The sequence below is a fragment of the Hevea brasiliensis genome, chromosome 11 (assembly GCF_030052815.1).
Source record: "Hevea brasiliensis isolate MT/VB/25A 57/8 chromosome 11, ASM3005281v1, whole genome shotgun sequence".
Lineage (NCBI taxonomy): Eukaryota > Viridiplantae > Streptophyta > Magnoliopsida > Malpighiales > Euphorbiaceae > Hevea > Hevea brasiliensis.
The window spans coordinates 96,412,858-96,473,805 of NC_079503.1; the positions used below are offsets into that span (position 1 = coordinate 96,412,858).

Consider the following 60,948-nt stretch of genomic DNA (forward strand, 5'->3'; position numbering starts at 1 on the left):
ATTGTAATGATGCATGACTCAACAATGCAACCTAATGCAGTGATAGTCCACACGGTGGGGTCAGATAACAGATACAGATACTGGGCATAGGTACCAATTCAAAACAGAAAATCAATTTGTACAAATCAATCAAAATCAACAAAAAAATTTCAGATAGCAAATAATAACTGATAGTGCAATTCCAATAGTTTATTTCAATAATTTCAGAGAGTCAATAAGATCAAATCAATCTCAAATAAATTCAGTGTAATACATTGATAAATTTCATATTTAGATATCAATCAATATAAAGACATTAAAGGTCTGTTCCCAAGATCCTAATGGCTCTAATACAGAGATAATTGACAAAATAATTATTTAATCAAAATCAGAATAAAATTCAATAATAAAATAAAACTCTAGAACCTCACATTTAAAATAATTATTAAAATACTAATTTAAAATTTCATTTAATAACAATTTTAATACTAAGAAATTTTAAAAGGGACTAAAATGATACTATATACTATAATTACCTCTCACCTGGTGTAACACCCTAGGCAAATCCCACATCGACAAAACACGGGAGAGAAGCTGGGTTTATAAGTTGGTGGTTCGTAACCCCTATTGACGCGTTTTAAAACCGTGAGGGCTTCAGCCCAGAGCGGACAATATCACTAGTGGGCCGGGCCATCATATTTAGTGGTATCAGAGCAGAGGTTTAGGCGGTCCTAAACCTAGATAGATAGAAAGAAATAGTTGCATCACATGCATGGGCCTTTAGATAGAGTCGAGGTGACACTATTGCAGATCTGTTCTTTGTCTGTTTTATAGGATCGATGACATCTGATCCTTCAGAGCACGGACCTCCAAGACCGATAGAGGAGGAAGTAGAGAGTCATGCACCTGCACCTATGTTTAATCAGGGGCGCAGTAGCAGTAGAGCAGAACCATCGTTGGGTACTTTAGTAAGGACACAACAGGCCTTCCTAGAGCAAATGACTCAATTGCTCACAGTCACCGAGCTATGCCACCACCTCCCGGCTAGTATATAGGACCCCAGTAGAGAGAGTTAGAAATGATGAGCAGTTTAGGAGAGACAGTGCAAGAGAGGGTATGGACCTGGTTAGTCCAGCGTCGCTACAAAGAGCAAGAGACCCAGGGGGTCTCAGGGTTAGATTCAGAGTAGAGAACAGAGGCAGAGGTTCCGATTTGCCCCGAGGAAAGGAGGTCAGATGAGTGTATCAATTGACAATTTTATGGGTCCTCTAGCACGGAGATCAATCTCGATGCTAGTTTGTACACATTATAGGAAGAACCACAGAGGAAAGTATAGATTACTAACGGGTGGATGTTTCAGATGTGGGTCCATAGAGCATTTTTTTTTTGAGAGATTGCCCATCGAGGAGTGCTCCCACAGCTCCACCACAGACTAAGTAGATGAGGGGTAGAAGACCGATGAGACCAGAGATAGCTGGTACATCACAGAGAGCTTCTAAGACTATAGAACACCCTGAGGCTAAAGTAGCATCCCGCGTGTACGCTATAGCTTGAGAGGAGCCAAATCCGGTAGACATTATCAGAGGTATATTTCCTAATTATAATACCTTTAAGTATGCATTGATAGACCCTAACTATGTTCACCCCTATATATGCATTGTACCTCCTGTTGAAAGAGGATACCGATAGATGGGTCAGAAGATGACATACTTGTCACCAACCCTTTAGGTCACCAGGTGATTGTAGATTATCAACCAAAAAGGATCGTGTTAAAGATAATAGATGGAAATGAGAAGGAGGCTGTATATTAGATGAAAGAAGATGAGTACAGAACTGGTTAAAAAAAAAAAAGAGTTAGTTTATTGGGATATACCGTAGTAACTATGCAATGCTCTTGATGTTTGTGCTGTAAGCTGCAGATTACAGTACTGACATGGGACTATTGTGTAGAGCTATGTATTTTCAACAGTAAATCGAGACAAAGATAAGATTGTAGAATAAGGATTAATAAGACAGACTAAAAAAAAAAAAAATTCTACACATAAATTACCATGTTTTAAATGACATCAAAAGTATACAATAGATATGATAAAACAAGATAGGGTGCTCCGGCACCGAATGTGGCACTCCTTGCTCGGCTATACAATAGAAGGGTAAGGGGCGTCACATTTAGTAACAGCCCGATCCTTCTCCAGTTAGTATTGTCCGCTTTGGCCCATGGGCCTCACGGATTTGTCCCTTGGGAGGTTTCATTCCCAAAAGCGCGCTGACCAGGTGAGGAAGGCTCCCACATAAATGGCCCAAATCTTTTCTTCCCGTTTCCGATGTGGGACACGAAGTTTCCACCGGTTGAACAAGCACGTCCCAACCCCATCCCTGGGTCGTGACAAGCCCACCAGCTTCCGCCTGGTGCGTCCTCGCACCACACACCGTACTAGAGGGAGTCCAACTCTGATACCACAAATATAATGGCCCAGCCCACTAGTGATATTGTCCGCTCTGGGCTGAAGCCCTCACGGTTTTTAAACGCGTCAATAGGGGTTACGAACCACCAACTTATAAACCCAGCTTCTCTCCCGTGTTTTGTCGATGTGGGATTTGCCTAGGGTGTTACACCTGGAACCTCCAAAACAATAGCTAGATTCAATAAAAGAGAGACAATTTCAACTGACAGATTGAATATTCAAATCTCCTACATACCCAAAATATAAAAAAAAAATATCAAAAAATAATAAAATAAAATAACTTTAATATATATATATATATATATATATATATATATATATATATATATATATATATATATATATATTTCGGTGGACGAACAGGGACGCATGGAATGTACTGATGATGGGACGCATGGAAAGTACTGACGGTCTGTCCGAAGCCAACTCTTATATATATATATATATGTGTGTGTGTGTGTGTGTGTGTGTGTTACAAGTATCGGTAAAGGAGGAAACCTTTTATATATATATATATATATATATATATATATATATATATATATATATATATATTTTTTTTGTGATATAAAAATAAGCTATTGTCCAATAGTAATCATGATCAACCCAATTCAATACCAATGGTCAAAGAAAAAGAAAAAAAAATGAATTTCTATAGTATAGTTGTAACAATTCAAGGAAGGAAAATAAAATCAAATTCACCCATTATTGAACAAAGAAAGAGAATTTTTACCTTGAAAATAGAATCCAAGGTGATGAATAGAGAAGTAAGAATTTATGGATTCTCTGCGCACATCAGATTATAAATCGTAAATTTATATATATATATATATATATATATATACACACACACACACACACACACACATATAACAATAATGAAAGATGATGAAAATACCTGTTGAGAGTATTTGGTAGAAAAATGAGATGATAAACAGGCTTTGAGAGCAAAGTTTAGCAGAAAGAGATTATTAGGGTATATATATTTTAAGAGTTCTATTAGGTATAGAATGGGATAAGAGTTATTATTGAACTGGGTTGTTCAGATTACAGATATATATTTAATTTCAAAAATAATATATATATATATATATATATATATATATATATATATATATATATATATATATATATATATATATATATATATATATATATATAAGCAGGCCATCCAATAAAATATTTCTCTTTTTTCTTTAAATAAATATATTAAATTATTATTAGCTAATTAAAATAAATAAATAGATAAAATATTGGGTTTCCACATCTCTGGTTATCATCCTCGTGTCTCCGATAAATCTTCTGACAAATCCTTCCTTTTTAAAGGTAATCAACTTCTCTTCTTTTTCCCTTCTACTTTTTCTTTTAAATCATGAGTGAAGTTAGTGAGAATCGAGGTTCAAGTGCCACTCCCCTTTCGCCTGGAATCGAGAGCTTTTTTTAGAGTTGGATCACCATCATCATGACGGTGCGGAAATTCCAGAGGTTACCGATCCCATTGCTCCATCGAACACCATCGGGTCTCAACCTCCTACTAAAGTCAGCCCAAGTTCTTCCGAGATGCCTATTCCTCTTGGTGTTTCTGAGTTGTAATCTTGTTTAACTGGTTGGGATCTCTTGGACTTGTCTAAGTCGTATGGGATAGATAAAGATAGGTTTCATTTATCACTCACTGGTCCACAAGGATGAGGAGATAGTTGCTTGCTTAATCCGGTCCATCTGGCTCTGTATGAAGAGCAGTTAAAATTGGGTCTAAGACTGCTACTAAATCCTCTGGACATTGAGATTCTCAAGTATTATCGGCTGTCCATTTCCCAATTGCAACCCAACTCATGGAAGCTCTTATCTGTCTTCTGAGCTTTGTGTTGGAGAAAAAGGCTTCACGCTTCAACTCATATCTTTTTCACGTTCTTTTAGCTAAATACCATGGATAATAAGGAATTTTGGCATTTCCATGCTCAAAAGGGGAGGGGTCTTTTCACCGGTCTCCCATCTTCCTTAAAGAAATGAAAAGATAGGTTCTTTTTTGTGGAAGATAGGCTGGACGAATAGTGGGGAAGCATACAAATGACTTGGAACTGTTTAGCTGATAAGAGGGCGGGAAAAGTGTGGTTGGATGCTGAGGAGAAAGCTATAGTTCAGAAGATCCAAACTATGGTTTGGTAAGACAAAATATTGATGAAGACTTCGCTCGATATTGAGTCCCAATGGTGGTTTTCCATTTATGTGGTAGGGGACCCGATGGCTGCTGAACATTACAACAACATTCCACTTGAGGGTAAAAACTTTTAACTCCTGCTTTATGATTTTTGATACTTACTGAGATTTCTTTCTCTATGCAGAGATGTTAAGCCGAGCCAAGAACATTGAGAAACTGATCAAGAAGAAGAAAAGGGCCAGGTTTCGTCCTGCTGGGGACTTCTCCACTCCTCTGACACCGAAGAAAACTAAGGCGAGTGAACCGTTGGTTTCTCCAACTAGAGTTGGTTAGCAGGTGATTCCTCCAGTTACAGAAACAAGAGCTGATGATGCTCCACCTGTAACATCTCAACATGCTACTCAGTAGCCCACTGAGCAACTTTTATTTGGGCAATTAGTGGTTGAAAATTATAAGCTCATTGCTTGGTTTGCCAAGAAATATACTCTCCTTATCAACTGAGCTTGCCTCGACCTTGATGATGACGATGAGCTCGCCCTTCGAGCCATGACTCCACAAATGGAGAAAATAGCTTATACTTAGCTATTTCATGAGCGAAATCAAGCTTTGAGGGGGCATACCGGTACTCAGGAAACAGAAAATTGCTTTGTTGACTGAACCAGCCTCTGCCTCCAAGAAGAAAATTTAAGAATAGGAGGGTAAGCTCCAAAAGTTACAAGAAGAGGTGCATGGTTTAAAGGCTGAGTTGGAGTCTGCCTGGGCAAAGTAAGCCGATATAAGGAAGAAGATTAAAGAACAAGAGACTGAGCTCACTGCCACCAATAAGCGTTTGGCTGGCATTTATGTCAAAGCTCGGAAAGACATTGTCATTGAACTCTAGAGCCATTATCCGGAGGATGACTTCTCCTAGTTAGACACTTTTGGTGGCAGTGAGGTCAAGGGGGAAGGGGGTGGCAAGGGATGTAATAGGGCAAGGAGATGGCAACGAAGTAGGTCCCTCTACCTAATCTTTTTGTATGAAAAAATTTTATATGGATGAATAGTCTTCTTTTTCCTTCGCCCTTATTATTGCATGTGTTTTTGTGAGTACTGATAGTACTGAACGTTCGAACCTACAGGTCGAGCGCAGTTATCAATAATAGCATATAGGATGATTAATAATCGATAAGAATTTTCAAAGTAAAAGATGTTTGAACTTTCAATCTAAATAAAAGACGGGTTTTCTTATTTGTTCGATCCACATTAGTTTAAAGGATAATAAACAAACTAACATTTTAAATTTCTTCAGAAAAATAATTAATAGTTACCTATTTGAATTGGCAATTCAGTTATGTAGATGAGTGCTTTATTGCCAACTGTTATTGTGTTAGATGGATAAAACATTGCTGTTTGATGGGCTAGGCTGTAGATGAACTAAGCTTCCTTAGCTTAACATTGTGGACACCCTTAATTATTTAGCCTAGCATACTATAGCTGTGGATGGGCTAAGCATTCTTAATTTGTTTAGCCTGGTGGATTATCACCATGGATGGGCTAAGTATCCTTAATTTATTTAGCCTGGTGAACTATCGCTGTGGCTGGGCTAAGCACCCTTAATTTATTTATCATGACAGACTATCATTGTGGATAGGCTAAGCACCCTTAATTTCAAAGAGGAAACCAAAGAATTCTTTTATTGACAGTATTTGTGAAGATTACAGATATTCCAAGCTCAGGGCAGTATTTTCCCATTTGTCTAGGTTAGTTTATAGGTTCCTAGGTGGATAGCTTTTGAAATAATAAAAGGTCCAACCCAGTTGCGTCCTAGCTTTCCTACCTTCGCTAATCCTCTAGTGACATCATCTCTTTTAAGAACTAAGTCTCCGACCATAAATGCTCGACTTTTAACTTTTCTGCTCTACATACTAATCATTTTTTGCCTGTACTATGTCATCCGAACAAAAGCTATTTCTCTCAACTCTTCCACTGCATCAAGATCAAATCGTAGATTTTTCTCTTGCAAAGCTTCCTCGGGGTGCTCTGTTCAGGTTAATGGAATGTTGGCTTCTGCTGGTATTACTGCCTCTAATCCATATGCAAGTGAAAATGGCATTTCTCCTATTGATGATCTTGGTGTAGTTCAGTAGGCCCATAAGATGTTCAGCATATGGTTGGGCCATGCCCTTTTTGCTTCGCCTAGTCATCTTTTGAGTCCATGAAGAATTGTTCGCTTTGTGACTTTGGTCATTCTGTTCGTCTGCCGGTGATAAGTCGAGGTGAAACGGAGGTCGATCACCTACTTAGTCCTTAGCTTTTTAAAATTTTTGCTAGTGAATTGTCTATCATTGTTTGTTATGATGACTTTAGGTGTCACACCTTACCCTTCTGTAAGGCATAACATGATCCCGTAGAATACCTAATAAACTACCGAACTTCACCTACTGATAATTCATTAAGTACACTATAAGGGATTTTGAAACCATTTTCTTACATTTTGGAAGTGGCGAGCGTTTTGGTAGGAATTAAAATCATTTATTCAAAGCTTAAAAACTAGTAAAAATTTTTGTCCATTTTTATTTTTCCGCAAATTTTATAAAAATTTCGGCAGAGTGCCGTCTGTATTTTGAGAAAACAGTTCTTCAAATACCTGAGAAAAACACTTCTAATAAAATTTTCACAACTCCCAACCTCCAAATAATCTCAAGTCAACACAATTCAATCAAAAATTTATCAACTTAAAATATTTCATTCACAGTGCATATAGAACGAAATTCATAAATACAAATTTTAATTTACAGAAAGAAAATCCAAAAATAATATTATTACAATTTATTATACAACTACTCAACTTTACATTGATACATAAAACATCTCAATAGTTACATCAAAATAACTACAAGGGTATAAAATAATACCCGTACAAAAAGATTAGTATGGTCCTCAATTTCAATAGTAGCTTACTCTGCTGCTTTCTCCTTGCTCTTATCTGCGACAGCAAAACAAGCTATCGCTGAGTATAAAAATACTCAGTAGTGCACAATAAAGATTTAAAGTACAATACATAAATCATTCATTGACAAAACACAATCTAAATATTTCTCAATCACATTTCACAAATTATCAAAACTCATAATAACACAATTTGATCAAATAATTTAATAAACACAGTGTTGCCAAATCATACACAACTTAAGCCATGACATAAAATTTCCGATCAATACCGCGTTGTACACCACGACAAAGTGATCTACAACCCCACTAATCGAAATCAATGAGGGATGTGGCTAGCTAGTTAATGAGTACTCATCCGATCTACAACCTCAACTGATAAACTAGAGAGGGAGGAAAAATAATCGATCTCACCCCATAAATGGAGGAGAAATAATAAGGCACTGTCATGCTAAGTGTGAATAAAAAAAATCTATTTCAAACATTTTATTTAAATAATTCATGAGAAATCTGATAGATTTCCAAAGTCATAGTTTCATTCACAAAGTGGCAACACAATTCATGATTAACACCAAATTTTCATAAATCATGCCAAATCAATTTTTTTTTTCAATGAAAAAATGCTCAAATAAGGTTTATTGTGCATAAACTTGACGTGAGTCGCCTCTAGGCCTTGACTCAGTCTCTTAGACTTTCCGAGCCTTTTTCAGCTGAAACATACAGTTTCACAGTGTTTCAGTACCATAACTTAGCATAAATCCAAAATATAAATTCAAATTCACTTTTATCTAGCTTATATCTGCTAAACTTGACGTTCTTTAAAATTTGTGTTTCGGGGTTACTATTCACTATACTATTCAAGTCAATTTGTTGACTTTCTAAGGCTTAATAGGTATGGAAATTCCAACTTCACCCAAATACCACATTTTGGTTACTAAATTTGTTGGTTTTGGTTGTTTACTCAAATTCTAAGTCTTTTAGGCAATTTTGCAAATTTTCAGTTTTTGTGTCTTAAGTTGCACTATTCCATTGGTCATTTTTCTGTTAGAATTTGATAAAACTTTCTTCATAGAAAATGTTTCCTATTGTCTTAAGTTTATTCTCCTTTTTGAATCACTCCAATGGAGTTTTGTAGCTCAAGTTATAGCCATTTGAACCATGGCTGCCTGATTGGACTTAACCCAGATTTCTGGATAAATTTTGGTTCTAGCAGTTTTAGGTCACCAATTTTGGGTGGCCAAATGACTTGGTTAATGGCATAATTTGGATTTGTGTTCTCCATAAAAGTTTTATGTCTATATCTCAACTATCCACTGGTAAAATTTCAAGTCATTTAGACCTGCCTAGCTCAAGTTATGGCCAAATGAATAAACACTGTTCATTTGGTCATTTTGTACAGGGCATACTGAGATTTTTCAAATTTGGTCAATTTGTTTACTGGGTTTTGGTCACTTTTTGGACATGCTTCCTAAATAAAAATTGTGTCATTTAGTGTCTATTTTTATTCTCAATTGGTCTCATACCAATTGGACTTGTAAATTTTTAGTTTTGGTCCCTCAAAGGGAGCAGCATGACTTTTGGTTACATTGAATCCGAATTTGCTTTTGGTTCAAACACTTCTAACACACTTCATTTGGTCACAAATGACCATTTCTCACTTCAAACTAGGTCAAAGACATCATTTACCAATTTCTCACATTTTGTCTCTAAAACCTAAGTGTCCAAAACCCTAGTTCACCAATTCTTGCATTTAGCTAATTCAAAGCCTTTAACCATAATCACTCAACTACTTGAGGTTCATATTCCCATCCAAATCAATCAAACCATGTAAATCACACTCCCTACCATACTGGCCAAAATTTAGGTTTGGTCCTTTAACAATTAATTTCATTTCATTTTAAGTTTATTTCTAAGTTAATTAAGCTATAAACACAGCTAATAAACTAATTTTACAACTTAAATCACTAACCTCAATCTTTGATGTCCAATTCTTCAATTCTCTTCTTTTTTTCTTTTCCTTTGCTCTTTCAATCTTCTTCTTAGGTTGAGGTAACAAGCTTTGATGAAGTATTTATGGAAAATCTTAAGGTTAAGTGAAGGAATTTAAGCTTGAGTGCAAGCTTCAATGGAGGTTTAGAAATAGAGAGGGAGAGAGAGAGTGAGGGCGGCAACATTAGGGAAGAAGAAGACTTTTATTTTTTTTTCTTTTCTTTTCTTTTTTATGTCTTAGGAAGACCATAAATCAATTTAAATAAATTTTTAATTATAGGATTTATGGCATCATGCATGATGTCATGCATAATGTCATCTTCCTTCACTTTTTTATTTTCTTTTTTTTTTATTTATTTTTCTATTAGTTCTTTAATTTAATTCCCGACTCCGAAATTCTCTTTTCTCTGATTTTATTTGACAATTAGGTCAGGAGTCAGCTCTTGGGCTCAATTGACCAAATTGCCCCTTGCCGGTTCAACCCGGTTTGTAAATAATTCAATATTTCTTCCGGCTCCCTGACCTAATTATTTGACTTGCTTAACAACCTTTTTCCGTGATTTTCTCTTTTCCACTGTGTTCGTAATGGTCCTAAAGATTGCAGTGTCACATTTTATGGTTCGAAATTTGAGTTTAAATCGACTTCACAGTCGTTCCCGAGAAGGTCACCCATCGTTGTGACTCTCAGCTCGTTTAACTTCTTATGTTCTATTTTTCGTATTTATACTTAACTAATTGACAATTACTAATTATTTGTGTTTATGGCTTCTCTAGTTATCTTAAGTGTGGTTCTAATCCCCTTAATTGTCCGGACCGACTCCGGTCATCGGAACAGTAAAATATACCAGGCTATACAAATAGGGGTGTTACATTAAGAACTCCAAACATGCATAAAATATTCTCTCTGACGAAGGTGATTGCTCAGTCTGCTGTTACATGTTGTGATGCTTCGACTTTCAGCCATTTGGTGAAGTGATTGATGGTAACAATGACGTATTTGTGGGATCCTGATGCCATAGGAAATGGTCTCAGGATGTCTATACCCCATTGATAGAAGGGCCAAGGGCTACCGATTGCTAAAAGTTTTTCTGCTGGTTGCTAAGGAATGTTACTGTGTTCCTAGCATTTTTGGCATTTCTGTACCAACTCTTTAGCATCCTGTACTGCAATGGGCTAGAAAAATCCTTGCCTAGAAATCGTTCTTGCTTCCTCATGGGCACCGCACAGTCCTTCATGGATCTCGAGCAAGACTAACAAACCGTCTTCTCTGCTGATGCATTTTAGCCATGGTTGGAGATAGGATCTTCTATAGAGTCAGCCATCGAGTATGTTGTACCTTGCTGATCTTTGTACTACCTTTTTAGTTTCAAGTTAATCTTTCGGAAGTATACCTTGGTCGAGGTAGGAAAAAATAGGTGGCATCAATGTCTCTCCAATTTTGATTGGAAATGCTTCCTCTCTGTTTACAATTGGTATTGCTATTTCTTTTAGAGGGATAAGTTGGGAAAAGTGTTGTTCTCCTGCTGCTGCTGCTTTTGCTAGACTATCAGCTTTTTAATTTTCCTCTTTTGGTACTTGGAGGATGTTCACATATCCTCTATCTGTTCAGATTTGTGCTAGCATTTCTTGAATACATAACTCATATCTTCTCAGGTTCTGGTCTCTTAGTTAGAAATTTCCCTGCAGTTGATTAACGACAAGTTGTGAGTCACAATAAATGTTAACTTTTTGGGCTTTACCTCTTTGATGATTCGTAATGCCATGAGAATGGCTTCGTATTTGGCTACGTTGTTTGTTGCACGAAACGTTAGCTTTTTTACGCACTTCAACTTTACTTTGTGTGGTCCTTCTAGTATTACTTCTATTCTTATGCTAGAAGAGCTAGATGCTCTGTTTAACCATATGTTCTATTGTTCCTTGAGTTTATCTTCTCTTTTGGGAACTGGAGTTAGCTCGGCCACAAAATCCATGAGTACCTATGCCTTCAGTGTTGTCATTGGCACGTATTAGATATCATACGCTCCAAGGATGACTGACCATGCTACTAAATGTCTGGACATCTCTGGTCTGTGTAAGATCTTCCATAGTGGTTAATTTGTTTGGACTTCGAAGTTGTAAGCTTCGAAGTAGGGCTTTAATTTGGTTGCTGCTGATAGGACTGCGTAGGCGAGCTTTTCCAAGATTGGGTAATTTAGTTCAGATCCTTTCAGTACTTGACTAGTGTAGTATATTGGTCTCTACTCGCCTTTTTCTTCTCTTAAGAGGACCGAGCTGATAGTCTCTTTAGTAACTACAAGATAAAGAAAAAGTACCTCGCCCGATTTAGCGAATCAAGTAAAGGAGGTGATGATAGAAACTATTTTAATTGGTCAAAGGCTATCTGGCATTCATCAACCCATTTGAAGTTATTTCTCGCTCTTAAAGCTCAAAAAAATGGTAGACATTTTCTGGCTGAGCAACTTATCAATCTGCCAAGGGTCGTGATTCTTCTGTTTAGTTGTTGTACTTCCTTTATGTTGTTTGGAGGCTGTATGTCGAGGATTGCTCGGATTTTTTCTGGATTCAACTCTATCCCTCGTTCAGATATCATGAAACTGAGGAACTTGCCTGCTTTTACTCCAAATGCACATTTTTTTGATTTCAACTTCATTCTTACTTTGTCTAATGCATAAAATGTTTCGGCTATGTCTCTAGCATGATCCTCCATTCTTTTAGATTTTATAATCATATTATCGATATATACTTCTACTGTTTGGTCTTTTTATAACACTCCTCACTCGACTACAGTATAATTGAGCAAGGCATGCTACATTCGGTGCCGGAGTACCCCATCTTATCTTACTTTATTATTTTAATAATTTTTTTTCTTGTTACAATTTAATATCAAATTATTTTTCTAAGGAGAAACCAGCGGAGTTTCCTCTGTTTCTATTACCATTTGGCATATTTCACTATTCAGCTGTTTGAAAATTTCAACAATAATTTCCAATAATAATCTCATCCATACTCATATCATCATTTCAAAAATCAATATATAATTCAAATCCATACTCATTTGTATAAATTCATTCATGCTCCATTCTTATAGCAAAATTCTCAAATTTGCATTAATTTACATAATTTGCAACTATTTACATAAATCCTTAATTTACATGATATACAAATTAATTACAATTTGCTAATTTACATTACAATATAAGAAATAAATAACATACACATAATACATAATATGCTTAATGTGAGTCCTATTTACATGCATTGCTGAGGAGGAGACAACCTTTGACACTTTGCAGATTTGGACTCCAAAAATCCCAGTAATTTGTCCACTGAGTTTTATCTTCCGTACTTACGCGAAAGAAACAATTCCATCGCGCTAAGCACTACCGCTTGTGGTGCAATAATATAATAAGGAAATAATATACAAATAAAGATAGAAACAAAACATAATTCGAATAATTAAGATTTATTTATACTTCACATGCAGTTTCTAAAATTTAATATGTTTTATCCTAATTTAGTCTTCTTTGGAAGTGTTTATTTCGCCAATGTACAGTAATAATGTACATAAAAAAAATAATTTAAAAATAATAAATTTATGCTTATATTATTATGTAAGTCACATTTGCAATATTTATGTATGTTATAATTTTCTTTGCTAATCTTTTAGCATTTTTTCAATACTTTCTAGGTTATCTCAGATTATTTCATAATAAGTAAATTTTAATATCGCTCCAGTTCATTTCGATTTATTCTAATAAATAACTATTCTAATTTATTTTAGGTCATCTTACTCATTTATTTAATTTCTAATATTTTTAATTACTAATATTCTTAACTTATTTCAATAAATTTTACTGCCCAAGTAACCTATGACAGGCTGACTAAACTGGATAACGAGTCGTTGGCACTGGACACCGCGGTGCCTCGGGCTCTCATATCATGGGACGCAGAACGTTAATTACGTATGCAGTCAATATGGCTAAAAAGCCATGATAACACATAATCGGGCATAAAAGCCATGAGTGCAGGCATAAAGCCATGAAAACAGGCATAAAGCCATGAGTGTGGGCATAAAGCCATGAATACAGACATAAAGCCTTTCGCAGTACTGCTAAAACAATACCCTATTGGTATGCCAATCTATCCAATCTGACACACATGTCTAGGCAATACAAGGGCACATAATACCATTAGGAGTTTATATGTTTCATCATTTTATTTTATTTTTCATTTATATTTGTATAGCATTCTAAATTTGTTTATAGTGGAAGCATAATTTCCAAATTCACATTTCTAGGTAATTTATGCATTCATCGTAATATTCATGCTAATTACAATTCACATTCATTTGATCTCATGTACCATTCACATTCAAAACATCTTTCCTTTCTCTTTTGATGGGAACCTAAATCCCAAATGACACTTTTATCTCATTTATACATTCAACAATCTATTCATGTAAATTACATTTCATACTTCAAGTTGTATTGCTAATATATTATGAATTCCATTGGTGTTGGGAGTATAAGTCTCAATTACCTATTCACAAAATTTTTGGTATTCATTAAGTCATTCAAATTCACCAATTACAATATATATTTATACATTACTCATAATGACTTCTTTAATTTCTTTTATTATTTCTTATGTCTCTAAGGTTACTATTCACACGTTATTATTCACTCAAATTGTTGACTTTTTATATATAATAGATGTGTTAATTCCAATTGCACTAAGATCCCACATTTTGGGTTCTAAATTTATTGGCATTGATTTCTAATTGCAATTCAAAGCCTTCTAAAAGTATTTCCAAATTTTCAGTTTTTATGTCCTATGTTTACTGTTTCATTGGTCTATACTAAAGTGAGAATTTGGCTAATCTTTCTTCATGAAAGTTGTTCCTTTATGTATCTAGTTTAATTTCCTTTTTTGAATTACTCTGTTTGAAGTTTTGTAGCTTATGTTATGGTCAAATAACCATAATTGGTTCATTTCCTAGTTTAGGTTCCTTAGCTAGGTAGATTTTGTAGTTACACTTTACAAATTTTATTGACCAAGTTGCAGTCACATTTAGGTCTAGTGCTCTTCATAGAATTTGTTTTCTTATGTCTTATGGTCACTCAAAATTTTGAATCACAATTTTTCAAGTTTTGTAGAATTTATTATACTAATTTAATTGGCCTAGACTCCAGTACCCTGTGTCTTCAGGGTCCAGGTTCAGGTCAGTGAGTGCAAGTGGATTTTTAGGATTCTTACATTCATAATTTGAAGAAGGTCTTTAAAACAAAGTTAGAGCCCTATGTCTTAGGTTTCTGAAAACGTATGGCTCATCCCAAATAGAGTTTTCTAGTGAAAGATATGCTATAAACACTAATCCGGGGTTAGATGAAATTGGGTAAATTTCCAAGTTTGGATGTACCAAGTTCTTTTAAGCATTTGACCTAATTCCTTTGGGTTTTGGGTTTTGGCCAAGAGACCAATATTGTAAGCCTATATCTTATAAAACTTTTTCCATTTGTTTCATTACATTTGGATTTTTATGGACCAAGTTATGGCCATTTTGCCAAAACTGGTCAGGTGAGCTTTAGTCCAGGAAATTCTGGGCAGAATGGTTCTGGTCAGTTTGGTGACCTCATTTGGGCCAGCAATTTTATTTGGTTAGAAGCATTTCTAGGCTTGGCATTCTCAATGAAAGTTGTAGTACTATGTCTAAGCTTTCCAATGGTATAAAATTCAAGTCATTTGGACATTTCTCCACTGAGTTATAACCATTTGAACAAACACTGTTTATTTGGTCATTTTCCAAGGATAGCATGTTGGTCATCTGGATTGGGGCAGTTTTTAGGTTATCCTAAGTTAGTTTTCTGGGTATGGTTTCTTCACCAAAAATGTGTCATTATATTCTAAGTTTAATGTCCAATTGGTCTCACAGCAATTGGAGTAACCTAACTCTACTTATGGTCACATTTAGGTACTAGACTCAAAGTCCAGAAAATCCTGCATGAACACAACACTTCCAATACCCCCCATTCCACACTACTACTAACTTCAATCACATTCAATACACTTCAAATACTCCATAATTAATATCAACATATCAATTTATCAACATAACATCAAATTCCCAATTTAGCAAAACCTAAATCAATTTGGTGCAACTTCAAAATCCAAAGGAATTGATAGCACTAACCTTATTCCTTAGCTTCACTCAACTTCAATTCAACTTTCTAATCAATCAAAAACTTGAATCTCCTTCTTGGTCCACCTTGGATGAAATTCCTCTTGCCCCAAAATCTCAATTTCTTTTGGTTTTCTTGAGTGCTTTCTACTAATTAGGCTTTAGTTTAGGGTGGCCTATAGTTTTTCCAAGAAAAAAATTTGGTTGAGACTTAGGGTTTCAAGCTTTGGATTTTGGGTTTTAATGGAGAATTTTAGAGCAAAAGGGAACAAGGCAAGTGGACGGGAAGAAGAAGGGAAAAAGATGTAGAATTTTGTTCAATAATTAACTTATATAATAATTAAATATTTAATGGCAATATGGTAAATAAGTATAATGGCAAATTTGAAATTATTTTGAACTTTATAATCATTATAATTTGACTTTTCAATAACTATTTTTAATTTTCATAATTTCAATTAATTAAATTAATTTAGCTTCATTAAATTAATAATCATTATTTTTAGTCAACATTGAACCCTCAAATTTAATTGACCAAATTTTACTCTTACCGAGTTATCGGTTTATCTTTCTTTCTTTTTTCGTTTACTCATTTTTAATTTAATTTTAATCAATATTTATTCATATTTTATGTCATAATAATTATTTACTTAATTAGACAAGTCGGTCACAAATAATCTCTGAAGAAGAAATAACCAAAATGCCCTCTATTTAGCTTAAGGAGCTAAAATCGTCTGTATCGATCTAAAAATTTTTCTAACCCTTTTTTTGGCATTCTAATGCCATAGAAACCTTAATGACTCTTCTCTGGAGTCTCAAAATTTATTTCATGAATTTTCTCTCGGGTTTAAGGCTCCTAGCTGTGAAAACCGCAACTTCCTACTAGGTTACCCATCGCTAGAGCACCGGCTCATTTAACTTAGTTGTATGTTATTTCTAAAATTTTTCCTAAATTTTTCTTATCAATGTTTGAATTATTTATGACTCCTCACTCTAGTCTAAATATTTTTTCAGATGTTCTAGCTGTCCGGACCGACACCGGTCACCTGAATAGTAGAATGTACAAAATTGCTACAATGAGGGTGTTACACTTTTTGTTCCTTGAACATATGGTCCACGAGCCTCTGATATGTTGCCCATCATTTTTTAGTCCAAACAGCATTGCTCTGTAATAGAATACTCCTGAATCTGTAAAAAATGCAGTCTTCTCTTCATCCTCTAAATCCATCATTATTCGATCGTATCTTAATGTAGCATCGACTAACAATACCATTGCATGCCCTGCTATTGTATCCACTAACTTGTCAATATTCGATAGCAGGTAGTGATCCTTCGGACACGCTTTGTTAAGGTTTGTGTAGTCGATGCACATTCACCATTTTTCGTTTGCCTTTTTCACTAAAATAGCAATGGCTACCCAGGTCGGGTATTTAACCTTTCAAATCAGACCTGCATCCAATAATTTTTTAGCTACATTTTCAATTACCTATTAACATTCTGGTGTGAAGCATCTTTTCTTCTGTTGGACTGGTTTCACTTTTGGGTTAACGTTCAACTTGTGAGTAATTATTACTGGATCTATTCCCTTTATGTCCTTTGCCTTCTAAGCTAATGTTGCAATTTTTTTTTTTAGTGTTCGGATGACTGCTTCTCTGCTTATCCCACTAAGTGTTATTTTGAGATGCACTTTCTTCCTCTCTCTAATTCTTCTTCTGTTATTGGGTCAACCGGTTCAGGTGAGATTTGGCTTTCTAATTTTTCCAATACCTTAATTGGCAGGGTTACTTTTGTAACTACCTCAGTTAATTTTTTGTAATATTCCTATGCTGATTTTTGGCTCCCTCAAACTATTGCCATTCCTCTAGGAGCAGGCAGTTTCATACACAACCATTGGATGGTAATCACTATGCTGTTATTATTTAAGATTGGTCAGCCTGAGGATAACGTTGTATGATAAGGGAATATTGACCACCATAAACTCTGTGTAAATATCCCTCTTGTATCCTTCATCACTTAAGATTACAGCTAAATTAATGGTTCCAAGTATTGGGACTATCTTGTTACCTAAGCCGACCAGAGGGTACATGCCTTTGGCTAGATCTTCTGTCCTGTCTCCAAGTTTCTCCAAGACTCCTCTCGTTAAGAGGTTCACCGAGCTGCCCGTGTTAATCAGTGCTCGTCAAACTATGTACATGTTCACCTGCACAGACACAACTACGGGATCACAATGTGGTTGTTTTACCTCATTGTCTTTTGAACCTATGGTGATTGTCTCCTTGCTTGGCTCATTTCTGTCAATGGAGAGGATTGCTCGACCTCCAGTATTACTTGGTTCAGCTGGTCTCTTATTACCTACCTTGCCTGTGTTTGCACCGCCAGCGATTGCATTAATTACCTCGATCGGACTATCATCCTTTTCAGTGATGATTTCTTTATTTCTAGAGGTGGTTGGTCTTCTCTTGTCCTAACTATCCTTTGTAAATTTTCTTAGCCGATCATATCTAATCAGCTGCTTTATCTCATCTTTAAGCTACCTACATTCGTTGGTGGTGTGACCATGATCTTCGTGAAACCTGTAAAATTTATTCTTATCTCTTTTTCTTGCAATTTCTAGGTTGAGCTTCTTTAGCCATTTGATCTGTTTGTTATTTTTTTGTATCCACATAGGTACTCTAGATCTGGGCTCACTTAAAGGCGTGTAGTTATGAAACCTCTCTCTATTCCGCTCTTTGTTTCTGTTTGATCGATTCGTCGGATATGAGCTATAGATTTTCTTGTTTTGTCTTTTCTCATTATTTTGCCTACATTTCCTTTCTTTCCTTAGAGCTTGTCACTCATTGTCTAGCCTGATGTACTTTTGGGCCCTCTGCATCAACTGATAGTAGTCTACTACCAAATTTTTTATGAGTGAGTTTGAAAATTTTACGTTCCTTGTGCCCTTTTTCAAAGCTTCGCACGCTATTTCATGATTCAGGTTCTCAATTTGTATTACTTCAGTGTTAAAAAGGGTAATTCACCCTCATGTTATTTGATTTTCTAAAGGTCCGAAGACAGCTTTTTTGGAGGAATGGAAGAGATGAACTTGTTCTTGAATTCGATGGCAAGCTGATGGAAGTTTTGGATTGATCTAGGCCTAAGCGTGGATACCTTTTTTATGTTAGCCCAGTTAGCATTGTTGGAAATACTCGGTACAAGTAGTGGTCATTCACGTTTTGGAGCATCATTGTTGTTCAAAAGTTTGCCACATGGCTTCTCGAGTTCGTTGTTCCATCATATTTATCCAGCACGGGCAATTTGAACTTTGATGGGAATAATTCTGCTAGGATTGACCTGGATGGTGGAGACTTATCTCCCATTCCGAAGTTTTCCTCCTCCACCTGTTTCTGGTACCTCTATACTACTTTTACCAAACCCCAGTTTACCTTTGGTCGCGATGATTCATCTAATCGCTCTTCTTGTTTGCTCGCCATAACCTACTCATTTTTTCTTTCTGATTTATTATTTATTGACCAGGCAATCTCTTGTCTGGTTTTTTTAGTTCTGGTTGGATCTGCCTCTATTGAAGGAGTTTTCATGACTTTTCCTCCTGCTGGGGTAGGCGTCCCTAATAGGGCACTAGTCCCCATGATCAATCCCTTGAGAAAAGCGATTTGGGCCTCCATCTCCTGGATGCCTGGTACACTTGCTCTGGTGTCATTCCTTGGAATGGTTTTGCTAATCTTGGATGACAGCATTGTGTGGTGGAATCTGAACACCAGATGGGATTGTGCGTGTAGCCAAATTTTAAGTCATTATTGTTGTAGGTAAGTCTCCTCCCAATGTAGGAGTGATGGAAGTGATACTTTTACTAGGAGTCCTTAAATCTGCAGCTATTAGGAAAACAAAAACCACAAACAATGAAAAAATAATTAGGACCAAGAATCGAAACTTGTTGGTAGCACGAAAAATGTTTTAAGGAAGAGGAACGATTTCAGATGGTTCTCAGCCGGTGATATGAGTTTCTCACAGATGGCGCTACTAATGCTATCGAAAGTTCCTGGGATCTGGTCTTAATGCCACATAAGCATGCAATAAAGAAAAAGGATGAGGTGGGTGGCCTTCTGGCAAGCCACTTCGATGCTCAAGTCAGAGAACTAGATATGAAAATATTGGAAGAATTGTAATGAGATTTTGAGAATGAGAATATGCATACCTTGTTTCTGGTTACTTGGTTGGTATTTATAGGTCTTTTAGGGAAATAATCATTGTTTCGCTTATGGAGATAATCTTGGCTGATGTGTCGAAATCGTCTCCATGAAATCCGCTCTTACTTCATTACTGGCGTGACTATTGCTTAATTACTAGCATGATTATTACTCGATATATCTTTTGCTCACCTTGTTGGGTGATCAAAGATAATTTGTTTGGTCTTATTTCAGTCCTTAGTGCTTTGTTCGGCTTGCTTGATCTTTTGAGCATCTGAAATAGTATTTAACCTTTCTGATTGCCACGTTGGACATTTGTGTAGAATTTGGATTTTTTGACCCAAATTTTGGACGAGTAGAATCACCTATTATGATAAACTAAAGCCCATCCCCTCTCCCATAGTTTTAATTACCACAAAATTAGATGTTCATAAATCTATCATCTCTATTATTATCTATGAGAATAATTTACTATCTCATAAATCTAAATTTTTTCTTTTTATTATTTATGGTAATATATCATTATTTTAATGTACATTGTCTATCCTTAATAAAAGTACTTATATTCTCTATTTAATAAAAATATCTATAAATATATCTTTTATTCCTAATTTCATTTTATATATACATTTATTATGACATAAGATAAATAAAATGAAAATTATTCCTTTATAAACCATCAATTTATAATTACTTTTTTATTAAAAAATCTATTAAAAAACTTATTTATGTAAATTTTATACTAATCTGCTCATAGCATGAAAACGTGACTATTTCATGCATTAAGGGAAAAAATCGTTGATATTAAAAGAAGAAGAGTTTGAAGCTATTTTGCCTATTAAATGAATTTCTATTAAATGAATTTTAATTTAGCTGTTGAATGCAGAAGATAAGTGATAGACTTTTAAATAGTTAATTAATTTATTTGACAAACTTATTAGAATTGATATTTATCAATTGCATTTTATAACAACTCAGAGATAGGAACTTCTCTTTGTCAGTTGGTAATTGATTTTATTATATATATATTACTCTTTGAAAATTATAATTATAAAAAAATAAAAATAAAAATATTATAAATAATAATTAAAATAGTTATAATATTAATTTTTATAAGATAAAAAATATAAATATAAACAAAACTAGTATATTTTTTAAAATTATATTTTAATTCATATATATATAATCAGCATCATATAACTAAATCAAACCGGCCATAAAGTAGAAACTATTTTGCATTATGATTTTCCTTCGTCTTGGTTTCCTAGGCAGACGGGCTTAGAGCCCTAGACCAAACAAATGGGCTGTGGCAGTAACTGGAGCAAGATGGGCTTAGAGCCTTTATGCTTCTACTGAAGCTACGGTTGCAAATTTAGTTTTCTACTTTGGCCTGCCAACAAAAATTGCGATCCAAAAATTCCATAAATTTTCTTTCCCTAATTAATTGAGCACCAACTATGCCCACCACAATCCAATTGAAACCATAATTGAACCAAAATCGGTTCAGTTTAATTTGATTCAAGTCGGACCAAAGCTTCACAAGTCCAAATCAGAGCAAAATCATTTCATTTCTCTCGTAAACTATATTAAAACCAAAATGAGTAATTTTAGTCTAATCGGATTTGAATTTCTTTTTTAAAACAAATTTAGTTAAATCAAATCGATTTAAAACCAAACAAACCTCACAATTTGTTTTAAAATCTTTAATTTCACATACAAAAATTGTTAATTTTAATTTGAAATTGGATTAGAATTGAAATTTATAATTTTGTAATTTAAAAAATAATTTTTTTTACTTAACATTGCATAAAAACGTGTGTTCTCTTTCTTTTATTCTTTTCTTGACATTGAATGAGCCCATTTACATCTGAAATCTGAAAAGAAATCATTATGCTTTTGGGTTTGGAGGATGGAAATGATGATTATATTCTTGGTTTCACATTGAATGCAAACCAGGGTTTCTGTCTTTTCTTTCGAGGCCAAGAACCAGAGGCAAGAAAGAAAGAAGCATTCATTACTGAGCAATCTACTCGTCAAAAAACAGAACACTGTTTGGTTGCAGTGTCGGTTCCATTTTTGAATTCATGGTGTCAGTCCTTAAAAATGTTTGGCTGGATAGTGGTTGGATTCTACCCAACTTAGTTTCACCATACGCATATTAGGAATTGGCAGATTGCAGCTGTGTGGCCCATCTATCTATCGAGAGATTATTAGGTATAACCAGTTGTAACGATACTATAGAATTATAAAATGCATCTAATATTACATTTAAAATTTTTGCCGATGAATTTTGCATTCATCTACATTATGAAACTTTTATTATTGCATTAATAGATGTCTCATTTAGGGTTGAGATTAAAAAAAGTTTTTAAAAATATGTTATTTTAAATATTATTAAAAATAATTAATTTTTTTATTATTTTATTATTATTATTATTACTATTTAAATAAATTTTTAATATTTTTAAAAATATTTTAATTACAGAAACAGCAATGTTAAATAAATTCAAATTAGTTTGCGGCAGTTTAGCGACGTTAAGTAGGCGATAAATGGAAGAATCAGTGTCGCTAAAGTGCTAATGAATCAGTGAATATAAATATTTATTTTTTTTATTTGAAAATATGATGAAAATATTATTAAATATATTTAACTATTATTAATTTTAATAAAAATAAAATGTTTAAGGCATATATAAAAATGATGTCATAAATACGTTATACCGATTAATCATTCATGAAAAACCAATAAAATAATGCTATTTCCTTTCACTATATATATATATATATATATATATTAAGTATTAGAAGATGCCTTACAAAATTAGGGATTTAACTTTTTAAAAAATTATTACATGATATATTAAAAGAATTAAACTAATATAAAAAATAATATATTAATTAATTTATTAATTGATTTTAAAATTTAAAATTAAATGGTATATATTTTTATAATCTTTATCAAATATAAAATTATGTTAATTGTTATTAACAATATCAAATATTATTTTATTATATTCTTATAAAAAATATATATAAAAAAATAAATGATAATTATTTTAAAAATTAAAATTGAAATTAAATTTGATAATCATATAATTATTTAAAATTTTAATAAAAATTTTTAACATTAACAAAATTTTAGTGTATTTTTAAAAATATAAAATATAAAAAAATAAATATTAAATTATATTATTAAAATAAAATAAAAAATTTCGCGTAGGCAAACCACTTGCTAGTTGAGAAATTATTCATGGCATCACAACGAATGACAAAAATAAGTGCAACAAAACATTGCCCCACCTATAAATTAAAATTCAGAAAACTAATTAATTATATATTAACCCACTTGGAAAAGATGGGGGCCATTATATCAGAATTCAAATGGAATTAAATTCATTCAATCTGCTATATCTCTCTCTCTTTATGTATTGATTATAGGATTATAAATGTAACACTTTGAATTTTTAAATAATTAGTTTATATATAGTATATTAGTTTTGACTGGTTTGAAGAATTCAGGAGGGACCATTTGTTAATGTTGAGTTGTGGATGTGAGATTATGACATTTAGAAGTGTTATTTGAATCACTTTACAGGTTGGGTAGGTCCTAAATATAGAGGAAACTCTGTTAGATTTTTGATAAAATTTAGGCTGTCCTCTGACTCTTTAAAGTTTGTTTTAAGTAAATATTGATAAATTTGCGATATAATTTTTAGGTGAGCCGGGTCAGCATTACTCTTCCGCCCAGCCACTGCTGTAACACCCCTATTTGCATAACCTTGTATATTTCATTATTCCGGTGACCGGTATCAATCTGCACAATTAAAGGAATTAAAACCACATCTAAGACACCTAGATAAGCCATGAATGCAAATAATTAGTGATTACTAGATAGTTAAGTATAAATAAAAAAACAAAAACAAAACATAAAAAGTTAAATGAGCCGAGAGTCACAGTGATAGGTGACCTTCCCGGAAAATAACTGCGAGGTCAGTCTTAACCTGAATTTTGAACAAGAAAATATGACGTCGCGGTTCTAAGGACTATTGGGAACACAGTGGAAAAGAGAAAATCACAGAAAAGAATTGTTAAGCAAGTCAAATAATTAGGTCAGAGATCCGGAAGAAATATTGAATAACTAACAAATCAGATCAGACAGCGAGAAGCAAATTGGTCAATCCACCCCTAGAGCTTACTCCTGACCTAACTGTACAATAAAATCGGAGAAACGAAAATTTCGGAATCGGAAATTTAAATAAAGAACTATTAAAAAAAAAAGAAAAAGAATAAAAATGAAACTTATTACATTATGATGATGACATCACAAATGATGTCAAAATTAATTTTAATTTTTCCACATTTTTTTATTAAGTCAAATACAATTATTACACACATAAAAACATAAAAAAAAATTTAAAAAAGCAAAACCATTTCTTCTCCCTTATCAATCTTGGCCAAAACACTCTACCCCACCCTAAATTCTCAAAATTTCCCCCAAAAACCATGTTATCTCAACTAGATAAGAAGATTTAAGAAGAAGAAGAAAGGAGAAATTGAAGGAATTGTGGAAGTGGAACATCAAAGTTGAGGTTAGTAGTTTAATTTGAAATTCTAGTTTAATACTTATGCTTTTAGTTCACTTAACCTAGAAATTAACTTAAAATCAAAAGAAAACAATTATGGGGGACTAGATAGGAAATTCGGCCAGCATTAAGGGGTATTGAAATATCATGATTTTGATGGAATTGAAGTGTTAGTTAAGTTGAATTGGGCGTATAGAAGTTGATTATAAACTTTAATTGTATTAGATTGCACAATTGTGTAATTAGGGTTCTTAAGTATCTTGAAGATTAGAGAAAAATTGGAGAAATGGTCAATTGATGCAATTGACCCTAATTGAGGTGAGAAATGGTCAATTGGAACCATTTGTGGTGTGTTTGAATCGGTAGAATGAAATTGCAATTTGGATTGGTTAGGGTCACTATTCTGGCAGCTTGACCTAGGTCTTTTTGAGGAACTAAAACTGAAAATTTACCTACCCAATTGGTATGAGGCCAATTGAAAATGAAAATAGACACATAATGGCACATTTTTCATTTAGAAACCATGCCCAGAAAATGACATTAACATAGTGAACAATTAGGTCAAACCCGAGTGTTGTACACTGCCACTGTACCAAAATGACCAAATAAATAGTGTTTATTCATTTGGCCATAACTTGGGTTAGACAGGTCCAAATGACCTGATTTTTGTGGCATTGGAAAGGTATGACATAGCACTACAACTTTCATGGAGAACAATAACTCAAATTCTGCCCATAACCCAGTCATTTTGCTACTTAAAGTTAGTGGTCCAAAACTGCCAGAACCAATTAGGTGCCAAAAAAATCTGGGTTAAACCAATCCGGCCAGCCATGTTCAAATGGCCATATCTTGGGCTAAAAAACTCCAAATGGAGTGATTTAAAAAGAGGATTAAAGATAAGACAATAAAGAACAACTTTGATGAAGGACACTTAGCCAAATTCTTACAGTAACCAGACCAATGGAATAGTGCAAAATAGGACATCAAAATTAAAAATTTGAAATTGTACCTAGGAGACCTAAAAATTGAAGGGACAACCAAAATCAACAAATTAAGCAATCAAAATGTGGTATGTGAGTGAAATTGAAATTCTCATGCCTACTAAGCATAAGAAAGTCAACAATTTGACTTGAATAGTATCGTAAATAGTAACCCCGAAATGCAAAATTCAAAGAACGTTAAATTAAGCATATTAGAACTAGATATAAGTAATTATGAATTTATTATTGAATTTATTATATATTATGATACTGAAACACTATAAAATTGTGTGTTTCAGTTGAAAAGAATACCGAGAAAAAACTCGAGATATCGAGTCAAGGCCTAGAGGCGACTCGCACAAGATTTGTGCACAACATAAAATTTTTCTATAAATTCTCTTGACAATTTGTTTTGATGAATAAATTGTGATTTATTTTTATTGCAAATTTGTGAATAAAATGAATATTATGCTTTTGACTTAAATTGTTGGAAATTTAATTGTATGTGTTTGAATTGTTAATAAATGTTTAGTAAAATGTTAAGATAGTTTTAAAACCACAGTGTCATAACTATATATCTGAATACCTCACTAGCATGCCTAGTAGGAGAAATTAGTTTTGAATTTTGAATTCCCTCTCTGGCTGAAATATTGAGGTATATGCCAGTTGAGGAAGAAATTGAATGGGTACCCATAGATTGAGCTAGCTAGCCTTGAGATTCCTCACAAGCCTCCGGCTATTGAGATGAAATTATACTGATGGCATGATATAACTGTGTGTTTTTATGAAATCTGTTTTGGGACTTCCGAAATGAGACTATTTTGACTAAAATTATAAATTGTGTTTTGTATTTATTTTCATTTTCAGTACCATATTTGAATAAATATTATTTGATTTATGCATAAAATTTTATTTTAGTATGTTGTGCACCACTGAGTCATAGTACTCAGTGAAGGCTGTTTATTGCTGTTGCAGATAAAAAGACTAGTAGTGCAGCGGAGTGAGTTGCTGAGGATTTCAAAGCTACTTCTAGATCTTTTGTCGGGTATAATTATATACCCTAATTGTACATGTTTATTTTGATGTAATTGATTGTATGTATATTTGTAAAGTGGTCATGAGCAGTTGTACAGATTTTGTAATAATATTATTTTGGATTTTCTGATGTAAATTTTGGACTGATAAATGTAAATTAATTTTTCTTTAATGCAATATGTATGAAATTAATTATTACTATTTTTGGAAATAATTGAATTGAAAATTTGAGTTGTGAAATATTGATTGAATTGTGGAGTTTGGAGGAAATTGTGCTGATTTGAGTTATAATGGTGGTTGTGAATTGATGAAGTGTTATATTTGAAGTGTTTTCTATAGGTAAAATTTTTTATTTTCTCAAATATAGCAAGCACTCTACCGAAATTTTTCCAAAAATTGCGGAAAAATCAAAATGGACAAAAATTTTATCAAATCTTTAAACTTCAAGTAAATGTTTTTAATACTTGCTAGAAAAGCTCATCACTTTCAAAAAGTAAGAAAATTATTTTAAAATTCCTTATAGTATATTTAATGGGTTATCAGTAGACGGAGTCGGTAATTCATTAAGTATACTACGGGATCATGTTATGCCTTAGAGAGGAGTAAGGTGTGACAGCCGCAGTGACTATTGGAGTGCTATGAGTAGATATTGATTTTAATTATAATTTTAATATTATTATTTTATATTCAAAGCATGTCCATGCATCACATATAAATATATGCATTTAGCTATCATAGGCACACTTTGTGTTACATTATTACTTGATTATATGGATATGGGCATCACCTTAGGGTAATTTAGAGTTGTGTGCGTGTGTCAGCATGCTTGTAGTGTACTGGTAATAGATATGGGTAGGACGGGCGAATCAACTTGAGCTAGTTTCACTTGGGTCCCGATCCTTTTTGTAATAAGTCAAGGTGAGTACGGCTTTGAATTGACCTTACTAACCCCCGTATTTGGATTATTAAGAGAAAATCCAGCTCGAGTCAATCTCGCTGGCAGGCATTGGATTAAGAGAGTTGTATAAGGGATCAGCTCCCATATTATATATATTGATGTGACACACGGATATATGAGTACTCCAAATTATTCTTTGCGTAAATATTGTCTGAATTGGGTTGAATATGCTGATCTGTGTTGCATTTCATTCCTTAGGGATGCATTAGTGCTAGATAGTTATAGAAATTATAACTAAAATCAATATCATACTCAATGAGTCGAAACTCACTCCTGTTCACCTATTTTTTCAGCTTACAAGAGGACTTTTTTCTTGTGATTAACCTACTTTCTTCTTCACAGGTCTAGAGTTATGGTATCTATAATTTATGTTATTATTTCGAAATCTAGAACTCCGCATGCATTAGGAGTATTTTATTTGGTTTGGAAACTGTAAAAGATTATTATTTTGAAATTATAAACTTAATATTATATATGTATGGTTGAATGGGATGGATATTTATTTTGGATAAGGGAGTTGAGCTCCCATTTGATTAAATTAATTGATTGAGGATTATAAGGGTAAGCTAGGCTCCCCAAATGGATTTATTTTGTGATTACAAGTTAGGTGAGCTGAAAACTCTCTATTGGGTAGTCTAATTTATGGCTGAACTCTGTCCGATTGATTTCTTGAAAATGGGCTTTGGATATGGGCATTAAGGTTAGACTAGAGAATAGTTAGGCTTACTACGGGCTTTGGGGCCCTTATGCCGACTCAAGTCCTAGTGTCAGTCTAGCCCATAATTTAGGTAGTGACAAAGTTGGTATCAGAGCTTAGGCTCCAGATCATGGGAAGTGCATGCCTAAGGCTTAAGAAGAGTCTGGTTAGGGGTTCACATGTGGAGTATAGGATTCTGTTTCATCTTCTTTTGTAATTCCTTGTTTCTATATTATGCGTTATTCCTTGGATAATTAAGAGTGCTTCGATTTAGTGTCATAGTTTTTGTAGAGTACATAGTGATGTAAACTAGAGTTTGCAGACATATTAAGGTCTGCCATGGGGATACGTACTCCCAGAAATGCTATATTTCAATCATTATGAGTTTAAGTAGCGTGCCTATCTAGTGCAAGGTACGAGGACATAAAGGTGACTTTTGGTAGTATAGGTGCCCTAGATGGGAGTAAGGGTATCACTGCTGGCAGTCATTAATGGATAGCCCAATTAGAAAAAGTTATAGTATCAGTAAATCTGAGAGAGATAAACGATTGGGAAACTGATCTTTTAGGATGTACCGTAGTAATTATGCAATATTCTCGATATTTATGCTATAAGCTGTAGATTACAGTACCAACATAGGATTATTGTGTAGAGCTGCGTGTTTCCCCATGGTGCACCATGATGAGGGTGTTTGCAAACAGCTTCTAATTTCATACAGTTATGTCAAGACAGAGTTTATTTTTGCAGAGGAGTTAGGAAAACTCCTAGTTAGGGTTTAAGACCTAGAGATAGAATATCAAAGGTCACAGTTGGGTAATAACTAAAGTCAGTGACTCAGTTATCATAACTTGAGTGTAGATTTATAGCATAAGTGGCATGAGACTAGAGGTTTTTAGTATGATTGCAGTGTAATGATGACTCCTAATTAGTGGGATCATTTGGTCTCCGGTATGAGATCGCTGGTAGTGTTAGCGTTACAGTGGATATATTGTCTAAAGTTTAATGAACATAGCACCTTCTTTGTGTGATAGTGGAGTATAAGTACGACTCTACTCCCTAAAAGAAACTAGAGGTTATGAATAATATTCATTGCCATGAAGTGGCATTCTAAGAAAGTTTACAATATAAAAAGAGAGCACATAGCCTTGTATAGTTATGGTAATGTGGTAGAGGTAGTACCTCTCTTGCAGTCAGTCATGCTACAGAGTGTGGTAGAGAGTAGTTGACTCAAGTATCCTGAAAAGGATATAAGTTTCATTGTAAGAACTATAAGTGATTGGCTCATGATGGATGAAAAGCTAGTAAATTGAATGACGGGTTATGGTACCTAGTACCATAAGTTTTGACTAATTGAGTGGATATAAGAAAATAGAATTCTTGTAGATTCCTTCTTTAAGGTATTAGAGGGTAGTTTATAGTTAAGTAGAGAAAAGGACAATGACTGCAAGTCAACAAAAATAAGTCATAGCATATCAGTAGATAAAAGAAAATATAGAAATGAAAATTTAGATAGTTGGTTTCAGATGTAATATGAGATAAATTCGAATGGCAGTGGAAGTGCTAATCAGAGTGGTTGAAAGACCAATTCTGAGTAGTACAAAGCTAAAGATGACATAGCTGAGACACTGAAAAGTACAGTTATTTAGCATAGCTATCAGGATAAAAAGAAGAATGGAGCTAGGAAATAAAGTAATCAAGGTTCTATTTTGGGTAAGATAAAAGAAATGAATTAAAGAACAAATCGAATAGCCAAAAATAGGACAAGATTAGAAAGATCAAAGTGAGATATAAAGTACATAAAGTGCCATCGTGGGCATGGTAAATAGGATGAACTGAAGAGCAATATTGAAATACCTAGAACGAGAGTACATGAGATAGGATAGTTGTCAAGATATAGAATCCAAAAGTATAGGACTTAGAGTAGGTCATAGTTCAGGCAGTAAATATGATTGGAATCAATTCTAAAAGAGTTTGTTAGTGAGAGGTATCTTCTAGAATACAGTAAAATATAGGGATGCAAAAGAGCGAGGGTATGCAAAAAGGGTAAAAATGGAGTATAAGTACAGATAGTAAATCTTAAGATGATATGTCAGCAAATCGATGGTACAATAGAAGAATTATTGTAGCTGATATCTTATGGAAAGAGATGATGAGATTTCAAGAAAAAGACCAAGAGACATGGGTTAAACATTTTTCTACAGACAATAGTGTGCTGATGATTGTAGGAGGAGATTTCTCTTTCTCTTCAAGTTTAGCTCGTGCTTTTGGCTCTAGAAGACTACATAAGTAAAGGAAATTGTGTTGAGGTAACCCAGTATTTAAGAATTTGGTAGGCACTAGTCCATACACATTCTCCTTAAAAGGAAATGATGGCAAGTGTGTACCTAATGTTAAGTATAAAAGGACGATCAGAGTAGTGACAGGAGTTAAATCAAGTTAGTTACCAAGGCTTGCAACCCTCCTGAACTATAAGCAAGAGAAAGTATTATTTATGAATGAGTTTCAGTGGATGAAATTGTTACTGATGGATAAATTTGAGGCTGAAATTTGGAGAGCCATGGGTAGTATATGTGATTATATTAAGGAGAATGAGCACGTGAAATATCTTGTCTAGAATTATAGCACAACACACATTTCCCACAGCCATGTTACTTCAAGTGGAACTTATAGTTTCAAGGGCTCCTATCTAACCATGATGAGCAATTTCCTACAAAGGGTAGTAGGGAATGATAATGTTCTGATGGTCAAGTTGGAAAAGAAGACACAAGAAGAATTTTCTATGGTCAGTTATAAGTGTTACATAATGTGAAGGATGTACTGGTGGGAGCTAATCATAAGGTTAAAAGTTCAGAAGTAATGGAACTAGTAATCAAGATAGGACTAAGAAATAAAAAGAGGGTTGAAGTTGATGATGGGATGCACATCCTTGAAAGAAAAAGGTATAAGGGTGAGAGAGGACAAAGGTTAAAGAATAAGTACAGTAGGTTGAAAAGATATCAATAATAGCAAAAACAGGAAAAGGAAGTGGATAAAATCCAAAGGATAGGAAGAAAGCTCTATAGAGTTGGTTACAATGATGAGAATAAGGAGGAATAAATATGCTAAGGACATACTAAGGGATGTTTAAAACAAGTTAAGGTGAGATGATAGATTAAAAGAGTAGTGGAGCCTCGATCTAAGTACCAACGTGTCAGAAAGTACGTCACATAATAAAAAGCTTTAGGAAGAAGTCAAGATACTACCAATTTAGAGAAGGAGTGGGAAATGATAAAGTCACGTTAACTGGGTTATAAGGTAATACAAACACTTTTGTCATATAAGAGAAGAGACCTAGTTCACTTTTCAATGTTGATAGATGGTGTAAGGTACACCCAACACTTGGATGGAACTCTACATGACTAGTTACATAAGATTGACAGGAGTTGGTCTAAGGACCTTAGTAATGACACAAGGTAGATTGGAAATTTGAAGTATCATGGTGGATGAGAAGATGCATAGGTATTGACCATTGAGGTCATAGGATAAGTAAAGATTTCAAACGAGATGCATATAATAAGTGCTACAAGTAAGCATCTCATAGGATACTATAGGATAAGAAACATAAGTGATGTCTTTGGAGAGCAAAGACTATTAAAATAGAGGAATAGAGACTGAAGTCACTAAGAAACACGTTAGAGCGTAATAAAAGTGAGGAAAGCGCCAAAGTTGATTGAAGTAATGAGATATCAAGTTAAGCGCAGTGGAGTTATAATGAGTTCTAGAGATGTCAGAGAACAAAAAAGGCAAACGAGTAGTCAGATGTGAAGGTTTAGTCTCAGAAGGAGGACGATAGCTGGCGTACTACAATAGGGGTAGCTAGATGTAAAACATTTTTAACCATGCAGATCCAAGGCGGAAAGATGTAGAATTTGCAGTGGGTGACTATGTGTTCTTGAAGGTTTCTCCTATGAAAGAGGTTATGAGATTTGGACAAAAAGGCAAGTTGGCACACCGTTACATAGGACCTTTTGAGATCATGGATATAGTAGGAGCAGTTGTCTACCGGTTAGAGTTACCACCAAGCCTTTCTCATGTTCACTCAGTGTTTCACATCTCCATACTTAGGAAGTACATTCCTGACCCTTCACATGTGCTGCAACCAGATGTAGAAGAGTTGAATGACAACCTGACTTTTAAGGAACAACCTATAGCCATTGTGGACTATCAGATGAGGAAGCTAAGGTCAAAGCAGATCCCTATGGTTAAGGTTTTGTGAAGGAGCCAATCAGTGGAAGAATGCACCCAGGAGTCAGAGCGGGATATGCGCAGCAAGTATCCGTACTTATTCAATATGTAATCTTGTATTTTTATTCTGTCTTGTATAAAATTCGAGGATGAATTTTTTGTAAGAGAGAAAGAATGTAACACCTCGAATTTTTAAATAATTATTTTATATATAGTATGTGAGTTTTGACTAGTTTGAAGGGCCCAGGAGGGGCTATGTGTTGATGTTGAGTTATGGATATGAGATTATGACCTTTAGAAGTGTTATTTGAATCACTTTGCAAGTTGGGTAGGTCCCGGGTATAAAGGGAACTTTGCCGGATTTTTAGTAAAACTTAGGCTGCCCTTTGACTCTTTAAAGTTTGTTTTAAGTAAATATTGATAAATTTGTGATATAATTTTTAGGTGAGCTGGGTCAGCCTTCCTCCTCCGCCCAGTCACCGCAGTGACTTTTGGAGTACTATGAGTAGATATTGATTTTAATTATAATTTCAATATTATTATTTTATATTCAAAGCATGCACATGCATCACATATAAATATATGTATTTAGCTATCATAGGCACACTTTGTATTGCATTATTACTTGATTATATGGATGTGGGTATAACCTTAGGGTAATTTGGAGCTATGTATATGTGTCAACGTGTGTGTGGTGTACTGGTAATGGATATGGGTAGGACGGGCAAATCGGCTTGAGCTAGTCTCATTTGAGATCGGTCCTTTTTGTGATAAGTCTGAATGAGTACAACTTTGAGTTGATCTCGTTGACCTCCGCATTTGGATTATTAAGAAAAAGTCCGGCTTGAGTTGATCTCACTGGCACGCATTGGATTGAGAGAGTTAATATAGGGGATCAGCTCCCATATTATATATATTGATGTGACACACGGGTGTGTGAGTACTTCAAATTATTCTTTGTGTAAATATTATTTGAATTTGGTTGATTATGTTGATATGTATTGCATTTCATTCTTTAGGAATGTATTAGTGCTAGATAGTTATAGAAATTATAATTAAAATTAATATCATACTCTATGAGTCAAACGCTCACTCCTATTCACCCATTTTTTCAGGTTACAATAGGACTTTTTTCTTGTTATTAACCTGCTTTCTTCTTCACAGGTCTAAAGTTGTAGTATCTATAATTTTTGTTATTATTTCGAAATCTAGAACTTCGTATGTACTAGGAGTATTTTATTTGGTTTGGGAACTGTAAAGAATTATTATTTTGAAATTGTAAACTTAATATTATGCATGTATGGTTGAATAGGATGGATATTTATTTTGAATGAGGAAGTTGAACTCCCATTTGATTAAATTAATTGATTGAGAATTGTGAGGGTGAGTTGAGCTTCCCAAATTGATTTATTTTGTGATTACAAATCGGGTGAGCTAAAAACACTCCATTGGGTAGTCCAATTTATGACCGAACTTGAAAATGGGCTTTGGATATGGGTTTTAAGGTTGAGCTAAAAAAATAATTAGGCTTATTACGAGCTTTGGGAGCCTTATGCCGACTCAAGTCCTAATATCGGTCTGGCATATAATTTGGGTCATGAAAATAAAACAATCATTTAATACAAAATTAATATTCCAAAGGTATGTTTTTTGTACTATAGTATATATATTAATAACATTATAGATAAATATTTTTAAAAAAATTTAATCTCAGGACGTCAACACTAGCTATATTGATAATATTTGTGATTAATAAAATTAATCTTAAAATTCAATAGTAGAATTTTTTTTATTTAAATTTCATTTATTATAGATTTAAAATGTAAGATATATAATAAAATATTAATTAATTTATATATTAAATTTATTGTGAACTGAGTTTACTTTAACTATATTAAAGTCATTTTTAGAAATGGTAAGATTTTGAGTTTAAGTGTAATATATATATATATATATATGGTACGATTTCATAATATAATTATAGTGCCATCTGCAACCGTCCATACAGTAAATATATGTCATCTGATAATATTAATTTTAACCAGTTGGCAGACCGAACTCATTTACTGTCTCTCTTTTAAACCATGTCTTCTTCCATTTAAACCATTCATATTTCGATTTTCTTCTATTCTGCGATCCTTTCTTAATTTGTAATGGACTTGATAGACCTTCTCATCCTTTTTTCGTCACTTGTCTTTCTCCGTTTATGGTGGCGATACTGGTCCCATACTGGCGGTGGAGCAAAGAATCTACCCCCTGGTCCGCCGGGTTGGCCGCTTGTAGGCAACTTGTTCCAAGTTATACTCCAACGCCGTCCCTTCATCTTTATAGTACGTGATTTACGTGCAAAGTATGGTCCTATCTTCACCATGCAAATGGGTCAACGTACTCTTGTTATAGTCACCAGCTCTGAGCTCATCCATGAAGCTCTTGTCCAGAGAGGCCCAATCTTCGCAAGCCGACCACCTGACTCTCCAATCAGACTGGTGTTCAGCGTTGGGAAATGTGCCATGAACTCTGCGGAATACGGTCCTCTCTGGCGAACTCTTCGCCGGAACTTTGTCACTGAGGTGACAAGCCCGATGAGAATCAAGCAATGCAGCTGGATAAGACAATGGGCATCGGAGAATCACATGAAAAGGATCAAAAGGGAGGCCCTTGAAAATGGGTCTGTTGAGGTAATGAACAACTGCAGGCTCTCTATATGCAGCATCCTAATATGCATTTGCTTTGGAGCAAGAATCTCTGAGGATAGGATAAAGAATATAGAAAGCATACTAAAAGAGGTTATGCTAATGACAACACTAAAGCTCCCAGATTTCTTGCCGGTTCTTGCTCCTTTGTTTCGCAGGCAAATGAAAGAAGCCAAGGAACTGAGGAAGAAACAGATGGAGTGCTTGCTTCCATTGATAAGAAACAGAAGAGCTTTTGTGGAGAAAGGTGAAAACCCCAACTTAGAAATGGTGAGTCCAGTTGGCGCCGCTTATATAGACTCGCTGTTTGAGCTGAAACCGGCTCCTAGAGGCCCATTAGGAGAGCAAGAATTTGTGACACTGTGCTCTGAGGTCATTAGTGCTGGAACTGACACTAGTGCAACAATCATTGAATGGGCGCTGCTTCATTTGGTGCAGAACCAAGAGATTCAAGACAAGTTGTACAAAGAAATTGTTGGGTGTGTTGGCAAAGAAGGATTGGTTAAAGAAGAGGATGTTGAGAAATTGCCTTATCTTGGAGCTATCGTTAAAGAAACTCTCCGGCGACACCCACCGAGCCACTTCTTGTTATCTCATGCCGCAACTAAGGAGACAGAACTTGGAGGCTATACAATTCCGGTGGGTGTTAACGTGGAGCTTTACACTGCATGGGTGACTGAGGATCCAGATATGTGGAAGGACCCGGGAGAATTCCGACCTGAGAGATTCTTGGAAGGTGATGGTGTTGATGTGGATGTAACGGGAACTCGTGGGGTGAAGATGGTGCCATTTGGAGCCGGCCGGCGGATTTGCCCGGCGTGGAGTCTGGGTACATTACATGTCCAATTGATGCTTGCTAGGATGGTGCATGCTTTCAAGTGGTTACCGGATCCGGCTTCTCCACCCGACCCGACTGAAACTTTTGCATTCACCGTTGTGATGAAGAATCCTTTAAAGGCTATGGTCTTGCCAAGGTCATGAATTGAAAAGTTAGTATTTCCATGTATGGCATTTAATTTTAATTGTATTATCGATTATAAGGTTAATTAGTAATCAAAACTTAACTAGTCCAACATTTTATGTAAAAAAGTTTGCGTTCTTGCTTTCAATTTGAACAGGCCGGTGTGTCACTTTTTTTTTTTAAAAAATTAAATTTTAAATCTCATATGGGGATGATAATAGTTAAGCATTTGATAAAATTTTAATAAATAAGTTTGGATAATATATAATTGAGTTTGAGATAAGTTTGAGTTTAAATGATAATATTAATATTGAACTCGAATTTTATATATTAAGTATTAATTATTTAAATTTATTTAATAATTATAAATATAAAACATATATGATATATTCTTCCTATAAAGATTAGATCAAATAGTCAAATGGCTCAATTAAATCAGATATGATTATATTTAAATAAATTATATTCAAATATGATTTTATTTATTTATTTGAATTGTAATTTGATATGCAAAGTTTGCAATGTTAATATTTTATAAAATTCATAGTCACAAAGGAGGGATATAGTTTATCATGATCAGGGTTTTTAAATTTGATCCGTCAATGAATCAGTGATATAATAAATTATTAAGAGTTTAAGATTTAATTAGATTAAATTGAAATTTAACCGTTATAATATTAAATATATTATAAAATTATTATTTATCTTAAAAATATTAATAAAAATACTATATTATTATAATTAATTCGTAGTTTGATATATTTTAAACTTACTGACTTAAATATTAGAGTGATTCGCAACGGTATCAACAAATTTACAATTTTACGGTTATAAATTGGGTTAGGTTTGAAAGTTTTGATAGATGTGAATGGACGGAAGTGGATGAGTTGGTTAAGATGATGCAACTGAAGGCTAGCTCATATTGAAGAGCAGAATCATTAATAACAAGAGCTGGCTTGGCTATTTTTAATAAATGTTGCAGATGGGTATCGCCTTGGATGGATGGATGGAGACTTGCTTGATCAGGACCATGCATCTTGGTCTCCTGTGTAAGAACAAATGCTCACTTCTGCAGAAAAAAGGCAAATAAAATTGATAGATCAATTGACTATATTTCTATTCAAGGCTCCATTTTCAAAAAAAAAAAAAAAAGTGTTAAGATGAAATTCAATGAGATATAGTACTGAATGGACCAACCCAAGTATTTTTTTTTTATCACATTACAAGTGTGATAATTTTTAAGACTACATGGGAGTGGGACCAAATATTTATATATAAATAAGAGAAAATTAAGGTTTATTAGTGTTTGGTAAAAATTTAAATTTTAACTTTAAAAAAGTAATTATTAATCTCATTATACCTTAACATTAATATTTAATATTTTAAAAATATATAAATATCAATTAATTAAAATTTAATATAGTCTCTTTAAATATTTAAATAAAATAAGTAATTAAAAATTATAAAAATAATAACCATTATTTATTAACTTCATACCAAAAACACTGGAAGGTATAACTCAAACCTTATTTAATTTGTTTTAAATTAATTGATAATTTTATAGTATTATTAAATTAAAATATGTTGATATTTAAATTTAATAAATAAATTTTATTATATATTTTATATTTTAAATTTATAAAAAAGATATATATTTAAATATAATTTGTGATGATAATGAGTGGTTTATGAAATTGGGTCAAACGAGTACCTGCGATGACAGAAAGTTTAAAGAGATTTCTATAGATGATAAGAGTAGACTCTCATAATTGAAACCTAAGGCCGATTAACATTCATATCTCAGCCGTTGGTAGAGAGCCATGACAGTTGGTAACATTAAGGTATGAGCACGAGAATCAGGAGAACAGAAAATCCAAGAAGAGATAGTGAAAGAATTGAAGTGGTGGGCGAGGCATGGGCCGGCGAGTTTGGAAACTGAGAATTGAGAGAGAGGATTTCATAATCATGGGTTCCAAACAAGACCATCCCATAATTATTCTTGCCTTCCGCATGATATAATCTCCCGTCTTTTCACATGTATTATTGAATTTTTTTTTATTTAAATTTAATTTATTATAAATTTAAAATTTAAAATATACGATAAAATTTATCTATTAAATATATAAATTTTATATGTATAATGTATATACCTTAAATTTATAATAAATTAAATATAAATAAAAAAATTTTCCAATTGTAAATATTTTCTGTTTTAATAGTGTTGCTAACAGACTAAATCATACTGAAATTAACAAATAACAGTGTATCTTGCTATTTGAATTTGATTAAATATAATGGTTAAAATTAAAAATCCTCTCCATTTTTTCTCCTTTTTCATCTTTTCCCTCAATTCTTCTTCTCTTTCTTTCTTTTGATTTCTTTTGAATGGCCATTAACAAGATTTCTCACCTATTATTACCTCCATCTTTTTTTCCTTTTTAATAATTCTCAAATTTATATATATTTAGAACACATTTTGAGTATATATATATATATATATATATATATATATATATATATATATATATATATATATTCATATTCATATTCAGATATACTCTTGTTGATAAACCTTGAGTTATTTGTCCCCTTCTTAGTTCAGGATTTGTTATGTTTTCTATCTATGAAGTGTTTGAGTGTTATGAATTATTTAGATAGGAGTGTAATACAAGAAACAAAATTTTCTTTAATAGGGGACCAAAATTTAAAATTTATCAAGTTGGACTTATAGAAAGACTATGAAGTTGAACAATGGCCATAGATCACTACTAATGAAGCATACTTCCCACTGATTAATCAAGTTAAATGTTCTATTTACAAGATTAAATCTTTTAAACCAAAATAATTATGCATGTTGAATTTACTTATAAAAAAAATATAGTAAAATAATAATTTGTATTACAAAAAATCGATTTTGATTTTGAATCAAATGGGTTGGCATCGATTTTATTGAAATCTAATTTTAATCAATTTGATTTTATCTAATTTCAATTCCAAATTGAATTGATTTGATTCATACTCCAAATCAACCCTTAATCAAATATAATGCCAGGGATTATTCATTTTTATATAAAAGTAAAGAAAATTTCTTTTTCTTTTGAAGGAGAATTTGCAAAAGGTCAAATTCGAACCATGAACTAGAAGGTGAGCTTGCTTCACTTGCCATAATTGATAAGAACGATCCTTTTTTTAGTACAGGTCCTGGCAAATCAGAAGCAACCCCACCTGCAGGAAATTTATGTTGCCAGAGGAAACCTTTTAGAAGCAGCTATGAATTTATTTCAACCTGTGGCGAAGAAAAAAAGTGTGGCTCGTTAGGTAGATGTTTCAGGTTGATAGTTAATGCTCAGTTTCAGGTTAAATATTTGGAGAAGGTATTGGTGGAAAAGGTAGCCATGAATTCTGAAAAAATAGACAGAGAAATGAATATAGAGGATATCTTAGTGTATTAAAAGAAATAAAATTGAATTGAATAATTAGTTGGTTTCATTTCAAATTAAATTTAATAAAAAAATAAAAATTGAATTTTTAAATATGAATTAAATCAAATTTTATAAATTTTAAATTAGATCAAATTAGTTTATTTAATGAATTAAACTAAAATTTTGAAATAGGATGATTCAGTTTCAAAATTTAATTCAAACTGAATTTTACTTACTAAATAGTACCATAATTATTAAAATGAAGTGTTTTAAGAGAATTTCAATTCAATTTTTTTTTAATCCTTTAAAAAATGAATCTAATTGAATTTTTTTTTTATAAATTTTAAGTTAAATTGAATTATTTAATAAATTAAATTAAATTTCTAAATTTGCTCACTCCTCCTCAGCACAAACTATTCTGGAATTTGGGCTTTTGGGTCTTACAAGGCATAACAGGTCTTTCCCCTTCACTATTATTGGACTGAAGAATGAGTTGGACAAGTATTTACGGGTATGGCCCAATTTTGGATAATGAGCAGCAGTGTGGCACATTTGTAGGGTAAATTATACATATAGCATTTTTTGGGATATTTAAATTTTAATTTATAATATAAATTTTTTTTTATAATATTCAATAGTTAATTTTTAAATTATTTATATTAATATGATATTTATTAAATTAAAAATTATATTTTTATAAATTAATAATTTTAAGAAAATAAATTTTTGATTACTAAAATGAGAACCTGCATAATTTAAATAACTGATGATATAGATAGACAGATTAATAAAAAAATAATTTTTAATTAGACAAGTGTCTCACTGAAAAAAATTTTGTATATATATATATTTGGAATAATTGGGTTAAGACATAATTTCTCTTCTCTTGCCTAAGATGTGAAGCATAAAAATAGAAGGTAAGACTTTGACCCTATCCTGAGAAGACTACAAGAGAAAAGACGAAACACTAAGATAACGCTGCGGAGCATAGTCCGCGGGGAAGCACAGTAGCAGTAGCAGTAGCAGATATGGAATGGTGGGTATACATGCCAAAGGTTGAACTACATGCCCACCTCAATGGCTCCGTCAGAGACTCTACACTTCTGTATGCTATTACTTTTTATGTTTCTTTTACTATTTCCTTTTTTTAAATTACTTTGTGAATGTGGGTAATCAATCGAAATCTTTTGCCTTGTGTTAGGGATCCAAAGCTTTTATTTTTATTTATCATTATGTTTTATTTGTAATTATCTATAAGGGGAAAGAAATTGTTGGGAAGTTGTACATTTTAAGATGCTATTCTTCATTTCTCTGCACTTAATTATTCAAGTTTTTTTTTTAATTTCTTATTATTTACAGGGAACTTGCTAGAGTTTTGGGTGACGAAGGTGTAATTGTTTTCTCAGATGTAGAACATGTTATCATGAAAGGTATGCTCATTTTCCTCTTTTCCTAGTTGTTTCTTTGTTTGATTGCTGAGAAAGTATAGGAAAGAAGAATTATCCAAGTTGAGGATTCAATTTTGATAGTTTGATGCCTAAATAAGCAAAAGTTGTGTATGATTGTGCCAATTCTGGTTATATTCCTTTAAGTTGAAATTTTCTTTTTCATAAACCAATAAAGGATAAAAGAGGGGGAAAAAAAAGAATCCTTTGTTTAAAAGGCGCATTTCTGCCTACAATCCATTTTTATTTTCTCTCTTGATTTAATTTTCTTCCTTACCTGAATTTCTTTCATTTTCTTTCTTACCTGCCTTTCTTTCTTGATAATGTGTGACATTGGTAATTCTCTATTCAATTGCATTCAGATGACCGCTCTTTGCATGAAGTGTTCAAGTTGTTTGACCTGATTCACATTCTTACCACTGATCACAAAACTGTTACAAGGATCACAAAAGAAGTATGATAATTTGCGGTTTTGTGACTATTTAAAAAAAAAAAATTCAAGATTTCTGTTTCTGATTCTTCAACTCTTCACGAAACAGGTGGTTGAAGATTTTGCTTATGAGAATGTTGTATATTTGGAGTTGAGAACAACCCCAAAGGTACTTGAATGAGCTATTGAATGTTTTGTTTTTGTTTTTGGTCATTTCAAATCAGCAATTAGTTTATATGATAGAGGAATTTGTGGGTTTCATATAATCCAGAAAAACGATTCTAAAGGAATGAGCAAACGCTCTTACATGGAGGCAGTGATGGAAGGTTTAAGGGCTGTTACTGCAGTTGATGTGGATTTTGCTCCTCAAAGTTTAGATGCCAGAACTTCCTTGAATAGAATTCCTATGAATGGTACATGCCATGGAGCTACAAGGAGAAAGATATATGTTACTTTTTCTCAGTATTGACCGTCGTGAGACCACTGAAGCTGCAATGGAAACTGTATGTAGAAGACTGTATGGATGTTTTTTAGCACATAAGTTGTTAACTGGCCAAGGCTTCTAATTTCACTTTCCTCACCCTCTATAGGTTAAGCTTGCACTGGAAATGAGAGATTTAGGTGTAGTTGGCATTGACCTTTCTGGAAATCTATTGTGGGTGAATGGTACTTGCTTACTGTCAATAAATAATTCTTCATTAGTAGATAGTGGTGGTTGTTACTAAAATGCTCATTTTATCTGAACAGGATTACGTTCTTGCCAGCATTAAAATTTGCCCGGGAACAAGGCCTCTGTATAACACTTCACTGTGGATAGGTGCATTGATGTGTCAAGTGCTTTCTATGTTTTCTAAGATTGTATGTTCTGTTACAGTGAAATTACACTTACTGGTTTGTTTTCATAACCTAGTGCTTGTAGGTACCTAATCATGAGGAGATCCAAATGATGTTGGACTTTCTTCCCAACAGAATTGGCCACGCATGCTGCTTTAGCGAGGAAGATTGGAGAAAGTTAAAATCATCTAAAATACCGGTTGATTATCTACAAAATCATTCACTTTCTTGAGAGTAACCTTCACTAGCATATAACTTGCATAGGACAGATGGTATTAAATTACCAATCTATTAGATTTTGTTCATGGTCATCAAACATTATGGAACTCTTTGGATTTTGTTAAAAATTTCCCAATGATCTCTATTCAATTGCACCTGCTGGATTTTGCTTTGCTGACAACAAATGTTAAGTTTCATACGTCCAGATTTTGCTTTGTCCTATGTTTTCACATTCCATGGTGCTGCGGTTTTCTTTTTTAAACTGCAAAGTCTACTATAAGGCTGTTGAAGAATTGTAGAATTTTGTAGTATATTTGTTTTACTGCCTAATTTCATTTGTGCTTATGAAAATTTTCACAGGTGGAGATTTGTTTGACATCCAACATCAGGACTAATACAATTTCTTCACTAGACATTCATCATTTTGGTCAGTCTTCTGTTTCCATTGGTTCATTTATATTTGTCTTATTGACTTGACAACTGCAGTACCCTCCTAAACAAGCGTGTGAAACTTCTTTTTCTCATGATTGGACTACTTGTATGGTATCACATTGCTATAGATACTTATTGTTTGTTTCTGTGTTGTAGTTGATTTGTATAATGCAAAACATCCTGTAATCCTGTGCACTGATGATTCTGGAGTTTTCTCCACTTCTCTTTCGAAGGAGTACAGTCTCGCTTCATCAGCATTTGGTAGGTGTACTGTTGATTGTGGATATAACAGCAATTATATAAAAAATCTCAAGTAACTTATCCATCTTTATTCATATAATTTGCTGTACGAAGGTCTTGGCAAGAAGGAATTGTTTCAGCTAGCAAGAAATGGGATTGATTACATATTTGCTGATGATGAAGTGAAGGGGGACTTGACAGAGATTTTTAGTTCAGCTGCTAAGGAGCTAGACCTATAATTAGGCACTTGTGGGGCATGTGCCTCCTGATAGTACTGATCACAGCCAATTTATGAAATTGTTAGCCTACTGTTTGCTGCAATATTCTTTATTTGTAGCTTGAAACCAATTGATTAAATACATATGTTTGAGTTTGCAGATTGCTCGGTTGATTCCAGTCAGTAGTGAATACTGAATAGTGATCCTTTCATTGTTGCAATAGATGATTTTGAGACTTTGACACAAAAAAATGGTGAATTTGTGTTTGCAGCCGGCCATGAGGCTGACTTTGTCCCAGTTCTTTTCAATATTTATTACAATTTTCTTTTAAAAAATAAAAAATTGTTGTGCTGTTGCTATCAAGTGGATCAAACTTTATATAGTCTTGCAACATAAGCAAAAATTAATAACAATAGTTAAATATTTGTTTAAAAATCAACACAACGTCGTTTTGGTAAAAATTGTCTAGAAGGTAAAAATTCTCTTCAATGCTGTGAAGTGATGGCACTAGCATTATCAACACGACGTCGTAAAGACAACTTATCACCGGCGACAACAATATTTCAATAGATGACCAACACCTACATAGCAATCTCAGTTGATTTCCGTTGATCATTTCGCTTCTCATCTCTCTGTGTATGAACTCCCGCCATTAATCCATCCTTCGGGGTCTAAGCCCTAACCATCAATCATCTCTCTCCCTAATCTCCATTTTAAAAGTCACGGAACATCTCTCTCAAAATTTGGTCATCATCTTCGTCAAAAGATCACCGTTACTTTCGCGCCATGATGAATCAGTAACCGCTCGATCAGATCAAATCTCGAGAACTCTTTTCATTCTCGTGCAATGTCTTGGGGATTAGGCTGGAAACGACCGTCGGAGATCTTCCGTTTAACGCTTAATTATGGCACTGAGGAATCCGAGGAAGATCTTAATCGTATGTCAACATCGACGTCATCGGGTTCATTATCTTCATCTTCTCCGTCGTCACCTTCGTCTCCGCCTCGAGATCAAGAGCTTGGATTTCGGATTGATTTGGACTGGACGGCTGCGGATGACGAGGACCAGGTGGCTTTGAGGTTGCAGTCGCAGTTGATGGTGGCGCTGCCTTTGCCACAAGATTGTGTGACAGTGGATTTGAGGAGTAGGGATGAGGAGATGGGGGAGGAAGGGAATGTGGGTGTGGAGATGAAGGTGGTCAAGAGGAGGGAGCCATTGCGAGGGATGACGATGAGCAAGGCTGGGTCCGGACAGCAGAGCGATGGGGTTGGGGTTTTGACAAGGTTATTGAGGTCCAACTTGGCTACTGGTGGTGGTGGAGTCGGGGATGGTTCTGGGTTGGGTTGTAGCGAGCATTGGCGGAGCGTCACCTGGCTCAGCCTTTGTAGTTGTGGTTTATCGGTAAGGATATTATTTTAGTTTTTTCTCCATTTTATGCCAGTTTGGTTAATGTGGGATGTGAATTGGCCTGCAATATATAGATTTTCTGCAATTTTATGTTTAGTTCATGATTATTGGAAGTGACCTACATAATCGGGAAGGCTAAAAAATACAAAACTTTTACTCAGTTGAACCCCAAAGTATTGTTCTGCGCTGTGTATAGAATCAAATTAGCAGTATGGCTACTCTCATGCTTCGGATGTAAAAGCTGGTATTTATTGAGAGGCATAATCGTGTGGTGCTTGAATTGTGCTGATTTTATTAATAGGTATTACCAGCTGAATTAATCGGATTGCCACTCCTTGAGAAGCTTTTTCTTGATAACAATAGGCTTTCAGTGTTGCCACCAGAGCTTGGTGAACTGAAAAATTTGAAAGTTCTCAGCGTTGATTACAACACACTGGTTTCTGTTCCTGGTAAGAATTGGGTTTAATTGTATATATAAAGCAGAGGTTCCTTCATGAATGGGCTATATATGAACTTTTGCAATTTATTGAGTTCTATCATCTTGGTTAAAATTTTTAACAGTGGAACTGAGGCAGTGTGTTGGACTCGTAGAATTGTCTCTCGAACACAATAAGCTTGTTCGACCTCTTCTCGATTTCAGGTCATTTTATCAACAAATCAACATACTTTATTACCATTTTTTGTTTTGATAAAGCTGTAAACACTAGAATGTTCTTCGGGTCTATTGTTTATCTCCAGTTGAATGGCAGGGCTATGGCTGAGATACAAATTCTTAGGCTATTTGGTAATCCTCTGGAGTTCCTTCCTGAAATTCTTCCGCTGCACAAACTTCGCCACTTTTCTCTCGCTAATGTCAGGATTGTAGCTGATGAGAACTTAAGATCAGTGAATGTACAAATAGAGGTAGTAATCATACAACAGTTTCATAAGCTGGGAGATTTGGTTGCTTGATTTACTTTTCGTTATTTGGCCATTTTAGATGGAGAACAGTTCTTATTTTGGTGCATCAAGACACAAGCTGAGTGCCTTCTTCTCTCTTTTATTTCGTTTTTCTTCTTGTCATCACCCGTTGCTGGCATCAGCACTGGCAAAGATAATGCAAGATCAAGGAAACCGTGCTGTGGTTGGCAAAGATGAGAATGCAGTGCGGCAACTAATTAGCATGATAAGTAGCGATAACCAGCATGTGGTGTGTTGGCAATCTTTGACTCCTTGCTATCTCGAGTTAAACCTTTGCTTGTTTATCTGTTATTCCGGGCACTTTTTTGTAAGAGTTCTTGTTTTCTGATAGGTTGAACAAGCATGCTCTGCCCTATCAACTCTTGCTGGAGACGTTTCTGTTGCAATACAGTTGATGAAATGTGACATAATGCAACCCATTGAAACAGTGCTGAAATCAGTTGCACATGAAGAAGTAATTTCTGTGTTACAAGTTGTGGCCACCTTGGGCTTTACATCTGATACTGTAGCTCAGAAGATTTTGACCAAGGATTTGTTGAAATCATTAAAATTGTTATGTGCGCATAAAAACCCAGAGGTGAGTTCCTCTCCTTGTTATTATACATGAATTTTCATTACCACTTCTTGTATTCCGCAGTCTTTTAACATTAGGTTCATCTTTCATTAGGTGCAAAGGTTAGCTTTGTTGGCAGTTGGAAATTTGGCCTTCTGCTTGGAGAATCGCCGCATCTTGGTCACCTCTGAAAGTCTACGGGACCTTCTTTTGCGGTTGACTGTTACATCTGAACCACGTGTAAATAAAGCAGCTGCTCGCGCTTTGGCAATTCTTGGTTTGTTTCTTGGATTGTAGTTTTTCCTTGTATTTTGAGATTTTTCATTCTATTAATATACAAGGGCTTGTCCATTTTGTGCTACTTCTAGGAGAAAATGAAAATTTGCGGCGTGCCATAAGAGGAAGACAAGTTGCAAAGCAAGGTCTGCGCATACTTTCAATGGATGGAGGTGGAATGAAAGGCCTGGCAACTGTGCAGATCCTTAAAGCAATTGAGAAGGGAACTGGAAAACGTATACATGAATTGTTTGACCTTATATGTGGCACATCAACGGGTGGAATGCTGGCTGTTGCTCTTGGTATCAAGCTGATGACCTTGGGTCAGTGTGAAGAAATATATAAAAATCTTGGTGCGTATAATTTTTCAAAAGATACTATTTCCCAATGTTTTGTATATTGCACAATTTATTTATCCTTTTTTACAAATTAGGAAAACTTGTCTTTGCTGAACCTACACCAAAGGACAATGAAGCTGCAAGTTGGCGAGAGAAGTTGGATCAGCTTTATAAAAGTTCATCACAAAGTTTTAGAGTTGTGGTACATGGATCTAAAGTATGGTTTTCATTTGTAAATGTTTGCTTCATTTCTTAATTTACCATTGCCCTAGGCTATTTCATAACACACACACACACACACACACACACACGTGTGACTGAATTTTTAGTAACTGCACATTAAATGAAACTTATCTTCCAATAGACTAGGGGATGCAGAAGTCATTACTTTGTAAATATACAAATTCAACTATTATATGTGATAATATCTAATGTTCTCTTCTAAATGCCCCCTTTCATAGTATGCCAAAGACAGAACGCCATAACACATTGTCTTGCAGCACAGTGCCGATCAGTTTGAGAGGTTGTTAAAGGAAATGTGCGTGGATGAGGATGGAAACCTGTTAATAGAATCAGCAGTAAAAAACGTACCCAAAGTTTTTGTTGTATCAACTTTGGTTAATGTTATGCCGGCTCAACCATTCATATTTCGAAATTATCAGGTTCGAACATAGAATTCTTTTGTTTTTCGATCTGCTCATCAATTTGCTTTAGTCTCTCTCTTTCTCTCCTTTTTTTTGGTAGCAAATAACTTGTTTATAGAAAATGATCACAAGACTCCAATAAATTGAAAGGAAAATTTTATCGTACAGCCATACGACCGGCTATGTTATATGATAGTGAGTGTTGGGCACTGAAAGAGTCGTATGCGTCTAAGATTTGAGTTGCATAGATGAGAATGTTAAGGTGGATGAGTGGCCATACTAGACTAGATAAAGTCCGTAATGAGAGTATTAAAGAAAAGGTAGGAGTGGTGCCAATTGAGGATAAGTTGAGAGAAGGGAGATTGAGGTGGTTTGGTCATGTGAAGCGTAAACATACGGAGGCTCCAGTTAGACAAGTAGAGCACATTAGGTTAGAGGATAGAAAGAAAAAAAGGGGTAGACCTAAATTGACTTGGAGGAGAGTAGTATAACATGACCTAGAAGCATTACACATTTCTGAGGATTTAACCCAAAATCGTTTAAAGTGGAGAAAGCGAATCCATATAGTCGGGATAAAGGCTTAGTTGAGTTGAGTTAGAGTATAGTGAAAAATATTTTATTTCTTTTATCAACATATTTTTCTATTTATAGTTGAATAGGAGTGAAAATTATGCAAAAAAGTACTAAATTGTTTGTTTTTCAAAGGTGATGACTAGGAAGAATTTGTAGTGGTGGTAGACTATTGGGTATGTGTCTTTGTTGTTTGTTCAGGCTTGAGTTCATTAGGTCCAAGCATGTTGTTTAGCAGCCAAGAATTAGAGAAAGAGGTAGACAGAAGTAGTGAATGGATAAGATGTGTAAGGGGGGAGGAGAGAGAGAGAGGTTGTCTTGAAATCAAGAAGGTTTTATATTCAGCTATCATATAGTCAATGCAACTCCCCATTATTCTTTTATACAATCAAGTTGAATTAACGAACCAGATCAATAAGTAATATGGATGAAAACAAACAACTCAGCTGCTCATTAGAAATAGCCAAGAATTTAGGATTTGAGTTCATTAGGTCCTAGCAGGTTGTTTGGTAGCCAAGAATTAGAGAGAGGAAAACCAAAATAGTGAAGGGAAGGGATAAGATGAGAGACAGAGAGAGTGGGTTGGGAATAAGAGAGATTGTCTAGAAATCAAGAATGTTGTATGTTTAGTTATGATATTCTCAATACAACTTCCTTGAATTTAGGAACCAACTCCTAACCAGTCAGCTTTATTAACAGATCATGTTTGATTAATTGACTGCCAAGTCTGAACATTTCTTCTATCGATTTCTTCTGTTCTTTTGAATTTGTGAAAGTTCAGAAAATGACTTTGTGCAAAAGCATGAACTTATTTGCCTTCAAAATGGTTTAGTTTTCCCTTTAACCATTGACCAATTTTCCTGAGCATTCCAAACACTAAAAGAAGTAAAATAAATGATTTCGAGGAAAGTATTTTCTGTGAAATGAAGGGAGCCTTAGAGTTAACTTTGTTTATTCTGCTGCTAAGATGCATCAGTTGATCCATTGTGCTAATTTTTGTTGGAGGTGGTTCAGAAAATTTCTTTAACCTTTCTTTTTTTGGTCTCAATGTACAGTATCCTGCTGGAACGCCTGAAGTGCCTTTTGCAATTTCAGAAAGTTCAGGTGTCACGGTGTTAGGATCACCAACAACTGGAGCTCAGGTTGGCTATAAACGCAGTGCTTTTATTGGGAGCTGCAAGCATCATGTTTGGCAAGCTATAAGGGCATCATCTGCTGCTCCATATTATCTTGATGATTTTTCAGATGGTATTCTCTTTACTTACACTTTTTTATTCCACCTTCATCAGGCCCCATAAGTTCAACAGAAAATGAGCTGAAAAAAATTCATTCCTTTATATAGATATATACCGCTGGCAAGATGGTGCTATCGTGGCAAATAATCCTACCATCTTTGCCATAAGGGAAGCTCAACTTCTGTGGCCTGACACAAAAATTGACTGCTTGGTTTCAATTGGCTGTGGTTCTGTGCCAACGAAGGTGACTCTCTCTCTCTCTCTCTCTCTCTCTCTCTCTCTCTCTCTCCCCTCATCATTCTTCAGTGTTTACATTTTATTCTGAATGATTGGTTTTAATCAATCTGGGCTTGTAAAAATTAGGATGTTGACCTTTCCTTTTATTGTACTTCCGTAACACCAGAGATCCCCAATTTTTGCTGAAGATCCCCAATTTTTGCTGAACTTCTACTCCTGAACATTTATTCAAATGTCAAATGGAAGCTCCCTAGTTTGTTTTCTCATTAACATATGAAATTAATATCAACATCATCCTTTAAAGAAATAGTCTGCATCCACACCCCCCGCCTTTTTCCTTCTTTTTTGTGCTTGTGGTGTCTTTTGAGGAAAAATATGTAGCAAATAAGTCACACAATAACATAGTAGAGATACAAGTCAAACAGGTATTTTAAGTAATTTATAGGGTTAGGATTCTATATATTTGTGATTTTTCTTTAAAGTAGGACAATGAGGGCCTATTAATGTTACTATAAGTTACAACTCCTTGAGGCTTGTGAACCGGTTCACATGATCCAAATCACAGGTCACCGGCAACCTGGTTTAGTAAAATAAATGTTCCAATATGCAGACAACTATATGGTATTGAAGAAACAATCTTTATCAGACAATTGTGATATTTTGAGGCCATTGAATTTGGGTATTTGGGTGGTATTTTATTGCATTGAGGTAGTTAACATAGCATTGATAATTGAAACTAATTATTATGCTCATAAGGTCTTAGAAAATTATAGTGATAATTTTTATTTCATTACAGTATGTTAATATTGTTTTGTCTGTAGGTTACACGTGCAATCCTGAAAAGTGCATTGCATTTTGGATAATTAACATGATTTTCCCACTAAGTGATTAGAAGATGTATACCCCTACCATATCAGTTATTGCATCTCAAGAGCAGGGACTTCTGATGCATACGGTTTTGTTCTTGTGCTGGAGTGATGTGCCCTCTAGGTAACCTTGGTGAGCGCCGCTGTGTGATAAATGATTGAGAATTTAATCAGAATCTTAAAAAGTTTGGAAATGCTTATTTTATTTGCATAATGTATGGATGATATCAAGAAAATTGCATAGGAAGCCTTATTTAGAAAAGTCGAAAGTGTTCTCATATTTAGAATGCACATGAAGAATACAATGTCTATTATACTTTTGTCAATGTTCAAAGTTACAATTATTTGTGATACTGCTGATTAAAATTCTGTTACCCTGTAGAAAAATTGGGATTCTAATTTTCATTTTTCTTTTTCCTTGGATCTTTTCAAATTGCTGCTTCATCATGAAATTTTCCATTGTAGGTGAGGAAAGGTGGTTGGCGTTATCTGGACACTGGACAAGTGTTGATTGAGAGTGCATGTTCAGTGGACCGAGTGGAGGAAGCTTTGAGCACACTCCTACCCATGCTTCCTGAAATACAATATTTTCGTTTTAATCCAGGTACATAAAGTGTTGAAATTTTGGAGTTACTGTTTTTAAGTGCATAAAACAGATACTTCACCCTTGAAGGATGTTCCTATCATCTTTAGCATATCTTAGATGCTTTTATTTTCTATTCATCTTAGCATATCTTTGATGCTTTTATTTTTTATGTAACAAATTATCATTAAAGGGTAGCTTTTTTACTGGGAACTTCTAGTTCTTAGGCAGTGTTCTATATGGTTTGCTATTGCAGTTGATGAACGTTGTGATATGGAGCTGGATGAGACTGATCCAGCAGTCTGGCTGAAGTTGGAAGCTGCAGTTGAGGAATATATCCAGACTAATTCAGAAGCCTTTAAGAATGTTTGTGAGAGACTACTTATGCCCTATAAGCATGATGATAAATTATTAGAGTATTTGAAAAATCAGCAATTCCCAAAGGCAAAGATATTACATACCGGTATTATACCTCATATTCTCTTAAGTTACTATTTCAAAGGTATCGATAATTTAAATGCTCCTTTTGCTGAGCCTAAAAAACTTCTGGCTTGCTGCTATGTTAGATGAGAATGGTCCGTCATTGGGTTGGAGGCGTAATGTGCTACTTGTTGAAGCTTTGCATCGTCCAGATTCAGGAAGAGTTATGCATCATGCTCGAGCACTTGAATCTTTTTGTGGCCGTAATGGAATTAGATTATCTCTTATGCTCGGGACATCTGGAATTGGAAAGACAATGCCAGCAACAGCATTCCCATCACCATTTACTTCACCTCTGATTACTGGAAGCTTCCCCTCTAGTCCACTTCTATACAGTCCTGATTTTGGCCCCCAAAAGGTTGGGCGAATTGACATGGTTCCGCCTTTAAGCTTGGATGGATTTCAATCTGGAAAGAATGCTTCATCACCCCCAATGTCACCTTCAGGACGCAGACAGTTATCGTTACCTGTTCGGTCATTGCATGAAAAGTTACAGAGTACTCCACAAGTAGGAATTATACATTTGGCCCTTCAAAATGACTCCTTTGGTTCAATATTAAGGTGAGCGTGCCTCTTTTTCATTTGATTTGTTAGTCTTTTTTTTATGAGTTTAGTTTCAGCTATTGTCTTAACCTGCTCAATGCTTATCTCTCTAGTTGGCAGAATGATGTATTTGTTGTTGCCGAACCTGGAGATCTTGCAGATAAGTTTCTCCAAAGTGTCAAATTTAGCCTTTTATCTATGATGCGTGGCTGCCGTAGGAAGGTCACATCATTCCTTGCGAATATTTCAACAGTTGCTGATCTGGTTCGATATAGACCATACTTCCAAGTTGGAAATGTTGTCCATCGTTATATAGGACGACAGACACAGGTCTGTGTCCATGATTTCTGCCTTCCCTCTTGGATGATTTGTGTTGTTATTTATAGGGTATTGATTGCTATTGATCTCCAATGCAATGTTGATATTTTTTGAAGGTTATGGAGGATGACCAAGAAATTGGGGCATATATGTTTCGTAGAACAGTTCCTTCTATGCACTTAACTCCTGATGATGTTCGCTGGATGGTATTTTTTTTTGGCTTTAATTTTGTCTATGGTTTCTCTAAATTTTGTGAAGCTTTAGATGAGGAAATGATTGATATTTGGTCTGATTTATGTGACTGCTTGGTCTTGTATGACCCAGGTTGGAGCTTGGAGGGACAGGATAATAATATGCACAGGGACGTATGGACCTACTCCAACTTTAATCAAGGCCCTTCTGGATTCTGGTGCAAAAGCTGTTATATGCCCTTCTGCAGAACCCCCAGAAATTCCAGTTACATCAGCCCATGTGTCAGGGGAGTTCAATGTTCTGGAGAATGGGAGGTTTGAGATTGGAGAGGAAGAGGCAGAGGATGAAGAGGCAGAGCCTGTCAGTCCAACAAGTGATTGGGAAGATAGTGACCCTGAAAAGAATGGGGAGCATTCGATGGGTTTTTGGGACGATGAAGAAGAGGAATTATCACGGTTTGTCAGTCAGTTGTATGATAAATTGTTTCGAGAAGGGGCAAGGGTAGATGTGGCTCTACAAAATGCTCTCACTTCGCATCGGAGGATGAGGTATTCTTGCCATCTTCCCAGTATACAGTAACTAGTTGAATATTTATACATACATGAAAATGAAAATCAAAGATTAGTTAAAAGAAAAAATAAAAAAAAGGATAAATGAGAATATAAGATGAGTTCATGAATAATTAGAGCGACTACGAGAGAATATTTCCAATTTTGAGGCTCAAGTAAAACATTTATGTTCTTTGTGATTCATTGCAGAACACAAGTAAATAGCATGTGCCATGACCTTGTTCTTAATGTTACAGATCTGCTATTTATTTTTCATTTAACTTGGGTACTTTTTTATTTTCCTTTTTGAACTTGTACTTTTTATGTCATTTAGTAAATGATGTGATTGTTTGGTTAGCAAAACATTACTGGATAAGCAAATGTAATTACAAACCTTGGATTGGATGTGTTATTTGATTTATGCAATCAATTAATGAAAATTAAATTTAATACTATGAGATGATTGGATAATCTTATTTTTATAAAAATATATTAATAATTAATTAAATTATTTTTTATCTCACTTAATTATTGTATAAATATTTATTGTATTTAGTAGAGATAAAATGTAAAATTTAAAAAAAAATTAATGCTTCTAGATAATTGAAGACGGATAGTAAAACATAATTTTGAAATTTATTATTTTTTTTAATATATTTTACTATAATCTGAGATTGATCCAAATGAATGTGAGAGTTTTATCATGGTGACCCTTTTTATTTCAAAATGAAAGAAACGATTTCTGCCACTACCTTGAATAATGATAAGTGTGAAACAGAATAAAAATAGGAAGCATCACAAAAGCAAAAGAAGAAATCAGCAGAGCAACCACGACTCAGGGCTGGCTACAGTTCGGTTTCAGGTTGGAATCGGAATTTGGCCAATAATTTTGATTCTAGGCTTAAAAGGATCGGATCTAAGGATTTCACTGTTATGATTACGGTTTTGGTCTTTAGTTTTAGTTTTGATTTCGGTTTTAATTCAGATCGTAATTTTTATTTTTGACTTTTTTAAAAGGAAAATTTTTAATTTTGGTCTAAACCAATTAATTTTAGTCTGATTCCAATCTAATTCAAACACAGTTTCAATCAATCCAAATTTAACTGATTTTCATTCAATTTCAATTTCGATTTCGAGTTGTGTTGATAATCCGATTCCAAACCGCGCCTCCAGCTTGAAAGCACTCGATGACCAACGCATGACAAAAGCAAGGTTAGATTATTATTATTTTTTTTAAAAAAACTCAAAAGGAAGGTTAGATGTTACAAACAAGGAAACAAAGTAAAAATATCATGTAAATAAAGCTTATAAGTAAAAAAATGAATGCTTATGAATAGGACAAGGTTGTTCCTTAATCACAATACTAAAAACATGTTGGTTAGATTTCTCCAAGAAAATAAAAAACATGTTGGATAGAATAAAATATAAATGGAATGAAATACAATAATTAAGAAAACCCTGAAAATTATTTTCATCATGTTTCATTATAGTTTACGAAACATTATGGATCAATTTATGGGTAAAATTTATCTAGTTAAAATGCATAGGCTCTCTTTGTAAATGACAAGATTAACATGATGACTTTCCCAATCGAACGCTCCAATTATGCAATATCTCAGGCTGGCCACTTCCATAAAGCACTTCAATAAGAACCCAACCTGCCACTTTCTTCAAACAGAAGCCTCCTCCATTGGTCCATTATAAAGCCAGCACTATAACCCACCAAGTTCCCTGAGAAAATGGTTGCATCCACTCCAGTTGAAATAGGTACCAGGGGCACTATAGGATCTCTGGTGAGGAAAGAAATTGAGTACTTCACCAAGATTGAGTTAGACAGACGCGTGAGCTCCGGGAAACCTCAGGAACAGATGACTGATATGGACTCCAGCAGTACTGGTCATTCAATGCCTTGTTTCTGGTCCTTGACACTGAACTGGAAAAGAAAGAAGCGAAGAGGCAACAACTCCGGATTCTTCCCAAGCATTTTCTCTTCTGTGAAAGTTGCAGAAACCGATCCACTTAATGGGATTCCTGGATTCAGTTATAGGATCCTCAAGAATGATGAGAAAGATAATGTTTAGGCAAATCTTAGAAAGAGCCTGAAATGATGAGAAGAACAATGTTTATAAATGTAGTGTGATCATTGGGCGATGCTTTTGCTGATTCTTTCACTTCAGGTCCATAACTTCAATACTAGTAGAATATTCTGTTGTCAGAATTTCTTCTCTATTGGGCTTATTTTTAAATAAATATTATCAGAGATGGAGCCAAGCACTGGGATCTTGAGGACAGATTTCCTGATATTTTCTTGCTAAACCTGTATAATTTGAAGTTTCTATTATGTTCTGAATTACATGTGCCACAAGGAAAGGGCAACAATTGCCATTCCTACTGTGTTGAAAACCATCCCATCAGCCATATGCTTTTTTTACTGGCTGGACTTGCCAAGCTTTGGCTTTCAATTCCAATCTTAGATTTTCAGGTTCTTCATACACATAGGAGAAAGACCAATAATGAAAGCTTTAAAAAAGAAAAAATTGTGAACTATTAACTTAATATTGTACAGGCTAGATGGACATATGTGGAAGTCTTGTTTTCTCTACACCTATGATCTTCATCAAGTGAAATTTCTCAGAACAATTGTTTAATTATACCCTGCATCCATTAACCTCACTTATCAAACCAGATTTTCCACCTCTTCTTCTCCGAAGAGATAATTCAAAGTTCTTGGACACTTTTCAGAGACATAAATCTTTGATTCTTAATTAGTTAGGAAAATATATTTGTTATGATGTGGCTTGTATTCAGATATGATTTCATCAGTCCAAATATGACTCGACTTGAAAAGTACACGCGTGTGGATCATATATCAAATGATGTATTGATAAGGGATAGAGACTAGGAGAATTTTCTGTAAGAACTTAAAAAGTTGACATAGAGCTTTCCCTGCAGTTCTAGTGCCAAATTTGATTATCTATTCTTCAAAACTAGTTGAGCTACAACAAATTCATCATTGCAGGGCTTCTATATTCATGAATTTAAAAAATACTATTAGTGGGTGGTATACATGTCTTAAACAATCAAGCCTGTTAGCAATTAGGAAGTCCTGGAGAAGAAGCTTGCATTTGATGCCAAAACTTATGGTTTTCTTGGCTTATAAAGTACTACTAAGCTTCCATGTTTCCTTCAAAATTTGCCTCTTTCACAGAGTTGACGTACTGAATGCTTTCCCTTGATGCACCATTATCAATTTTCTCCTCAGTCATTGGGCTGGCAAGAAATTCAAGTGCAGTCACTACATCTGCCATCACGGGTCTGACTTCAGCTTCCTCTTGGAGACACATGCCTGCAATGGCAAGAGCTTGATGCAGACTCTTAGTGGGGTAATCTCCACCAAGCAATGGGTCAACAAGTGCAGTAAATTTGTGTTTGTCTTTAAAAAGAGGTTCTGCCTGCAATATGGATATGAGGATCAATCCCCCAAGTTCCACATTTAGACTAAATGAATGCAGAATAGACTCTTGTCTGCATAATTTATAGAAGTAGACACTTCCTTTCAAAGACTATTCACATACCCAAGCAAGTAGATTCTGCTCTTCAGTTGGCCTTGAAGAATCAATGACTCTCCTTCCTGTAATTATCTCCAGAAAAACAACGCCAAAACTATACACATCAGAGCTTTTTGTCAGTTTACCTGTCCTTTGATACTCTGGAGCACAGTAGCCATAGGTGCCCATAACCCTTGTAGATACGTGCTCCTTTTCTCCGGTTGGACCTAACTTAGCAAGTCCAAAATCTGACAGCCTTGGATTGAAATCTGCATCTAATAATATATTGGATGCTTTGAAATCTCGGTAGATGATTGGTGGATTGCCTTCATGCAAGAATTGCAGTCCTCTCGCTGCTCCAACTGCTATTTTCATCCTAGTGTACCAATCCAATGGCTTCTTTCCTGGATCTAAATCTGGATAATAGAAAATGTTACCAACATTGCTTGAAAACAATTCTAGTTACCTTCAACAGATTTGAATGTTTCTTAATTGAAAATGACATTTGGACATACTAAGAAGGTGATTTTCCAATGATCCATTGGGCAAGAATTCATAAACCAAGATTCTCTGATCACCATCCACACAGTACCCAATTAGTTTGACAAGGTTGGGATTTTGAACCAGGCTTAACATAAGAAGCTCTGAGAAGAATTCTCTGTTCCCTTGCTTTCCATTCCTGTCAAGCTGCTTAATGGCCACAACCTACAAAACAATGAAACAAAGCATATATATATATACATAGTGCAAGATAACAAAAGCACAAGCGCTCACAGGGAACAAGAGACAACAGACTTGATGAATTTTCTCAATGTATCCTCTGTACACCTTCCCATATCCACCTTCTCCCAAAACGCAATGAGGATTGAAGTTCTCAGTTGCTGCAGCAATTTCTTTATATGAAAAGACCAGAGCAGAAACTTGTGCATTTTCAAATTTCATTATCTCCTCAGCAATAAGTTTCTGCTTCTTGCTGACTAGACATTGATATAAAATGATCAAATGAGAGAGTCATCCAAGAAAAGCCATTCTCAGAGAAATATGAAAATCTCTAGGAAAATATGCATATTCATGCAAATGCACAGACCTGTTTCTCCAGGAAAAGAAAAGAAAAAGAAAAAGAAAAAGAAAATAAAATACACAAACCAGTTTTAAGTGAAATGTTCTTGAGGAAGAAGGAAAATGAGTTTCCATGGTTATTGAAGTTCTTGGTGTATCTTACGGTCTGATCAAACGAATTCTTGTGTTCCAATTTACAGCAAGAGAAACAATTCATTCTCCTGAATCGCCTCCCTCCCTTGTTTTTGCTGATTTCTTTTTACCACCCATTTCTTTAAACTCATCCTGCCCCTCAAATATATATGCAATTATATACTATAACTAGCAATGGTAATAGAGATTTTGATTGAAGTGTTAAAGAAACTGAAGATCTCAGTAGAACAATAATTATACATTTTTCAGGTTAATTTTGGCATATCTAGTTGTCATCCTTTGCGTTTGTCCAGTGGTTTGTTTTCTACCCTTTGGTTTTGCTTAATTAACTTTAACCAACTCCCTCCTATAATTAGCCATGCCCATGGCAAGGAGAAGTCTCACAAGGCTTCCACATTTTCTACTGTGAGACAGTGGATTTGCCATGTTTGAGTTGGCAAAATTACACGTCAGTAGGATTAAATTAAGCTAAAATGAATGCCAATGACCAAAGATAATATTGGAGTATTTCTCATCCATAAGAAGTTTATATAAATATAATAGAGATTATTATTCTTTTTCTTTTATACAAAGGAGAGAATCACCTGAAAGGAACAAACTCACTGAATGCAAGGGAGTGTATCATGAATTAAAATACATTTACTGAAATGAACTATTCAATTTGTATAGGGTTATAGGGTTATGTGGTCGCTTTTATCTTGATTATTTATTAAAGGGTCTCCTTACTAATTTGTCTAGGTTCCTTCCATATTGTCACTAACTTCCATATTGTCACTAAAAATTGACAAAACACTAATTCCTTTTGATTGTCCCAGTATTCTACTATTGAAAGCTAAACCATTAGTTATCGCTTGCCAACAAACGTTGGAATTAAGGGCAGGAATTTAATAGACTCTCACATCTAGGTCTAAAAAAATTCTAATAAAAATTTAAATAGTTGAATTTTTTTATTGGGCTAATTAAATAAAAATACAATAAATACCTATGTTTAAATGCTGAATCCGTCCAACACTAACTCGGGAGCTAAAAGGGCCACTCTGTAAACATGTCCTTAATAAACCCACATTTAGCTCAAAAATTTCTAATAAAATTTTAGAAGATTGATTTTTTATTAGTCCAATTAAATTAAAAATTTAATGAGTCTATATTTTAATAATTTAAAATATTATTTTTTATTAGTCCAATTAAATTGAAAATTAGTGACCCATTTCTTTTAAATTTCTTTTTTTTTTGTTTTATGAAGGTATTCTTTTATTGTCCATTTTATTATTAGTGTTCGTGTTGTCCCTCCCAATAATGGTAACCACCATTAATTGATAACTTCCCCATCCCAAATACATAGACTATTATTATGTCAAACTAAGCATAACACTAATGTCATTTCTTTAGTTAGAAATGAACTCAATCTATTAAAAAGTTTTTGTTTTTCTAATACACTTTTATATTTGATATATACTTATAGAACTAATAAAAAAACATGAATACGATAGCAAATAAATGCTTACGTGGTGTTTCAGTCAAGCTCTTTCTTAGATGCCTACAAGAAAGAAAAAAAAAAAAGCGCAGTTAAGCAATCATGAGAAATTAAGTGAGCTTAAAAGCTATAGATACCACTTACACATTATTAGGATTCTAATCTCTGTTATGGATGAGCTTTCATATAGCGTCAAAAAGCATAATGGCATATATCAAATTTCTCATCTAATTCAATCTCAACTGCTTCAACAATTTTCTAGAATGAAAGTAAAACAAAATAATAGAAACAACTTTAATACATTCAATGAGCAACAGCAACAAAATTAAATTAACTAAATACATTAATGAGAATACTAAAATAAGACTAGGATATACTACTTGCAATACTCTCATCCAAATGATTATTGAAATGATATCTATAATTATGCCAAAAACTAATTGCTTCCACCCTCCTGTATTTTTTTTTGAACTACGACATTTTTTGTTCTAATATTTTATTCTACAGTTTTATTATCCACTTTCGCTGTTGCCTAACCACTACCTTGGTCCATTTTATATTCAAATACATCTCCAAAAGGTCCATCAGTTGGAAAAATCGTTAACTATTTCCACTTTACATGAAAAAATGCATCAAAAATATTTGTAAAAAAAATTCATTATTTTCCATACAAAATAAGTCATAAGTTCTTTCCAAAAAAATATGTTCATTCTTTATGATCCCAAAAGAATTAGTCCCAAAAAAACACATCTAAATCATTTTTGTGAAAGAAGCACTTGTTAAAAAATAAATAAATAAAATGCATGCAAGGCCACATAAATAAGAATGAAGAATACATCTTAAACATAAGAAAAATTATTAATTTGCCATAAATTTTTGTAAATAAATCATAAAATTAGCAAATTCCTCCAAACAAAATTTTTGTAAAAATCTTTGGATTTTTGATCCTTCACGCTCTATGTCTTTCTGTTAATATGTACTATTAGTGTGTATATCTTGTTATTGTTGTTATTTTATTGTTTCTGTTTATTGTTCTTAAATCATGGATTAATTTGCAGGAGCTAGAAATACACTCAAGAGTTTGGGAGAATTTATTGGATGCCTTAAAGAAATTTGAAAAACTCATTATACTTAAAAGAAGAAATTGAAGGATTATCAAATACTGCAAAAGATGAATTCATCAATATATCTTCGATCATCTTATAAAAATTTTTTATGCCTATGAAGTGCCCTCTATATCCTTAATAAAATAAAGAAACAAAAATATTTACTAAAAAAAGAAACATTAAACCAATTAAAATTAGAATTAAGATCTATTGCTTATATAATTCCCACATACTATCAATTAAATAGATAGGAAGTAAAAGCAAGTATTAAATACAATTCAAATGAGCTAAGAATATTCAAGAGCAAATCTTAAAGCCAATTTTAAAAAGAAAAATAACTTTTTAAATTACAAGAATATTAGTCCATTAATATTTTTTTAATTGAATCAATAAAAAATATCAATAAATGCATGCAGCATTTAGTTATAAGTAGCCAATGATGGATGTAATATTTAAACCTAAATATTTTATGACTATTAAAAATAATATATTATAATAATGTTATATTATATATGAAAAACTAAAAAAAAATTTATATATATATATATATATATATATATAAATCACGTGTTTATGTGACAAATAATCATTGTCTATTGCATGTT

At 34.0% G+C, this 60,948-nt stretch overlaps 3 protein-coding genes and 2 pseudogenes across 5 annotated transcripts; 4 read left to right on the top strand and 1 right to left on the bottom strand.

Moving 5' to 3' along the window:
• Positions 1–34,431: 34,431 nt before the first annotated feature.
• Positions 34,432–36,169, top strand: LOC110633202 (cytochrome P450 77A3-like). Its single transcript, XM_021781705.2, has one exon. The coding sequence runs from the start codon at positions 34,512–34,514 to the stop codon at positions 36,030–36,032; it is 1,521 nt and encodes a 506-aa protein (XP_021637397.2). The 5' UTR covers positions 34,432–34,511; the 3' UTR covers positions 36,033–36,169.
• A 4,155-nt stretch (positions 36,170–40,324) lies between these two features.
• On the top strand, positions 40,325–43,413 carry LOC110633187 (N6-mAMP deaminase-like; annotated as a pseudogene).
• Positions 43,414–43,826: 413 nt separating this feature from the next.
• LOC110633205 (phospholipase A I) lies at positions 43,827–53,458 on the top strand. Of its 3 annotated transcripts, XM_058130436.1 has the most exons (18): positions 43,827–44,654; positions 44,962–45,109; positions 45,222–45,300; positions 45,410–45,563; positions 45,640–45,849; positions 45,952–46,197; positions 46,288–46,450; positions 46,542–46,802; positions 46,883–47,004; positions 47,288–47,449; positions 49,057–49,249; positions 49,344–49,480; positions 50,805–50,943; positions 51,179–51,385; positions 51,489–51,963; positions 52,059–52,275; positions 52,380–52,469; positions 52,588–53,458. In XM_058130436.1, exons 1-18 carry the CDS (start codon positions 44,100–44,102, stop codon positions 53,032–53,034), a joined length of 4,005 nt encoding a protein of 1,334 aa, XP_057986419.1. In that variant the 5' UTR covers positions 43,827–44,099; the 3' UTR covers positions 53,035–53,458. The 3 variants fall into 3 exon arrangements, with proteins under 3 accessions (XP_057986419.1, XP_057986420.1, XP_057986421.1); XM_058130438.1 differs by lacking the exon at positions 43,827–44,654 and having other exon boundaries at positions 45,065–45,109; positions 45,399–45,563; XM_058130437.1 differs by lacking the exons at positions 44,962–45,109; positions 45,222–45,300; positions 45,410–45,563; positions 45,640–45,849 and having other exon boundaries at positions 43,828–44,654.
• A 1,284-nt stretch (positions 53,459–54,742) lies between these two features.
• Positions 54,743–55,084, top strand: LOC110633195 (uncharacterized). The gene has a single exon (XM_021781701.1). It carries the CDS (start codon positions 54,743–54,745, stop codon positions 55,082–55,084), a length of 342 nt encoding a protein of 113 aa, XP_021637393.1.
• Positions 55,085–55,877: 793 nt separating this feature from the next.
• LOC110633224 (probable serine/threonine-protein kinase PBL23) lies at positions 55,878–57,912 on the bottom strand (annotated as a pseudogene).
• Between the last annotated feature and the right edge of the window lie 3,036 nt (positions 57,913–60,948).

Excerpts from the sequence above, each read along its gene's own strand:
- LOC110633205 (XM_058130436.1), top strand. The coding sequence starts at position 44,100 with ATGTCTTGGGGATTAGGCTGGAAACGACCGTCGGAGATCTTCCGTTTA. Across the intron at positions 45,301-45,409 it reads CGACCTCTTCTCGATTTCAG|GGCTATGGCTGAGATACAAA; the intron begins GTCATTTTATCA and ends GTTGAATGGCAG. Across the intron at positions 49,481-50,804 it reads GTGGTTCTGTGCCAACGAAG|GTGAGGAAAGGTGGTTGGCG; the intron begins GTGACTCTCTCT and ends TTTCCATTGTAG.
- LOC110633195 (XM_021781701.1), top strand. The coding sequence starts at position 54,743 with ATGGTTGCATCCACTCCAGTTGAAATAGGTACCAGGGGCACTATAGGA.
- LOC110633202 (XM_021781705.2), top strand. The coding sequence starts at position 34,512 with ATGGACTTGATAGACCTTCTCATCCTTTTTTCGTCACTTGTCTTTCTC.